This window comes from Platalea leucorodia, assembly GCF_965183815.1.
Source record: "Platalea leucorodia genome assembly, chromosome: 3".
Taxonomy (NCBI): domain Eukaryota; kingdom Metazoa; phylum Chordata; class Aves; order Pelecaniformes; family Threskiornithidae; genus Platalea; species Platalea leucorodia.
Genome location: NC_138825.1, coordinates 101,719,273 through 101,791,215, shown reverse-complemented (window position 1 = coordinate 101,791,215; position 71,943 = coordinate 101,719,273). Strand labels below are relative to the sequence as shown.

General features: G+C 44.0%; 1 protein-coding gene across 4 annotated transcripts; it reads right to left on the bottom strand.

The window, feature by feature from the left end:
- Window positions 1–20,750: 20,750 nt before the first annotated feature.
- Window positions 20,751–57,810, bottom strand: GCLC (glutamate-cysteine ligase catalytic subunit). Of its 4 annotated transcripts, XM_082307617.1 has the most exons (17): window positions 57,555–57,661; window positions 56,735–56,892; window positions 43,106–43,218; window positions 41,876–42,058; window positions 37,805–37,945; window positions 36,988–37,046; window positions 36,760–36,896; window positions 33,242–33,316; window positions 32,244–32,360; window positions 31,238–31,376; window positions 30,582–30,694; window positions 29,802–29,894; window positions 28,957–29,061; window positions 26,704–26,785; window positions 26,505–26,608; window positions 26,282–26,402; window positions 20,751–22,492 (listed from the first exon to the last, which is right to left on the bottom strand). In XM_082307617.1, the coding sequence occupies exons 3-17, from the start codon at window positions 43,207–43,209 to the stop codon at window positions 22,287–22,289; spliced, it is 1,779 nt and encodes a 592-aa protein (XP_082163743.1). In that variant the 5' UTR covers window positions 43,210–43,218; window positions 56,735–56,892; window positions 57,555–57,661; the 3' UTR covers window positions 20,751–22,286. The 4 variants fall into 4 exon arrangements, with proteins under 4 accessions (XP_082163743.1, XP_082163741.1, XP_082163742.1 ...); XM_082307615.1 differs by lacking the exon at window positions 56,735–56,892 and having other exon boundaries at window positions 57,555–57,809; XM_082307616.1 differs by lacking the exon at window positions 56,735–56,892 and having other exon boundaries at window positions 37,805–37,918; window positions 57,555–57,809.
- Between the last annotated feature and the right edge of the window lie 14,133 nt (window positions 57,811–71,943).

Genomic DNA, 71,943 nt, shown 5'->3' with positions numbered 1-71,943 from the left:
ATGTTCCCCTTTTAAATGCCATTTTATCTGAAAAAGATCTCTTGAGAAGGGAAAAAAATAAATTCTGTATTCAGTTCAGTTTTATCTACTGGACAACACTTCTGCATTCTGAAAAAAACATAAGTAGAGGAGTGAAATTACAGATGCCAGAAATGATGGCTGGAGAGCAGGGTCACCCTGGCTTTGTAGGTCGGTGCTCACCAGCTGAATCACGACGCAGGGAGCGGTGCTCCCATCGCTGTGTCCGCTTGGAGGGCGGCTGCGGCATCTCAGGTGCGGGCGTTCAGCCCAGCCCTTGCTGGGAAGCTCGTGTTTTGTTTTCCATGGCCTTAGTCAGCTTTCTTGGCCTCCTGCCTCAGGATGTGCCGTTGCAGGACACTCCCTGAGGTACTTCAAGGCATGTTTTTTGCTGGCAAGGCCAAGAGGTTTTGGTTATATCCAGGGACAAGCTGGATTTGGCTTGGTTCAAGCTCCCTCCTCTCCTGGGAGCGCCTGGGAAGGTGCCTGGGGAGGTGCCCGGTGGGCAGCTTGAGCTGCTGATAACGTCCCAGGTGGAGGTTACAGCAGATCTGTAGGGACTAATTATTTGCGTCATGCCCTCTTTACATTGCTTTAGCCTCAGGGGAGGTGCAAATGTGCCCTGCCCTGCCCTGCTTCAGGGCAAGCGGTACCAGGCCACAGCAAGCATCTCTCTGGGGTGCATGGCAGAGGCGGGAAGGCAGTGCAGGGTTCACGGAATGAACAGGACGGGTGAAGTCCTGAACATGGTTTTACAGAGGAAAATAAGGACTGGAAAGGAGGTATCTTATGAGGCTTCTGCTGCAAACCATGGACCTTAAGGAAAGAAATCAATTGGCATTATTGAGAGCCCCCCTCCTCTGCTGAGCACAGTATTTATACAGTAGGTATCATTAGCAGAAGCTTTGACTGGTGAGAGAGCTGCAAGTCTTTGATTTTTATTAAAAATTAAATTTAATTATTTTAATTCTAGCAGCCAGTGCTAGATGTGGCTGTCCTGATGCCACACCTGGTGCAACATGGCGGCCTGCATCATTATGGAGACTTGCTCTTGCCTGTCGGGAAGGGTAGTGGGCTAGGGCTGAATGGACAAGAGCTAAACAGAAGTTTGGGACCCAAATTTCCTCCATCCTCGCCTAGTACCTAATTTGTTGGTCTCACCCGTTTGAGTTTTGTTGTCGGTAACATGAACCTCTGCTTGGGGTTTTCTGCCCCCACTGACTGTCCCACTGACTAACGTCTCTTCCAGGTTGTCAGTCTGTGCTCTTCTAACCACAGCTGTTGAGTGCAACCTTACAGCCCAGCACGGGGGTGTTTGGGCCTCATTCACCAGAGGAACAAAGAAGTCTCTTTCTTCACACTAAATTTGCGTGGTCATGTTGTCATCTTAAATTAAGAACAGACTGATCCCTGTGGTTAGGACCAAATTTCCTCCATCAGGCCAGGATTCATCCCTTGGATAAATCCAGATCATAAAAGCATTCACCCATTGCATACGCCACTACCAGCATTGCTGGCCTCTCTCTGCAGGTACTTTCAAAACATCCTCTTTTTCTTCTAAAAATATATACTTCCTTCCTGTGCCTCCCTCCTTTTTACGTTGTATAATATCACTAAAATCACAAATATTTGTGGTGTTGGCTGTTCATTTTAATTAGCTGAGAAAAAGAATCAAAAAAGAAGCTCAGAAAGTAAAACTGAAAGCTGGTGGAAATGGTGCGGAACACTGGAAAGAAAACAAAGGGAAGTTATCTTAAGGACAAAGCTGAGGAGCAGAAAGAAATCAGATAAGGTTTGAAGAGGCAGTAACAAGGAAATGCTGCCTGGAAAAGAAGATGACATTTTGAACAGACTAATTAAACTGTAAAACTGTAGAGAATACAGCCATTCATATCAAATCTATTTTAACATTCTCTTTTTGAAATACCAGTGGCAAAACCCAGAGCGATAAATATCTTATTTTAAAACAGCAATAGAAGCTTAGCTTTCTTGGAAACATTTGCTAGCGCCAGCAGTCCAGCCAGCTGAAGGCAACCCATCTCCCCGGCTTCACCAAGCACCCAAATCCTCCTCCTCCCAAAGAAAGGCAAAAGACCAGAAGGAAAAGATGCCGGGAACTGTCACCGCTTCTGCTCAGCTCTCCGGCTGGTCATGGTGCAAAGGGCAAATGGTGGGAGAGCTGCTGAGCGTGGCGGGATACGCAGCGCCCTGCACTCGGAGCCCAGCGGCCGCTAATCAAATAACCCTCATCATTACTGATCCCCGGTGACTTTTTTGTAGGGTGCTAATCAGCTGCTTGGCTGTTTTCCAGCCCACATGATTGCACACTGCCTGCTGAAATTATCTTCAGCCGTTTGAACCAAATTTGGTATCTCTCTGAATGTCCTAGGTGCTAGGAGTGCCAGGGAGACGTGTTCATGCCGTGTCGCGGCTGCAGCTCCCGACTGACGGGGTGTAGGTGATGCCCTCCTCCCTCTGCCTCTGTTGTTTCTTTCGTGTCTTAGAGCAAGGCGGTTAATAATTTTGCAATGGTTTCAGGTCACACAACTGGAAATTGTTCTCAAGGTCCAACATATGGCCCCAGCCTTATTAGGGGCTGCGTGCTTCCACTCAGAAGAGACCCCTGCATATAAGTGCCACCTAGTATTTAAGGAAGCAATTGGACAAAAGGGCCTTGACAGCTTCCCAGGTGACAGTTGGCCTCCATTACCTAACTGTTTGCTGTTAGCCCGTGGGAGGATCATGTAAAACCTGTTAGCTAGAGGGATTTAAATAACAGGTCTTTTCTCACAACTGCCACAGGCTGAGAAGACAGGGCAGGACTTGCCGATGCTACAAGCAGGGTGGGCGGCTGCCCACAGGAGCAAGCCCGAGGAGCCACGGGCTGCCTGCCTCGGCTGCACTCACTCCCAAAATCCTGGCACCTGCCCGCTCTGGTCCCACTTTGCTCCTCCACCTCTTCCCAGGACCATAAGCAGAGTGGCTACGCACTTGAATTTTGCTTACGCCACTGAGAAACCTGGAGCCAGCCGTCACGCGTCCAGTTACCGTGCTTCAGTTGACAAACAGTAACTCATTAATCACAGTAATTTACCCTCAGCATACCACTGCAAGAAAACGGATCAAATTCTTCTCCCAGCTCTGTTTGGGAATTTGCACGACTTCCAGGAGCTTAAGTGAGGGGCGGATCTGGCCCCTAATCTCCCAGGAGAGTCACAGTTGCTGCTTGGAGCTCCTCCTCCCAGATCTCTGAGCTCTCCGGCAGTTTTCCTGTTGCAAATTGCCCTGAAAGTATATATAAAAAAAAAAAAGATCTGTTGAGGCAAGCCTGGCTGAATGTTTCATTGTTCCTTTGTTTCTAAACATGTGGAAGCTGATTTACTTCTGCTGCCGTCCAGTTAGAGAGGAACAACTGCTTTAAAAAAAAAACCCAACACCTCTGGAAACACAAGGGAAAACAATTAGGGTTTGAACATGAATGGCCATAAGCCCAAACAGAACCATGTCTGACAAAGAAGAAAAAATAAATAGTTTTATTCCTGCTACATATAAAGCAAACTGTATGTTTTTAATCCCATAAGAACAAATATCCTTTGCTTTCAATGCATGTTCGAAAATGATGGCATCGATAGCAGGGAGAAAGACGTTTAATGCCTTGCTGGGGGAAAACGGCATCAGCACTTCCCGTCTTTGTCAGCGAAACCTTCCCCAGCCTTGGCAAACAGCCCGGCCCCTCCGCTGCGTGGCCGGAGCGCGCTTGCTCTTCTCCCGAAAGCTGCGTTTCCCTCTTTCCCCTCCCAGCTGTTGAGTTCGGTGTTTGTGCCGAGGTCGCTGAATAAGCCTGTTTTAGATAAGCACAAGGTATTATTAACATTGAAATATTCCTAAGCTGATCTTGTGAGTTTTTTACAATACTACCAAGGATATGCTAGTGCAATATTTCTTGCCAGGCAGCAACTGCAGAAGCCAAACATATGATGATAGCTACAAATGTATTTTTGTGGTCCACAGAGGGCTTTACTGGAAGTACAAGGATGAGCTCTGATGTCTGCACACTCCTTTGCTTGGTTTCTTCCTCGTTCTTCCAGGATCCACAAGAAATTTAGCTTGCAGCAAGAGATGATTTCGGTTTTGCTATGAAAACAGAACAAATAATGAAAAGTTTTCACATTAAAATCTTAAATTGTTTGCTAATCTCAACTACCAAAAGATGAAAATAATTTAAGAGAAACCACTTAAAGCACTTTGCGACCTAATTACGCTTTTGTGTCCTCTGGCAGCGGGAAAAGGCTTTAAAATGTGGATACACTGCAGGCTGTTTTACCTTGCCAGAAAGATGTATGGAAGTACATGTGTCAGTAGTGCAATAACCACTGCCTTCTGTTGCAGTAATTTGAAATTATATGCCATTCTCTTACATCTCCTGCAAAAGGGACAATTAAGGACAAGGTCTAAATGCGGCAAAGTAACCTACAGTACCTTCTGGTTTTTGTAAAGGATGAAGCTTTTATTCAAAGTTAAGCTTTTTGTGACTTTTGTGTTACTTTCCGTGTTCCTGTAAAATGCGCAATTCGAATGCAACATTCAAAAGGGGAAAATGGTCTGCAGAAACAGCTTTCTCTCTCTCCCCATTGATGCTAATATCTGCTGTAGTGGAAAGGACTGAGCAGCAGGCAAACATGCTGTACTCCTGGTCTGCCTTCCTGTTATAAAAAAGTTAAACAAAATTTTCCCCCAAATAAATCTAGTATATTTGCAAAGGACTTTAAGGATATTGCCTTTATATGTTTAAACAAACCCTGAGTGCAGGTGTAGGTTATACAACATTACCAGTGAATGGATAAGCAGATAAGAACAACAAAAGATAATCTATTTACCCATTCCAATTGCAAAACCCTCCTGCTGGATGACTTTCTGCTGTCACTTGTTGTCAGCGTAATAAGGTAACCTCTGTGCTGTAAGTCCACATCTATAGCAACACAGGTGAGAGAACTAAAATTTGGCTGCCTACCTCATTTTGATATAAAATGCTCTGGACATCCGTTACCATCAGGCAATGGTTTGCCTGGCTCTGCACAGTCAACACATCTCTGCTTCGAGGTGCGATCTTTTTTAGACAAATGCAATACAACCAGTAGAAGTTGAGGAGTGAACCATGAAGTCAGTAGTGTTGGAAACATGCCTTGCACTGGAAATCCATATGGATGATGAGAACTTGAAGGAAGAGGGGACGTGTTTGTGCTTAAAAGACCAGGAAAGTTTCTCCAGGCACCGAAAATGGTCTAGGGAAAGGGCACCAAGTTGGAAGTTGAAAGCAAGCATCAGTGAGAGTATTTGGGAGAGAGGATACGAGGCCATCATTCATCACAAGGTGGGCATATAAGGAGATACGCTCAGTTCTGAAACAACTAAAACCAAATTGTTGATGTGACTACCTACCTGTCATCTAACACAGGTAGAGGCCCTGCAAAGCATTCATGGGTACAATCAGGTTTGTTGGTACAAATTTGAGGAAGTATGAGAACTCCTATTAAAACTCCTTTGTCTTCTGTCCTTTTTCCTCCCCTCTGTGCTCCTCCCTCTCTCTCTGTCCCTTCTTTCCACCACTCTTTCCATCTCAGGCCTTCAGAGGAAGGAAGTTCTTCTTTTCTGCTGCGAGCTGCAACCTTACCCCTGGCTGCAGGTTGGTACCAGAGGTAAAAGGTGTGAACTGCTCACAGCCCTGCAGCTTTCCAAAGGTGCTGGGTTTCTGTATGGGTCCTGAGTATGCCCAGAAACAGAGAAGTGGGGAGACAGGGAGGACGCACACCTACAGTATCCACCTTCTGAATATCAGGACCTGCTCCTTACGTCCTGTCCAAACTTCCCTATGCAGTATTTAGGCCCCAACAAAACTTTCTCTTGGAGAAGATCCCTTACTGCTTTGCCTTGAAACATTTTAGTCTGGATATTCAGAGCAGACCTATGATGTTCCATCACACACCGCAGTGTTCTGGCTGCCTAATCTCAAAAAGCAATATCGTCCTCTGCACCAACCGTGAGACATCATTTTCTGCTCTTCTTTTCCTCTCTCTGTTTGTGTGTGTCTCTGCCTTAACTCGGTTATTGACCATTGGACTAGATTGGAAGCCTGCACGAAGCTGAATGATCATTTGTTTTGTACTAGTAGACAGACCAACATGGGTTATGTTGTTGTGGGTATCTAGTACAGATCATCGGACTGGGAAGAAGTAGTAGATGAGGTCTTTAGATAACTGGAAGAAGCCTCAAGTGATCAAACTGATTTGGAGTAGTCAACATGGATTTATGAAGGGGAAATTGTGCTTAACCAACCTGAGATGAGTACCTTGGTGGATGAGTGGATGTATTTTATCTTGACATTAGCTAGGCTTTCAGCACCATCTCCCATAACATCCTCATAGACAAGCAGAGAAGTATGGGCTCGATAAGTAGACAGTGAGGTGGACTGAAAACTCCCTGAATTGCAAGGCTCAAAGGGTTGTAATCAGTGGCACAAAGTCCATCTGGAGGCCAATCACTAGTGGTGTACCCAGAGGTTGATACTAAGGCCAATATTACTTAATATCTTCATTAATAACTTGGATGATGGGACAGAGTGCTCCTTCAGCAAGTTTGCAGATGATAAAAAGCTGGGAGGAGTGCCTGATGCACTAGATGGTCATGCTGCCATTCAGAGCGACCTGGACAGGCTGGAGAAATGGGCAGAGAGGAATCTCATGAAACTCAGTAAAGAAAAATACTAAGAAGTCCTGCACCTGGGGAGGAATAACTCCATGCTCCAGGAGAGGCTGGGGTCCAACTGCTGGAAAGCAGCTTTGCAGAAAAAGGCCCCAGGTGTCCTGGTGGACAAGTTGACCATGAGCCAGTGATTCTCCCTCATGGCAAAGAAGGCTGATGGCATCCTGGGCTGCATTAGCAAAGTGTTGCCAGCAGGTTGAGGGAAGTGACCCTTCCCATCTGCTCAGCACTGGTGAGGCCACATCTGGAGTGCTGTGTCCAGTGCTGGGCTCCCTCGTACAGGAAAGATATGAACTTACTGGAGAGTGTCCCATGAAGTGTCAGAGAGATGATTAAGGGACTGGAACAACTGTCATATGAGGAGAGGCTGAGAGAGCTGGGATTGTTCAGGCTGGAGAAGAGAAGGTTCAGGGGAGATCTTGTCAGTGCGTATAAATAAATACCTGACGGGAGGGAATGAAGAAGGCAGAGCCTCTTCTCAGTGGTTCCTGCAGACAGGATGAGAGGCAATGGGCACAAGATGAAACACAGGAGGTTCCGTCTGAAATAAGAACACGCTTTTATACTGTGAGGGTGGTCAAACACTGGCACAGGTTGCCTGGAGAGATTGTGGCGTCTCCATCTCTGGAGATATTCAAAAGCCGTCAGGACGCAGTGCCGGGTGGCCTGTTCTAGCTGATCCTGCCTTGAGAAGGGGGGTTGGACTAAATGATCTGCAGAGGTACCTTCCAACCTCAACTGTTACGTACTTCTGTTCTGTAATTTCTAAATTGCTATGCGTTTGAACTGCACTTACCAGGAAAGCGAATCAGTTACTGCTCACACTACAGGGAACAGTCAGTGATATTAGACCCTCTCCATGCATGAGAACATCTGTTTGCTATTTTAGACACAAAGTCTGGATGTAGCTTTTCAGATATTTTACAAAAAGTTGGACTTGTAGACAGTGTGTAAAAAGAACATTTGTTATACGAGACTCAAATGCTGCTTGATTTTCATAAGGTTGAATCATAAATTTCTGAGGCTTTGCCATTGCCTGACGCTGCAGTACTTGACCAGCCTCCTCATCTGTGAAGGGCTCCTTGGGTCCTGTATAGTACGTGATGTGCCATCAAGTACTGCTGGATGTAACCACAAAGGCGTAACATTCCTTTAGTTCCGTAGAGAGTCTGGCGGCAAAACCAAGAAAAGATTTGGGTACGTGGAAGTTAAATGTCATTATGCCTAATTTATAGATATAGCCTCACCAGTGGAAGTTGGTGGGAGGTACATATGCTACATCTGTACTAGTAAATGAAACGGTCCAAGGGGGCCAACTCACCTTGAGGCCAGTGCAGCTTGTGTCTATACAGCTAAACTCTCTCTCCCTCCGAGCAGTGTGGTCGCATCCTGCCTGCCTGTGTAACTCTTGAGCCTGCAGAGTGCTGGTCAGCTCAGGCTAGGACCATGCAGGGAATAAGCTAACCATATGTTTTCTGTGCATCTATGGCCAGCCAGGACTGTTTGCTTTCCTAGGACTGTATATGAGTCCCAAACTCTTTTTCTACCTCATGGGTAGGGTTAGGTATCTCCGTGGTTCAAAGCAACCAGTACTTCCATCCAAGGGGCTTGTTAATATTAACAGGCTGTTAGAGCAGTGTTTCCCAAGATGTGGGCTGTACCCATTAATCAGGTTATAAGACATGACTGGGAAGATAGTTGGGACATGAGAAAGAGCAACTAGAGGTAGATGAATACATTACTTGAGTAGTTAGGGAGAAGGGTATGAATGACTGAGTTCACCTAGAGCAGGAGCAGGGAGGAAAACAGTTGAAAATGCTGCTGTATAGCAAAATCAATAGGAAACACTGAGGTTTTCCTTACACCTTTCTGTCAAGGAACATGGCAACATGGCTGCAGCCAGTCTAGTTGTCTTCTGTGCAATCCTCCTGTGTTTGGAGGGCTCACCCAGAAAGCTGAAGACTATAATTCAGTTGCATGCTCACCACTAACAGTCAGCTCACAGGAGGAGCCACCAGGCGTGGGCAAGGCTCCCAGCAGAGGAGGGCATGTGTAGGCCTGGTGATTGGGAGTTTACCTGCTAGGGCAGAGGTCTGAGTGGTCCATATTCTCTTTTTCTGTACTCTGCTAGTGACTGCTTGAATATGGATCCAGCTCCCAAAACCCAGGACTCCTAACCCAATGCCTACCTGCTAGGCTGCAGTCCTTTCTTTCTCCTGTTTACTCTTCTCAGTTAACATGAATTGTGTAAAATGTAACTCAGTCAGACCAGAGAGCCAATGTTTTCTCCCTGGCAGATGTGGATGCTTAGAGAAAGAACATGAGAAACAGCCAGTACAAAATGATCCTTCCCTGACATATTTTCCATGTTCCAGCAGTCTGTGGCTTGGGGATTTCCTCAGACAGAGATGGCACCCAGACCATGGCAATGAGAACGCTGAATATTAACCCAGATAATAACAATGATAGTAATGACAGTGATGATGATGCCACTATCTAGCTACTGTAGCTACACCTTCTCCATTAATTTGGCTAATCACCTGCTGAACCCTCCCATATTTTGGTCTCCATAACATCTTGCAGTGATCAGTTCTACAATTTACTTGGATGATTTAATTTTCTGTACCCCTATCATGTTACCCCCTCTCCCAGATGCCTATTTTCCAAGACAACAAGTTCTAACTTACTTTATCTCCCTTGTTATGAAAGACCTGTTTTTCTGAAAATCCTCTTTGGCCTTGGCCATTTCTCGCTGTTTTATGCTTTTTGAGATTAGGCAGGAAGAGCACTGCAGAGGAATGATGTCAACACACTGCAGATTTATAAAGAGGTTTAAAAATACCTTCTGTTTTGTTCTCTGTGGTAGCAAAGTCCAATAAGAAGGGTGGAGAATTTCCATTCTTTCTAGCGACCCCTTAGAAAATAGGTTAAGGAATTGGTTTAGGTACTCTGTGTGGAGAATAGGTGTATTTGAACCCTCTGAGGCAGCAGAGCATCTGACCTTCCACTTTCTGAGAAGTGCCCTAACCACAAGGGTCTCATATGAACTTTGAGACAACATCTTTTTCTGCTAAGCCCCTCTTGAAAAAAAGAAAGTGGCCACTACTGCAATTTGTGGCTTGCCATTGCCTGCTCCTTACCTTCCAAACTGAGTCCCTCTGGGACTTGGGCATTGCTGGTGTGAGCAGTGACTGGACTACACAGGTCTCTTGGTGCTCCCCTCTGTCTGGAGGGATGGGTGCCAAGACACCAGAGAAACTGGAGGTCAAATGTGAGAGGAGTCTGGAGCTTAGACCCTTGTAGAAGACAACAAATGAGCAAGGGTCTGATGCCTCAACCGATCTTGGAAAAAACTGTTGACATAAATGGACTTTCATCACCCTGATCAAGATAAAAAATTTCTGTAAGCTTGCAAAAGCCGAAGTTTGTGTTAGGATCGCTGCCACGAGCGACGTAAACCTTCAGCCGCTGTCCCATGGCAGCAGGACACACAGCCATCGTCGCAGTGCTGCATCGGCTGTGTGGGACCCAGCTGCTCTCCAGCCTCACCTGCGAGAAGCTCCCTCTCCTCAGTGCCAAGCCCTGACATTTCGACTGAGGCATGGCCAGCAGCCCGGTCTTCCTGTAAAATTACCATTTTACCCCAGAAATGCTTCATTCCTTTTCAGTTTCTCTCCGCCACACGGAAAGAAGCAGAGGGAGGATGGAAACCCAGCTTTTCTTGGGAAGAAGGAACTGCTAAGATTTCTGGAAAAGAGTTGCCAGTTGCATGTCAAAAACCGGTTCCACGGTAGTCAGATGCAGAGGAGTGCCTGCCTGCCGCGCCACATGCCAAAGCTAACGAGGTAAGAATACGAAAGCATTCCTTGGCAATCATTTGAGGATGTCTAAGTTGCAAGGAGTGGCTCAAAATTAGAGGAGCTTTTCTTTTTTATTTTTTTTTTTTAATTTCTTTTTAAGGTAAAATTTTGCAAACAAAAATGTCTTCCATCCCAAATAATACACCAGCCTTATCTCCCTTGGACCATCAGGCTTCACAGACACTGCTGAACTCTCCCTGCTATCTAATCTTCCCTGTCTCTCTCCTATTCTGCCCTCTCTTGGGTTCCTTCCTGACTATCTCCTCTCTTTATCAGGTTGCCTTTGGTGGGTTCTCCTCATCTTCTCACCTCTCTTACATAGCCTGCAGGTCTCCATTTCTGCTGTCTGTTCTCCCATCTCTGGGTAAAAGAAGAATTTCATTTGCCTGTCTCCTTGCAGACAATTTACAACTTACTCTCTATGTCAGACCTGCTGCCTTCTGCCCACACTGAAATCTCAGTTTGTTTCTTTGAGATTAGCTGCCAGATAAGCTGAGCTTGGCCAAACTGGAGCTCCTCAGCACCTCCCTCTTTTCCTTCTTTCATTTTTTTTTTTGGTTAACCAGGGACAAAAAAGCCACACACAGGCTTGTAGCCTGGGCACTCAGTCCCCATGTCCAGGCTGCCTAAGCCTTACAGTGTCTTCCTTCTAATGACAAGTAATGAGGCATTTTAAGAGGACTGTTGGGTGGCTCATGCCTGCGTCTGGCTGCACAGGTTTTTCTGTCTCTTCCACCGCTTGGGCAGTGGGAAGCGGGCACAGCCTCCCACTTTGCATCCTTAGGGTGGCTGCAGCTGCAGAGGGGCAGGCAGCTGCCTTGCTCTGAAGCAGGCAGGGTAAAATCAGGAGGGTAAAATTCTGCCGGAGCAAAAGAAGCATTTGGAGACTCAACCATGGAGAGAGGGAGATAGAGGGGGTGGTCCTGAAGGAGAAGGTAAGGCTGACAAAGAGGGAAGAAACGATGAAACTAGCCTTTTTTCCCTGAAAGCCATCTTTGCAGTTCCTCTAGACTAGGTTCAGCTTTGCTTCTTGAAGAGGTCAGAGCTCATGGGAGCACTAGGACAAAGCGGCTGGGATTTGCTGGGTACGTGGGAATTCAGATCTTTTCCTCATGCCTATCCAGACAGAAATCATCAATCAGGTCACAAAACTGGGAACTTTGTGTTATGTCAGTGTTTCCTACCCCATCGAAAGAGCTTTTGAAAGTGGCTGCTAAATCACCAGCTCCTGTTGTAGGGCCTGTCATAGCAGCTGATCTCCAACTGGAGGTATGCCATGAAGACACAGCGCTTGTGTTTAGTGATTTCAGCACTCTCTGTAATGTCCCCTGGGGGGCACATGCAGCCTGTGGTGTCCCAGGGCACAGCCTGCAGATGTCTTCTCACAGTACCTATCAGAGAAACAAAATCTGACTGATTATGAGTCCTTACTGCCAGTGGGCTCCACCAGTAAAAATTGTTTGCAAGGAGGTAGCCAGTACAGACCAAATTTGTACATGCTCTGTATTTGTTTGTGATAAAAGATAGGAAATGGGTGTGCGAGGCTGTCACTATGTCATCTCTCTCGGTCGCTGGGCGCAGCCAGGGAAAGCTAAAGACAGAGCGGTTTGATGATAAAATCGATCATAATGCTTTTCACTTTAATTGCAGTTAGAGCATCAGCCTCACTACACCACATCATCCCACGGGCTCTCCTAGACCAGCATCGAGACCACCGCCTGTTAAAATGTGTGGATCTAACTGTGCGGTGCTGTAGCATGTTACTGCAACAGCAAACGTGTTTGGCACCGAAGTTTTCGCACTACAAAACTCTGTTGGCTGCATTAGGACAAAAGGGAGCTAAAACCTCCCTTTCAGGATGGAAGCAGAGCTGGAAACAGAAGACAGCTGTGCTGAAGCCCAGACCAGCGATGCCCCTGGCAGACTGACCCCTCCTCTGGACAGCATGGTCCTGGAGGAAACGTTCCTCTCCCCTGGAGAACAGCTTGCCCTGGTATATCTTGAAAACCATTACAAAGCTTTGTAAACACACATGAGCACAGAAGGCAGCCAGTGAGAAACACAGCAGTCTGCAGAGCTTTTCCCTGGATACTCCTGTTGCACAGTTTGAATCTTCCGAGTTTCCTTCCTGTTGCATGGATTTTGCTTTTCCAAGGTAGGATGAGAAATAACGTCTTGTCCCAGTGCTGAGTTTGGGTTCTGGGCAAGCATCACGTTTTATCAGCTCATGGCAAGGCCAAACGTGCTGCATTGCTGGAAGCTGGAGTCACAGCCGGAGGGACCGAAGCGGGCTGCGGGACTGCCCTCTCCCCTCCTCGCCACGCCACGTCTTCGAGCCCTCGCAGCCTGGGTGGGAATGGGCAGATACCGATGACACCACGCGTGCTGGGATGAGTGGGAAGCGGAAAGTCAGAATGAGTTTCCAGGAACACGTGGTCACTCCCTTCCGGAGCTCTGCTTTTCACATGTGCCTCTGGAAATGACCCCAGCCCTCAACCAGCAGAAGCAGTGGGACTTGTGCCGGTCAGGGTGTGCCATAAACAAAGGGGAAAAGATAAAAATCTGAAATACGTTATTTTATGCCATTTGCTGAGGAGGCTCAGACAATTTTTTTAAAACAGCAAGTGAAGTTTGTTGTCTAGAAGTGACTATTTTAAGAGCAAGACTTAACTGCATTTGAAAGGGGGATTCTCCTGGTCACATGGCTGTTCAGGACGCATCATGTCCGGAACCACTGGGATGTTACACTTTTTAATTCAGACAGTGGCAATTTTGCTCTCAGCAGTGCAATTACCCAGCCGAACTGCATGTCTGAAAGGGACAGGCTGGCCTATTTCTCAGGCTCTGCTATGGCATACCCTTTCAAAACACACAGAGGGTCTGCCCTGCTGGCGGGACATTTACACAGCACGGCTGCCCGGAGGGGTCCTGGCTGGGTGTCCCGTGGGCAGCCCCACCACCAGCCTCAGCTCCCCTCCGCCCTTTCCCTGGGGGAAAGCAGCAGGCGAGGGCTGCAGAGTCACCGTGGCTGCTCTGACGAGCTCCTGGAGAGGTGCCTGGGACACCAGGACATGAAGAGGTTTGCACCGATCGCGTGGGATGGGGTTAAGTCCATGAGTAAACACTTGGGCCAAAATCCACAGAGGATTTGGACCTGAAATACTGCTGTGGCTCTGGCTCCTTTTTCTCTTTATTCCCCAGAGAACGGTTATTTTCTCTCTCCAGCTCACTGCATCGCCTCTTAACTTAGAAGGCCACCTAGGGCTGGCCCTGGGTTTAGCAATGAGCTTTTCCCGACCTTGTCCCTGCCTGCACCATGAGCACACCCCAGCAAGGACCCTGGCTGGTTTTCCACTCTCCGTGCCGGGGCTGTTTCGCTTTGCTGGCGATGTTAACGCTGTCGTAGCTCAGGGATCACAGCAGAGTTTATATTGCATTGCTCTAGTTCACCCTGCGGGGGTGAGAAATTACAGGCAGAAGTGGTTTGTGTTCAGCACTCCAGTTTGTATCTGAGACTACACAGCCACATCTCCTGCTCGCCAAAATCGGGGGGCTCTGGAGCTTAACCTCCCTCCGCTAACATCCCTGGCAATCTGCTGTCCTACCGCTATTGAAAATCAGCCACGCTGTAGCTGATGCCAGAGGGATGACTAAGGCACAGGAACGCTGCAGGGTGGGGTGAAGGGTATGAAATGTGGGTGATGCCGAGCCTTCCTTCCCCTCGGTGGAGAGGTTTTCTGGAAGCCTTTCCTGTTTTTCATCAGGCAGCTGTGTGATGCTGCTCTCCGGGCAAGGAGTCCCAGTCCCTTACACCGCCAAGAAAAATACTGCAAGTTCTTGGCCTCTGAATGCCCATGTTGTGAGTAAGCTGGCAGGGATTAGATGTCCAGCACTGCCTGTGCGTTCACGGATGGGAACGGATGGGAAGGCATATAGTCCAACTAGTAAATAGTTTAAGGGAAAGAATAAACCTAACTGAAAAATGTTGGAGAGCTCGAGGTCATCTTGGCACAGCTGCTTCTCCAGCGCAAATCAAAGAGTGGGGAGAAAGTGGGGCGTTTCAGAGGCGCAATGCCAATAGGCTTCACTCCTGTACGCTTTCTTCCCCGCTGCCCCCAACCTCTTCTTCTGAACATGACCTGCCAGAGCAACGTACACGAAGTGACTCCTCGCTTCCACACGGACTGGCTGTAGTCGGGTAACAAGGTACTCTCTAAGATGCCTTCATCAAAAGCTGTACCGTCATCCTCATGAAAACCTGCTTTCTTTTGATCTAATTACATTTAATATGAGCTTGGACTTTTTCCAGGGTAAGAACAACTGTTGTTGCTTAAATATTTTATAAAGTAGCATTTTTCCAGCCAGAACACAAACTCTTGGAAGTCAATGACAAGGAGCCATCATGCACCAACACTTTCATTTGTCATTTTTGAGCACAAGATGTCTCTGGGTGTTACCCTCACTTTGCTTCACTGGGGTCATTTTTACCTTCTCCCTGCCAGCGTGATAACAGCTTTCCCTTTAGGTCATGTAACAGGGGCAGTTTTCAGCATATCTTTGAGATACGTAAACTAATTCAAGGGCTAAATTAACAGTTAGACTGTTAGACTGTTTTCTAAGTTGGACTTAGAAAAGGCTGTATAGCCATTTCTTGCTTCACGTAAGCCGTAGGATTTCATGCAGTTGCTGAATTCGTAGCCAGCATTTATGGACAGTTACACTTTTCTTCTGGAAAGACACTGTGTTGTTTTAAAGGTTTTGGGACAGGAGATGCTGTCCTCCCGCCTCTACGCCCTTGCAGCGGGGACGGCAGGGCGAGCGGTGCAGGCAGCAGCAATCCCCCCTCAGCCGCGGGGCGCTCCGTGGGGCTGCTGCCAACGCTTGCAACCTGCCGTTGGCTCCGGCGAAGTACGGTGCTAGTGGATACTGTGTTATTTCTGCCCAGGGCGGTGGTGTCTCAGTGAGGAGGACCCAGAAACACCCAAAAGTGGGGTGTAGCTCAGCAGTGCTGCCTGCAGCATGGCTCACCTTTAGGGTTACCCACTTTACAGCCTTTGCACTCCTCGTGCTCATTTGGGAGGTTATAAATAAAATAAATCAGGGACATTTTCAGGAAACAATTTCCATCATAATTTGCCAATATGGTCGGAATAAATATCGCATCTGTCAATTTTGATAAAGTCCTACCAGAAACCAGGTGGGCTTCTGCCTGGAAATGCGCTCACCGTCGGGGCACTCCTGCCCGAGCAGCGCCGGTAGCTGCGCTGCAGACGTCTTTTTAATTTGGGCTGCAGGCGAAGCGCTGGGAGGAGAGCATGTCTCAGACCTACAGCTAGGCAAGCTGTCGAAACTTGCATTTACTTCTCCCATTGCTTTACAGAGTGACTCCTCCTACCTGAGAGGGAATGGACAGAGCGCCCCGAAGCCTGCAAAGCCTTCTTGACTTCACCTTTCTAGGAGAATCTTAGAAGGATATTCTCCTTTCTAGGAGAATCTTATTCCAGGGAACAGTTATTATATCTAGTGTTCCCACTTTAAATACTGGCTTCAAATGTCTTTTTTACTAGGCTCTGCAGAGTGCTGTTAGCTACAAAACGGTGGGCTGGGGGGTCACTGGCTTCCCAGTGTCCACAGAAGTTTATTAGAGCTCCACTGGCATACCTGCTGCTGTTCTCCTCGAGCTCGGAAAGACCCCAGGGATAAACACTATAGTGGCCACCTTAAAGAAACCAAGAAATTGCCCCGAGACGAGAGGAGATAAGTTCACTAAGGCACAGCAATGCAAACATTATATTGCATGCAAATATATGTAGCAGAAAAGGGCGAAATGTGCATTAGATTCAAGAGATTTTCTAATAAATAATATGAACAAATTGCAGATTTCTAAATGAAACATATTTTTCCTGTACAATTTGAATGTTTATGAGGGGAACCACGTGGGAAGCTAGCTTTCTGAAGCTGGCTGGGAAACGTTGCTAACTATGTTTGGAAAAGCTGGGCTGTGCTGCCACCAAATCATAGTGGTCTCTGGAAAAGGAGGAGTGTTTGTAAAGTACAGGGAGCAGCGTCTCAGCCGTGGCTGCTGAGAAGACACCGTGGCCCTGAGAGAATCGCAGCCAAAATGATGCATGGGCACCTGCGGAAGGAGGTCCCTGGGACCAGGTCTGTTCATGCAGAGCGGGTCCGGCTGAGCACCGCCTTGGGACACCGCAGCTTGATGACAGACATCAGGAGTCGCATTAAACTTCCAGACTCCAGGGAAGAGCACAGTAGAGCAGAGCTCTGTGGGGTTCAGGACCGGCAGCAGGGAAAGGTATGAGCTCTGCTGCTGCCATCTCCAGGGCTTTGCTCAGCCGCCACCGAGAGGCACCGAGGGCGAGCACCTGCACGCCGAAACCCGTGGAGATCTCCATACCTGCCCGCAGCAGTCAATAAAAGTAACGCTGTGGCAATCGCAAGGATTTGAGATTCACTGAGTTGTTTTATCCAGTACACACAGGAATTGTTGTGGCCTTCAAAAGAAAATACAATTAACAATGAATTTTTCCTAAATGAAGCGATGGAAAAAAGCAATGGAAATTCCCATAGTAGTTATACCTACATATGTGGAGCACTGCACAAAGAGGGAGAAAAGGCTGGATCAAAACCAGAGAAATCCTTAGTCAGATGCTCTTATTGGACATTACTGCTCTGAATTTGCCATGCACAGCCCCTGGAGCTCTAGGTCTGCCCAGGCTTTCAGCAGCCGTGGCTCGCCTTGCGGCCCTCCAAAGCTGGCCCCCTCCAGCACCAAATCCTTGCACCACCTCTGCCAGTGTCAGCCCCTGGTTCCAGTCTGTTTCCGGAAAAGACAAGATTTCAGGAGGGTTTGCAAAGGGATTTTCACTTCTTTGGTACTGCATAACCTTAAATGAGCCATTTTATTTCCCTTTGCTTCATTGCCCCTTCCTCCTTGATCTCTTCTGTAGAATTCGGTAAAGCGCTTTGCTACCTCATGATGCTGTGGGGTGTTTCACTTACTTGGCATCAGTACAATATTTTGCTGATATGATGTTTTACATAAGAAAAGGCTAAGTGCCACTTTCCCCTCACCTGAGGAGCGGGGAACGCAGGAGATGGCTGTCCCGGGGGAATATACCCAGGGCTGCCAGCACCCGCTCCCCCCGATCTGCATGCTGAGGACACCACAGCTCAATTCTTAATTTGCAGCTCACTGAATCCTGATAGAGAAAATATTAAGCACACATAGTCAGCGAGGGGAAACCCCATATCCCATCTTCTTGCTCGCAGCACGGCTGTGCCGGCTGCAGGAGGACAGATGGGGGAACTGTGAAGTGACCTGGCCGCAGAGGACTGCCGCTGGCTGGGCCGGCCTTCCCTTTCCTCGCAGCAGCCTGCGCGGTGCTGTGCTTTGCACTTGCAGCTAAACCAGCGTCGACAACCCGCCGGGGCTGTGGCCGTTGCTGAGCAGTGCTTGCACGGCGGCAAGGCCATCGCTGTGTCCCACTCTGTCCCCCAGCCAGTAGGCTGGGGGGGGGAAGAGCTCGGGAGGGGACGCAGCCGGGACAGCTGACCCCAGCTGAGCCAAGGGATGCCCATACCATATGGCGGCGTGCTCAGCGATAAAACTGAGGTAGCAGAAGAAGGTGGGGGTTTTGTCTTCCAGGGCGGCTGTTGCTCAGAGATGGGCTGGGCATTGGGCTGCTTGTGAGTGGTTGCCTTTGCATCACTTGTTCTTTCCCTCTTTCCTCCCTTATCAAACTGTCCTAATCCCAGCCCACACATTTTCTTGCTTTTGCTCTTCCTACTCTCCCCTGTCCCGCTGGGAGGGAGCAAGCGAGTGGGTGCTGTGGGTGCTCAGCTGCTGGCCAGGGTCAACCCACCACACAGAGAAAGAAAGGAATCAAACCGAGTTTATTAATCCCTTCACACCTTTCTTTTTTTGGCAAGTATTTGAAACAGGGCCCTTGATCCCTTGACCGCTAACCCCCTGGTGTTAGCGGTCCAGAGTTACGGGTAAGAGAGACTGCGGATCAGCTCTCCTTTAATTCAAACTAGATCTCATTCCTGTAAAAGACTCCCAATTGCAGGCACCCTGGTGCCCTTTGGTTCAGGGGCACAACGAAGGGGTCACAGCAAGACTGACAATGCTGTGGGGACGGGTTTGCTTTAGCTCATATGATGACGATCACAAAACTTGCTGCTCTGCCACCTGCCCACCGCAGGAGCCGCGCCGTCCCCCTCCTCCTCACGGTACAAGTACGCTCGTTGCAAAGGTCACTGCTTACAAATGTTGTTTGTGTTTCTCCCCAAAGTGGCTTCAAGAAAATTCCAATGAAGCGTCAGGTCTTTCAGACCTTGAGAGACCGAAGTTTTCTGCTATGATGCTTAAATTGCACATTCTTGCTTCTATTCTCCTGTAAGTCACAGGTTCTTGCACTGCTCAGCATTACAGTCAACAGCCGTCTCCTGATACCCACCGCAGCAAGGGGAACTATCGCATTTCTGCCCCCTCATCTGCTCCCCTGGAGTAGAGAACATCCTTAGCAGCGTATTTCTGCACGCCTATGTGTTGCTGTTTATCCTTAAGAGGCAGTTAGAAGGAGGGGCCTGGCTCTTGGGAAGGGATTGCAGGAATCCTTTCCTGCTGAAACCCAGCTCACACCATCCAGATAGCTGCTGGAATAACCTCAGCTGTCACCGCTCCTGCAACCAGCTTCCCATGTAGCAGGAGGTCTCTCTCAAATTTGCTGCAAAACCGTATCACCACACGGAATATAATCCACTTAAAAATATTAAACAAAATGACTGCAAACAAAAGATGAGGTAATTTTTCAAGAAACCTCAGTGCAGCTTCTCTAAGCTGCATGGCGCTTGTTTCACAGAGGTCAGGTTGCTTTTGCAGGACCAAAGTACTGTACGAGGCTCTTGAGACACCACTCCCAGCAAGGCAAACAGCTTGCAGAGCTCTGTGCACACACAAAAGGAGCCACATTGTGAAGATTTAGGCCACGATAAAAGCATAGCTAAAATAATGCAGAAATAAAGATGCTTGTACTCAAGGTAGTTTGACTCTCAAGAGAAAACTGGGCCTCGGAGTATTGTTTATAGCATCGAGTCACAACAGGATCTTCTTGCTGAAAACTGAGCGGAAGGCATGAAGCAGATTACTGGGGTTGAACTGGGGCCAACACATAGCGATCACGGGAAGTGCCAAGACTGACGCGTTACTAAGGTCTCTGGGCAAGGCATCAATCACGTTCCACCTCAGGTGCCTGGTGCTTCTTCCCCTCCCTTCGCTCAGGTGGCTGTTGGAAAGGTCGCCGTTTCCATGAAAGCACTTCATGGCTGCAGGACCAAAAATCCTGAATTCACAGCCCAAGGGAGTTTCTCATGCTCTCTGGAAAAGGTCAGCCAGAGCTTGAGGCTTGGGCTAGGGCTTGCTTCTCCACCTCGGGGTGCGTGCAGACACCACCTAGCCACCTCGAAGGTATATTCAAAACTAGTGGCAAAGCTTGCCCCTCCCTGCAGCAACTCTGGTTTACCCGTGAGAGCCTTCACCGTGCCACACCACGGAGCACAGGCTGCAGCACAGACCTTAACTCTTCATCTGGGGAACGTAAGCTGCTTAGATACCGCAACCACGGACACCTCAACAAACAAGCAGCCGCTTTGGGTTGGATTTTCTCATCCTTTCTGAAAACATGCATACAAGAACTCATGAGGGAAACTTCCAGCCACACCTTTTAGGCATCATGACAAAATTTGTCCTCGCTTACAGGACAGTAGCCACCTATTAGGCCAGAAGAGTGATTAAATGTCAATTGAAAGGGAAAAAGGACATGTCTTGATGCAGAACCAGCAGGAAAGCATTCTAACTTTTTTAGGGGTCTTCCAAGCACAGCACCTGCTGCTGTGCAATCAGACAGATGCTACCATGACAATGGCAAGGACTTCTCTGTTGCAGGGGTGGCAGACCATCTGCGTTAGTCCTGAGAAGTTTCAGCGTGAACAAAGTGAGTCTGGATAAGATCAGCTGTGCTTGCCAGGTATGCAACTCCTCCTTTTTTGAATATGAAAACATGGGTTCAAGTCATGCAAGTGACCAACACGTACTGCAAATTTTATCTTTATTTCTTTATTACAGAAACTAAATTAGCATATGCCTACATCTTGATTAAAACAAATTCACCACCGCAGAAAAAAAGCGTTCTTTTTATTCTCTAAAGCACACCTGTGAACACAGAACAAAGTCTAATGTCAGTACATAAAAGCTTCTTCTTAGTGCACCTCTTCATTGCAGTTTCTCCATTAGTTCTTTTTAAAAAATCATTACACCTTAGGTATTTATATATGCTTGCATTAAGCTTTGTATAATCTACCCATAACGCAATTCACTTCTAGAAGTCAGTTAAGAAGCTAAATCAAAAAGGCCCCTTAAGTTTGCTTTATTTACAGTTGCAATGGCTAAATTTTAAATACTTTACAGTCACTCCCAGTACTGGCTCCCAATTCAAAGGATTAGTGCATTCCAGGATTTATTTATCACTATTTTCTGAAGGGGATTAAGTTGTCCATACCTACAACTACGTAGGTACTTCAGCTATCTACATAAAGTACCTTATAGGAAATAAACATGCTGACAAAAATATTTATAGTAATGAATGACAAATGAGAAACTCAACCTTTAGGAAGAATGGACAGGCATTTAGTTCTGTGCTGCAGTCATTGTCGACTGTGGGAACAGCAATGTGGGAGAAAGAGCAGTTAAGGAGTGCTGAAGTCCAGAGCAGGTCTCTCTTGGTTCCTTCGTAAAGAGAGCTGTATGTTCAGCTCTCATTTCCTCCTCTCTTTCACCACGTCTCCCCCGTTACTGCTTTCTTATTAAATCATCGGGCAAATTTCTGAACTGCGATAGTGTACAAATTTACTTCAGAGGGGAAAAAATAACGATGCATCTGCAGACAAGCAGACTTGCGTTATCTGAATAAGGACAGATCTGTTCCTCGGAGTTTTATAGTTTATGAGTGGACGCAGGTCTTGTGGCAACTGAGAAACTGCTGTAAAGATTAACAAACGGGATGCACATGCATTTATCTGTTTTTACATACTTTTGAAACGCAGATGGAAGGAAGAAGTATCTGTGATTCAGGTAGGTCCAGAAGTTGGTTTGGTTTTTCTTTTCTTCTTTTTTTTTTTTTTTTTTTTTCTTTTCTTACATAATAAGGTAGATTACTTAGCACATTCCAGGTTAAAAAAAATTACAGTAAACATTCAGTAACTGGAATGCATATAATATACAAGTACCATTACATTTACAAAGCTGTTCAGGACGATTTTTCTTTCTAGAATAAGCATAAAAAAGTTACAAGCTAATTCACAATAACTTTAGATACAATGTTATTAAAATACATTGATGTTAATCATAAAAATATTTTACTATTTACATGTACATTGTATAAACCTTGACAATAAGAATATGCCCATTTTAGGATGCCTTAAATGAATATTTAGGCAGATTGGCCCATTTTATAGTGCAGTATCCCTGTTTTGGTCTTCACACCATGAAACTGTACCAGATTCACAGTATCTTTGCTAGTGCTTTGCTAAAAGGCTTAAACTCTCTATTATTTAAGAAACACTCATTCATTACAAAGAACCAGTTTTGTTTCCACTTTGTTTCTTATTAAATCCTACCCCCAATAGTTCAGGACACTCTGCCTGGCCTTGTGCGATTTGATTGCATTTCCAAATAAGGCTATAATTCATTTCATCAGTTATCACGCTATCTTGCTTGTAGTCTGGATGCTGTGCGATAAATTCCCTCATCCATCGAGCAACTGTCATTAATTCTCCTGTGGGCAAGGGGAAGTCAAATTTCACAGTTTATACATCTAATTTAGCAGTATGACACCTAAAGTTCTATGCATTATATACACAATTAATAAATAGTCCGTGCTCTCATGAGAAACACATTTCTATACGTATTTTTTTTAAATATGGCTAAACTGTAGGCATAATTAAGCTGACATATCGCTGATAGTCTAAAACCCACTCATCTGTTATGATCTTTAGACTTTCAGATGTTATAATGAGACAGTGCAGAGAGAAGCAGCTACTGGACCAGCTGTTACCAACAGACTGTATAGTAAGAGACATTTAACAGACAATCTGTCTGAGATGAACCAACAGACACCTCTACAACAACTACATACATATAAAATAATTTTGTAGTTGATCCATCCACCTCTTGCTGTCTACCTTGACTTACTATTCTTTCTCCCTCTGGCAGCTCCCCTAGCAAAAACCAGGCAGGTTCCCAATTATACCAACTCCTGGTTTACACACACTGCCTCTGCTTTACTACGCAGGCCACGGGGCAGCCAGCAGGTGCCTAAGGGTCCCCGACACTTCTATACAGGGTCATCAAATGGCACACACCTCCTGCAGGAGACCTGCATCCCTATAAAGCAGCAGCTGGAGACCAGCTGGACACCAGTGTTTAGGCTACTGAATCTTGCTCCTGAACGTAGCATATGCAAGCAAACCTTAACTAGTACAAGTGTAAGGCAACTCTGACAGGAAGACATTAAGGTAGGCTGATGGGATGCTCAAAGAGCCTCACAAAACTTCCATTGCTAGCTACTGGAACCTCAGCTTCCTTGTAAGAGTGGAAAGAGTCAAGGGCTTCCACTACAGAAATCTTGGTTTAAGAATATTATAAAAAGCAAGAAGAATCAAGTTAGGGAAAACAAGGAGGAACACACACAAAAAAAGTAAAAAGCATCCAAGACTGTTTAAAGATATCCTATCAGTGGTTTTGAACAGAGGTACATCAACACAAATCAGAAAAATTGCGGAAGTACAGGAAAGAAAAAGCAGAATAAAAAAGGTTATTAGAAATAAAAATGTCCCTCAAAAATGAGAAGTCATGTTTTAAAGAAATGAGGCCAGAGTTTATGCTTCTGCATGAAAATAGGGCAGGAAAAAAGTACCCAAGAAGCATTATTTGTTGAAGGCACTAAAAACTCACACGAAAACCTTCTCAAACCAACGAGAAGCAGGGGGCCTGCAAGAAAATTGGTGGGCTGGGAAATGAGCGGAGCGGAGCATAAAAAGGGATGCACTTTTGGACTAGAAGCTGCTGCAGGCCGTCAGTGCAGGAGGAGACAGGAGAGCAGTCCTGCTCACACCAGCACAGACACCTAGTGGTCAGGCAGCCCAGTCACTCCCCATCCTTTGTACCGGTGTAAATCTGCAGCACCTTCATCGTGAACACTGCGTGCAGCTCTCGGAGAACACAGCAGTATCGGGAAAAGGCACCACAAAAGGTGTGAGAAAACTTCCAAGCGGGGAGAGACAAGACAAAGGGAATCGCAAGTTCGGAAGCAACAATACACTTGAGAAGTTTGCAAAATTATGAATGTCGATAGGAAGTGAGTAGAGAAACATTATCCTACAACGCAGGAACTAGAAGGCATAGCATGAAGTGACTGGGAAGAGCATTTAAACATGCAAAACTACAGCAACTACATTTTTCAAAGACCATATAATAAAACTGTGGCATTTCTTATTGTGTGACTTTATGGGGACCAAAAGTGTAACTGCTTCAAGAAGGGTAAGGGAACAATCATGGAAATCATGTTTGTGAACAGTTATCAAGCACCATGATTACTGCACCACCTTCGGCTGAGAAACCGCCTACACTGTGGACAGCCAGGAACCGGGAGAGCACGCCAGGACAAGGATCACTTGATGCGGCTATCGTAATACTGCTTTCATTAATATTTGGTGAATATATACCACCACCAAATTTTGCCTAGCAAATCTGTAGTCTCACTGAGTGGTGGCAGTCACGCACCAGCTAGACAGAGACCAGGAGGGCAAGACCCAGCTGTGCTGCAAGAGAAGATACGACCGAAGCACAGATGAACTATGTCAGGGCAAGGTTAAAGCCACAGCAGCTAAGGTGCCAGTGTTTAACTCTCACGAGTGCTCTGTGTTCACCATTTGAGGAGAGAAATGTGAGAAATGGCCACTCTTTGTAGACATGTCTCATGCTGGACAGGCTGCCGTTCAGGAACATTTGCTTTAAGATTGAGAGTAAGCTGGAATAATCCAAACCTCACAATTGAGTAACATCATGGCACAGTAATACAATGCCTAATGCTTTTTATTCTGTGAATTCTGGTTCTTAAGAAGCATAATTTAAAAATACTTTCAGTTTATCAGAGTTAAGATATAAAGCTGAGACTCTATCTACCTCACTCTCACACCTTTTAGGTCTGTGTAAATACATGAGTTCACTTTTGCAATGCCTGCAACTTCGCACCAGGTAGCAAAATTGTTGTTTGGAAGGGGAACACCTGCTGCAGGGTGTCGGGCCCAGGTCATTAGCTCTTGGGAAAAAACCTCTATAAGACTTAGGCACTCCTTGTTTTTTCAACAGCATTTTCCTGAAGGGAAAAAACCCAACAACAAACAATGGAATATTTTGAAAGCATTGCTATTTTGAGGGCTGATGTGCCTTAGACCTTTTTTTCCTGCCAGTTTCTCTTCTCTCCCTCAGTTAAGCCAAGTATCAAATCCCTGTCTACGTTACCTGAGGGACAGAAGCCTCCTACAAACAAGCAGCCTTAGGAAAGAACATTTACAGTGAAAGCTGTAATTAATTAAAACCTGTTACCATTCTGAAGTACTGCTAAAATGAATTGCTGCTAAACTGAAAGTCCTGATTTCCACCTCAGCTTTAAAACGGTCTTTACCTAGAACCTTCTACAGCAATTTTAAAGAATTAAAAAGGAATGCAACACTTCAGTCTAAAATTGGGGAGGAAAAAAAAAAAGATGTCTTTACTTATGAGATGAAAATTAACTGTCTAGCTAAATTTACAGCAAGGCACGCATACAAGGGATTTGCACATAGGAAGGTATAAAGCTGCTGCAGACAGTGCTACGCGCCCAGTTCTGAATTAAAGTTTAGCCTGCATCTTTTACACATTATACTGCTGCATTTTGAAAAGGAGCATAGAGAGTCATTATACTGCCTGTCTTCAAAAACACCGCAGCATTGGGAAGACAGGGGAAGAGCCTGGTTTGCTCTGCCTTGAAGGAGTTCTGCTACTTACAGAAGGGCTTTTTTGTCAGGGAGCTAAAGACTAGGTCCCATGCTCTAGCATACCAGAATTTAGACTTATGAATGCTTTGGAGCAGCATGCTTTGGAATCACACCAGTAACACCAAGCTATCAGACCCAGCCTCACATACTCTCAACACTCAAGTGACAGGCAAAGGGGATTAGTATATATGCAAACCACTACAAAGTGGACAATACACTGGCAAAAGCAACAGTAAGTGGTGCTGAAAAGAGAAATCTTGGATTGGAGATACACTGCCCTCTAAGCTGTAATCGTAACTGTACCAGTTACTCCTAATTTAAATTCTAAAATGGATCACGAAACATTTCTAATCAGAATTAGACAGGACCAGATTTAAGCCAGAGAACACACTCCAGTCCTTTGCTCCTATGATTCAACACTTAACCAGACAGCCACAGCTGCCACTAGTTTTACCCAACCGAAAACTCGAGAACAGCCCAAGTAGAAAAATGCCAGGAACATCAACGTCCAAAAGTGTCAAACATACCAGATGCTCTCTTTTTTATTAGCTTCAGGTAGTTTAGGATGGTGCACCTTGTGTCCACATCCACTTCCATGTTTTCAAGATAGGAATTCAAAATTGGGATCAACCCAGGAAAGACTCCTTCCTGTGTAAGAGAACAGAGTCAGCATAAAACACGCTCGATCTGGTTTCTGGGAGGGCAGAATGGAGGGGAAAGTTGTGTGTTCCAGGTAGAACAGGCTATGACCTTCCCATTGATAATTGTATCAATGCTCATTAAGGTGTACTCTTCTGCGTCGGTGCCTGTCCCGTTCTGTGCAGAGCCACATCCATCCACAACGGCGTTTCCACCTTCATGGATGACAAAGGGAAGGAAGAAACGGTTAGAAGGCAAGAAATGCACTAAGCATCCACAACAGCGTTAATCAGATTGCTTGTTGTGATACCTTTGCAAATATCTTTTCTGAAGTAAAACATTCCCTGCCGGACAGCGTCTCTTTTCTGGGCCACCTTCATGTTTTCATCCACCTGGCAAAAGAAGTATTTCAGAGATTTGTGACATTTTAGAAAATTAGGATTCTCCCAAACCCTCACGTTTTGGTCTCATTAGTTGAAACATCTACTATGTTTCTTATTATTTCATCACACAAGGCCAAGCTGTGGAAATAAGGTTTATCTCGTTCTTCAGGGATCCCAAGCATAACCACAAAGAGATGACGTTCTATGAAATTAGGTCTCCAGCAGAAAAGGTAACGGTATTATGTTAGAACATGCTACGCTAATCTTTTAAGTTTGGAAGAAAACACATCAACAGCTGTGATTAACAGGTTGCATTCCATCTGGCAGACTTCTTGCACATTTAGATGCAATTTAAATGAGTACAGAAGAAGAAAATTGCCCTTTCCCTAGCCATAGTTTGCTGCTTTTATTAATAAAATCATTGAAGTCTTTAGAACAGTTATTACTGTATTAAACAAACTTCCAGAAACAGAATTCCTGTAACTTTGTATGGGAATCATATCTATTCCATACCCAAACATCTGTTAGACAGTTAGATAAACTCAGACTGCTAGTAAAGAAGTTCTAAATTGCAGGCTTCTCAAAAAGTCTACAAACTACAAAGCACTGCTCACACGCTCTGTAAATGACATAAGCATTGCTCTGTCTTTCTGGATGGAAGATTTTTGTCCAAGTTCTTTGGCCGCTACGTTCTCAGGGAATTAAAATCACACAGCTTTCGGACATTAGTTTTACTGTATTGTCTTCCAAAGAAGGGATATGCTTTGCTGAATTCTTTGTTTGACCTTTAATTAAGGGCAATGCAAAATCTTCGCTTACTTCTTACCTTTCAAAGCTTTGTTTTCAAACGTCTGTTTTCATTCATTTTATATTATGAAACCTATTTACACAACAGGCTGTTTTGAAAGTTTGAAAGAACTCCAGTCGTAGCTGACGGGCGTACAACCGCACTCAATCAGACAGCAAAGATTAGTGTGAGATTAGCCCCATAAACCCATATTATTTTACTTGAAAGAGGCAGGCTTACCAATGGTTGTGCAATTCTGTGTTCATTACCTGCCAAATTGCTTAGCAACGTCGAAGAATTTTATGCCCCCTCAGCCCCCAACTTTGTTCAGGTTCTTTTAACACCTGATCTCTTTTTCAGTCTTAACTGGTATTCATCAGCTAAAAATTTTGCACTTTTGAGACATTCCAAATAACAATGTAATTATGCACTGTAAGTGCTAAATTGCCACATTATTTATGAAGTCTGAACTCCTTGACATCAGGAAGAGAATTTCTCCTTTTAGAAATCATACCAACTGTATGGTATGATTACTATTAATTTACAACTTGAGTATTTTTCTCCATTTTAATTAAAAACACTAAGAAAAGCCACAGGATACTAATGCTATGCTGTAACCCATGCTGGCAGTCTTTTCTAGCATACAGTCTGTCAAAAGCCTTCTGCACTACAAGACCTTTTTTAAAGTTACCTATAACATTGCAGGACTATCCATTTAAAGACATTTTCTGGTCAGGTGCCTCAGAAAGAAGTACTGCAAGGACAGTTTCACCCAAAACAGTTCAACAATTGTGAGGACAAGATTAAGGAAAAAGCACATTTTCCATGGCTGGTCTGTCTAAAAACAAGTCACAGTTGTGACCAGAATCAGCAGTATTTGTTTTCATTCAAATACTGTGTAGCACTAAGCATGCTGAACTCCTCCTTCCCCTCTCCACCAGATACAAACAAAATAGAGAATAGGCAGAGAGAGGCAATGAGACACAGGCACCAGCCATTTAAAATAAATATCTGAAGTTTTTATTTTGACCTCCACAGGTTATTTTCCCCACATGTAAAATGGTGGAAACATGCCCTTTCCCAGTCTGAAAACAGTCTTGTGACAATGGTATTGATCAACATTTCTGCAGTAGTCAGACACTGTTAGGCACTACAGAAATTCCCACAGTGTTTGTCTATAAACTTAATTCCATGAGACAGCAGTAAAATATTTGTTTAATACTGTAGAGTTGAAATTGATTCAAGTATTGGTATAGATGAGAACTGACTGAAAGATATAAATGACTGTTCCATAAGTGCACAAATATTAGTTCCTAGCTTGCAGAGGATAAAAATCGGGCTTGATGCAAATATGTTGCATTTAGCTCTAACAGATCGGATCTTTCACACCTACCTTGGACAAAGGAATGAGAAAATCCAGTTTATATGACAGAATCACTCTGGTTAGCAATACGACAAACACAACATATGCAGAGTTCTCAAAGTCTGTTAACTGGACCTAGACATGAAAGGATTAGAGATTCAATTACTTTAGTGGGAACACACTCATGGAAGTAGATAAATATCTGTGAGAGTTTAAAACAGTTTGACTCGAATGTTCATGTTGGTACTTGTATTCGCACACGCTCTACTAGCAGAAACGGTGATGCACGAGCTGGAATCATCAGCAGTGACTTCAAATGCACAATGCATGCACACACTTCAAATTCAACCCTTTAATCCAATGCCAAAACACACTTGCGTTTCAAAAGACTATCTAATAACCTGCGCCTTCAGGCTCTCTGTGTAATTACAAATGTATAATAGCTTTTAAATTTCCACTTTAAAGGGATTAAATTCAGAGAGCTCAGAAATAGACAGCTATAAAATAAAAGCACTTGTGAAAAACAAAACAATGACAGTGGAATTGTTCAGCACCAGGAAAAGTACTGGAGAAATACCGTCCCTAGAAGCTAAATGGGGCTTTGTTTACTGTTGCTTTCATACAAGCCTAATTCCTTTCCCCATCACCCCAAATCCATTAGCATGCTTTGCTGTGCTGCAGTGGATTCTCCTGTCAGTTACATTCCCACAGTCCATGTCTGATTAAACACTGCTGTCCACTTCACTTGCGTCTACCAATTCAGAGGGGAAAAAACACAGCGTAAGTAATACGGGTTTGATACTGGATGGCAGAATGCCTGGTACTTTTCCACTTAAAAAGAAACGTGCTTTTGTGCATACTGACGCCTTCCTTACCTCCATAGGTCTGAATTCCACTCTCCATCCAATATCTGAATTTGGAGGAGGTGGCTTAAACCTCATTGTCTGCCAGTTTGTAGACTGAATATTCTGCAAAGCACATTAAATAATCTGTCACAATCAAGATATATGTCATTCTATAATACAATCAAAGAAAAATAAGCAGATAACTAGAGTCCTAATGTTTTCCCTGGAACAGCCCATCAAGTTACAGAAGTGCTTCCAAACTAAGTGGCATGACTTCCTAAAAACCACAGTATAACTACCCATCCTAGGAGCAAACACATTATTACACTTTCTTATGCTATTTTGTTTGAAGATTACGTATAAGATACTAGGGGGCTGAGATTTAGCTGACGTGTTTGTTTTTATGAGGGGCTGATGCATCCGAAACTAAAACCACCTAATATTACCATAGCTATTATTTCATAAAGCTGTGTAAGAGAGACATTTATATGTAAATGTCATGCAAAACAGTTTTTAGGAAGCCATAAAAATAGACAGTTCCCCATAACACTTATATACATAGCTATAGTTTGGGCTCTTTGTATTTTATTGGGTTTAAGCTATAAGCCACCACCTTCTCCCAAATAGAAGATAAAACAAATAAATAAATGTACTTATAACTGCAAAGTCATATGCTAAAGAACTAGTTGAATTGAAAAATACAGGGAAAAAAATTCTCAGCTAATGTAGCCATCCTCCAATTAAGCAGTACTATAAAGAATAAGCATTTTTATGTATATATTTATTAAATTCCTCTAAATCAGACACAACCTCAAAATGGTCGGATTCATTTGCATCATCTAGATGTATTTTCTCCTCAAACAAAGTCAATGGGTCTCGAATGAACAAGTGTGCAATATGCTGTGCCAAAAGGTGGTCAATACCTACAAAATGAAAATTCAAACAAACAATTCACACATAGCAAAGCAGGCTCTAGGAAATTACTTGCTTTACAAGACTGAAAACATCCAACTCTGCAATGCCACCTCAACCCACCACATCCTGTTAAAGTTTAAATGATGACTTTGGGAAGGAAGGAAATGATTAAAGAGAAGGGGAAGGAAAAAAAAAAAAAAAAGAACAGGTTCTTGTTTGGAAATGGCAGCTGAATATTGGTGTGGCTGCCATTCTTCCTGTTTTCTGATGCATCTCTGTGCCATGTTTCCTAAAGCAGTTCTGCTCTCTCCACAAAGATAAAACATTAATGCGTCAAACGCTGAGCTTCTCAAGCTGGAATTAGGGACAGTTTCCGTTACAAACAAATACTTCTCAAAAAACTCTCAAGACCACGCTACACAGATACTTCCTGAGTAGGAGTCACTCTGAGGGATGCACAATGATTGAAACAAACAAGAATGAAAACGTAAAATATCCCCACACACTGCAAGCATAATTCTTAACCTGCTCATAATGAAGCAAACACTTACCTTCCTTTATTAGGTGCTCGTAGATATCTTTGTCTATTGTCAAATCAATGTCATTGTATTTCTCACCACATTCAGATAGATAACTGTCTATGGAATCATATCTGGATTTACTGATTCTATAATGGTTGTTCTTCAGTGGCTATATAATTTAAGAATACAATATTTTAACAGCTTGTTAACAATGTTACCTAAGTTTTGCTCACTAATGACACTTATGTGAGAATTATTATCCTGTTTAAAAAGCCCTACAGCCTCAATTAAAACTATTCAAAGCACGAGTCTTAAATAGGCTTAATAGAAAGCGATCCTCGAATTATGTCTATTTTGTTGCAGATGTATGTATCAGTGAAAAAACAGTCATCACACATTGACTAGAATTCACTAAAAGTGGAAACATTTTCCTGATGTAACATACCATTACCCCAAGTACCTGGAAAGCATTATTATACCTATTGCCACACATACCAATACAGTTTCTCTATGCGCACATTGTTAGAGGTGCTCTTAAAATGGGTAGTTCAAGAAATATTGCAAGCAGATTTTTTTGAAATTATTTATTTTCTATAGTTTTGTAAGTGCCTTGAATACCAATTCCTGCTTAGAGAAACTCCTTAAGTTCAAGATCTGACAACTGGCTCTTTTCAAATAGTTGTAGTTTATACTACTGGATTACTCAGCAGCACCTGCTATTTAATCCAAAGCAATTTTTGCTTTTTGGGCTCAAGCAGAAGACCAGAAAGTTTCATCACAGGAGGACCTTTTCAGCAAGCTGCGGAGGAATGAGTGGAGTTCTACTGGGATTCCATACCTAACTAAAAATATGTATTTGCTAACGTAAACTGTACAACCAAGGAGAATGTTTACACCATCTCTCCTATATTTACCACAAAGACTGCCATGTTCCTTCGTTAGGGATTCTGATGAGCACAAGCAGAATTTGATACTAAAGGAGATTTGACTTTTTTGCCTGAAAAAAACCAGACATCTACTATCTAACGTTACTTACCTCTAGCCCCCTCTCTTCTCGCGTTCGATCATCTACAGATGCAGAGATTACTCCCCAGCGACAGTCAATATCAGACACGTAGCCTCTGTAAAATGGAGATGCAGCACTCAACGCCATCTAAAATAAAACAGCCTGATATGAAAACAACAGACAAGCCAAGGAACCAAAAGCAAAATACAACCCCGCTGGAAAGGGAAACTTGCTGGTCCAGAAGTAACTGAAGTATATACTTCACTTTAACGTACAGCCAAAGCCCACAAATCTCTCAACTGCTATCTCCAGAAAATGCCTAGATAAAGGGTTAGCGTTATTGAAGTGGGATCTGACGCTCTCCAAATTTATTACCTCTACAGATCAGCATTTAAGGAACACAAAGATGATACAGGCAGAAGCAACTTCGTGACAAATCAGCAAGTATTCTGCTCATGCACTTCCAAACTCCAAAAGTTCACCTGGCAATTGTTTTATTTTGTTTATATTTGTTTGACCAAGCACCTCAGCAGCACAGCTGGAACATACCTCACTCGGAGCAGGATCTGCTCACCACCTAGACCAGACCAATAGTTTATTTTTATAACAGCTGTTATAAACACCTGTTTATGACCACATGCTTACAAAAGGGACAGATTTAGACAACTTAAGCTGAAACCCTCTGTAACACCAGACCAAAGTTGAAAAATTATAAACTGTTTTAAGGAGTGAGCTTGTCTTGTTTTCGTGAAAAACTACCCCAAATGTATTTCTAGAACTATTCAACATGAGTCTCGTGCATGTGGGAAGGAGGGCACGGGAGAAGAAACAGACATCGTCTGTTTTGTGGTGTACTTTGAACATTAAATAAATCACACCGCTCATGTGACAACCTAGCAAGAGACTGACACTTCTCCCAGAGTACCAAATTTGTGAGTAGCATTCAAGTTATTTTTTAATTGAGATTTTATTTTTGTACATGTAGTGGCTTTTGCACAGAGCTGATGTGATAGAAGTCCATTACTTACCACAATGGGACAGATCGTGGCTAGCTGATCATAGAGATACCTTGCTTCAGAAATGCTGCAAGCCTGGAATGTTACCTGTTGGAAGAAGTACAATTGCTATCACAATTTCTATAATCCTAGCGCAAGCAGAGTCTTCCTACATTTAGAATCAATGATGTAATACCAAGAATTTTAAGGGGTTTTTTTGGTTGTTTGTTTGGTTTTTGTTGTTGTTGTTTTTTTTGGTTTTGTTTTTTTTTTTTTGTGTGTGTGGGTTTGTTCCCCCCCAATTCTTGGACAAACTTTTGCCCCATCTATCAGCAGCATTTCTATCACAAGCTTCTCGCGACACCATTTCCATGTTCATTAAAAGATTTCAGACCACAACACTTCAGCTGTGAGGCTTAATATACAAACACTTGCCAGAACCAAAGAAAACTGAGTTAACATCTACAATGCACATGGGCCAGTAATACACCTTCAGGAAATAAGCCAGGAACCTACTTACTTAAAACAACAGTCAAACTATTGTAGATGTAACATTTGTTTTATGTGACAGCTAATGTAACATTTCTTTTATGTGACAGCTAATCCTATTTTAAAGAACATTTCAAGCCACCTTTGTTTGATCCTGGAAAAATAAATACCTTCCTGTCTACTGTAACTTTTATTAAAAAAAAAAAAAAAAAGTCCAGCTTTGCCTGTGTTAGAGGTCAGGACACAGCAAAAGATGGAAAAGAAATGTTATCTGCAGAAGCCATTAATGACGTGGAAGCCCTACCACACATAGGCCACTGGAAAATATAACTTCTTTGCAACTTTTGGTGAAATTTGCTTACAGCAGCATCAAACACGAGACGCATTTCTAGTAGCAGACCTTACCCTCTAGACCTCCCGAATTGACACTTTATGCATTTTAAAAACGCAGAGGGGAATCAATCACCTCAAAACTGTTAAAAGACGCTAAACAGATTAAAGGCTTTTCTCTCCTTCTTCACAGTTTACATATTCATAGATTAGAGGATAACTTAGGTGGGAGCGTACCCTTGTACCACTATCATAACATTGTACAACAGGCTCTAAATTACCATTGCTGCTTGTTGCCCTGAAGAATGCCAGCTGAACACAGATTTTGCTCTTCCATAGATTACAATTAGAGAGTCCCACAAAACACACAGGTTCTTCTCAGTCTGCCACTGAAGCCCAGTCCAACCATAAGTAAGCCTTAGAAAACCCAACCAAGCAAAAAAAAAAAAAAAACAAGCTCCCGAGTTCACTGGTAGGCTCAGTGGTAGATTTTCTGGGGGGAGAGGGGTGTAGGAGGAATACAGGATTTGTTTGCGTTTGTTTTGTTTGTCTTTTTATATCTGCAGCCAACATTCATTAAAGCACCACAAGTTAGAAAAAGGGTGTTCAGTAGAGAAAATTTTTCTTCTGTGTCTATCCTTCAAGTGGCTATTAGAAAAAAAACAAAACACAACACAACACACTTTGAAAAGACAAGAATATTTAATTCTCTTGCAAAGAAGCAGCTAAGTATGATTTCTAATCATTAATTTTTGACTTCCAGCACTAGGGAGCCTGCCTTGGGGCAGGGAGGGGACAGGACACCTACACTCTTTCCCCTGACACAGTGATATCCGCCTCTCCTTCCCTTTTATGTTTATTCCAAATCACATTAGATCTGGGATTCGACCCGGTTTCTAGCCAAACATGCCATTACAGAGGAAAGGGCACGGCAGTCTTCTCCAGAGGAGGGCTGCAGGCACAGCAAGGACTGTGGAAAGCAGCAGCCACGAGCACAAGGCTGAGCAGGCATGGGGATGTGAAGCCTCAAAAGGGACAGGAGCGCAACAGTTTGCCTTGCCATTTGCAGGGGCAGCGCTTCTCACCCCACCGTCGCTGCGGGATGTCCCAGCTGAGCTCGTCAGGACATTATTTTTAACCTTGGAAATATATCAAACTGAGTTGTAGCTTGGCGCATAATGAGAAAAAAACAAAAGGAAGTATGCATACTGCAAACTACCTTACAGAAAATAGGTGATGAATACATGTTTTCTTCTAGTTGGTTATCAAGAATTATCAGCTGATACACAAGCAGGTGCTTATAGTACCTGCCAGCCTTGTTTTCATCCTCCCTTTGATGATAACAAGGCTACCAAATTTGAATTTGACCACTGATTAAAAGAATAGGGAATACTAAAGTGGTATTCCTTAAAAGGGAATTTAATATATTTTTAACCAAGTTCATACGATGACTGAATGGTAAGGCTGTATTTCTTTTATTGGTTTTAAATAAGAAAGAGATGGTACAAAATAGACCATATGAAACTCAACACCTTGTAAAACCACGCAGCATTATGTACACTTTACTACTACATCCGATTCTCCCTAGCTTACCCTTAGTGACAAGAAATCATACTTGGCTGCTGCTAAGAACATTTTATTTATTCAGCTTTTGTAGTTTCTCAATCTCAAAGGGATGTGCTTTGAATAGAGTTATTTCTGCCACTGCTGTGAAACAAGAAGAGCTAGGAGAATTTTCTTTAATCCCCTACAGACTTAACACTAGCCTCGTCCTAGCTCTACTTCCAAGACAGTGGTGGCAACAGGCAGATTTTATCAACAGTCAAATACATCACTACTACCTAAGGCATCAGCCCCTAGCATCAGGTTACTATGACAGAGAAACATTTAAAACAAACAAATATTGAAAGGATTAAAGCACTCCCAAGACACAGCACCTGGATTTAAACGGAGGATATTGTAAAACAGTAGTAACTCGGGCAAATGAATGAAAACAATAAAAAGTGGGCATGCATTAATAGGAGGAAACAGAACCAAGAATGTCTCCCAGCACACAGTAACAGAAGACAGCTACCCATGTGGATCTGGTAGGTTCACGGTACAAGCAGTGAGAAGACAACACCTTAGCAGATAGCTAAAAATATTTAAGAATGAGAAATTTTATACAGGAGTTCATGCTGTTTGTAAATAAAATAAAATTACACAGAAGGAGAAAGCTACTTATTTTTAAAGATATTCCAATGACTTTTTGTCACTCCCTGCTTTTGCTGTTCTAAGAATGGGGAAGAGGGGAAAAAACCCAAAATGAATAACCAAAAAACCCCACACATTCCTACAAGACAGCTCAGTTTCCATTCCCACAGTGTCCCTTGGCCATGCCTGAAAGAAGACCACAGTGGAAGATGATCTTTCACACTTGAAAAGTGCTGGACTTCCAGGAGCAGGTGCTTGATTGAATGGGGTTTGACCAGTTCAAGAAACCCTTTCAGCAAGGCATTCAATTACGTTTGAATATTAGAAGAAAATAAACATGATGGAAGCAAACAAACCTGGATTTTAAGAGTAGATTACCAGGTATAAGATTAAATTTCTTGTTTTCTTCCCCCTATTGCCACTCTGAAAATGCATCAGTTGAATTAAGCGAGAGAAATTAGACATAAGGCAAGTCTTAAAAAGGTAAGCGTTTAGGGAAGACAACATTCAGTAACATCCTGAAAGTAGATGTATTTTACCTGAAGGCAACAGTTTCCCATTCCAAAACCCATAGCATCCATGTATATATAGTCTGGCTTAGCCGCCTTTGCTGCTTCTCCATCATCATTAGGAAACGTTTCGATAAATGGTGATGGCGTGTTCTTATCTTTAAATACTGTGTGGAAAATGGAGGTACTCAGTAACCCAGAGCATTAGATTGAACAATTATTTTGAAAAAGCAAAAAGATAAGATTGAATTTACTCACTTGGTACATTTATCACAACCTTCTCTCCTCTTCGGTGCCGAATGTTTCTGGTCAGCGTACTACAACAAAAAAAAAGTTTGCTGAAATATCTGAAAGTTTCTCTTTATGCAAATGCAGTTAGTCTCTCAGCAATTCTCAGGGTTTCAGAATGTCAACCTTCTATATTTCTTCCGAGCATTTCCCCTCAGGACACTTCTTTTCCTAGTTTAAGATAGTCTGTAACAGATACAACACTGAATTTTTCTTCAGTAAAGTCAGTCTTATTTTGTCGGACTTAACAGTACTATGCTGATGGAATAGGCAGAAGTAAGAGGCTACTGACCTAAAGAATACAAGGACAAGTGAAAAGGTATGCTTATTTTTTAAATAGAATGATTTTCATTCTCTGAAGTCTCACCTTACGATAAAAACCATTCTCAGACTATACAAGTAGTTTGACACCATGCTCCATTTCAGAGTAACTAGGGCAAGTTACTGAGTACACTGAGATGTTGCTGTGACACACCTGAGCGAGAGCTGGATTCACTGTGACGGAAGCGGTTAGCCGTGGGATTTCAAACTGGAAACAATTTTGCAGTAGCATAATCAACACCTCTTCCCTCGTAATGGCGTGAACTACTACATAGTTACTTAACAGTTTACTTTAAGTCACATTGACAGAAAATACATGTCATCACAACCATCTCTGTGATATCTCCAGCAGCTAGCCACGTAGCTCTCTCTATTCCAGTAATGTAAAGAAGTTGCAGGCATGCCTATGATATTTAGGCACAGAAAAATATTCAGCTTCTCATTCACACTCCCCAAATGCTCTTACCTAAATCTAGGATGTTTATTGATGGCTTCATCTGGAAAAAAGAGGGATTTTGAAGCTCCTCCTTCTACTGGCGTTGGCTTATATTCCGGCAGTGTAAACCCAGGACACCCTAACCTATGTAACACAACAATGAGATCCAAGCTGTAATGAAAACAGACTGTCATTTTGAAATGGTCAGATGATCGGAGATTAGGATTCTAGTAGACAAAGGAATAAAAAGAGATTTTTCTGAAACTTGCATCTACCACGAGTATTTCTGAAGCGCTTTTCAAGACTGCTACCTATGCACGTGGAATTGCCAGAAAGACGCCTTAAAACAGTTGCTGTTAAAAGGTCAGCGCTTGCCAACAACCAGCTTCTGTGGTGGTTAAAACAGACCCCTTTTTTTTAAAAACAAAAACAACAAATCCCCCACTACTCTACCATTAGACAGTAAACATAGACCTTTTCAGTGGCTGAAGCAGGAAACTTCACAGTATTATGCAGAGTACAGGCACATTTTAGTGCCTTAGCACCTGTCATTAACACTGACATGCAGCTGCGTTCTGTGCCTTTAAGAGTTTCTCTAGGGGTACAGGTTAACATTGACTGCTGAAGTAATTTATCCAGCTCTGCTCCCAACAATCTCCCCCGTTAAAAAAAATGTACCTAACCAACTCTGTAAGAATTAGAGGTAGTTTCAAGTGATACACACATCCCAAGTCTCACAGCAGTTTGTAATTTAGAACTCTGAAAAAACCCATGAGAGAAATGTAATAAGCAAAGAAAAATTACAGCTATTAGGTGTAAAATGCTGAGAGATATGCAAGTATATCAGAATACAACCCTCCCCTTTGGAACCTCAATTGTAAGCTTAAGAGTTGTCTGAAACAAGAATAAGTAGGTTTTCAGTGCAACTGAGACAAAGGAGCATTTGAGAAGCTGAAGGTAAAGTTGCAGAAGATTAATTTCTCCATGCTGCTCAGTATAAAAGCCAAAGATTGTGCTATCTTGAGAGGCTCTAGTATTTGGATGTATAAAAAAGGGTTAGCTGATACAACTACAAGCAAACTACTCAAAATACCAGGAAACACTCACATTTCTAGAAATATTATTTATGCTCAACACGTATTTCACTATTGGTTTCTTCTTCCTGGTTTAAGTATACCAGTTGTCCTACAGCATCTAAACCCAACTTCATAGAATCATAGAATCATTAAGGTTGGAAAAGACCCTTAAGATCATCGAGTCCAACTGTTAACCTAGCACTGCCAAGTCCACCACTAAACCATGTCCTCAAGCACCACGTCTACCCTTCTTTTAAACACCTCCAGGGATGGAGACTCAACCACTTCCCTGGGCAGCCTGGTCCAGTGCCTGACTACCCTTTTGGTGAAGAAGTTTTTCCTAATATCCAACCTAAACTTCCCCTGGCGCAACTTGAGGCCATTTCCTCTCCTCCTATCGCTTGTTACCAGGGAGAAGAGACCAACACCCACCTCGCTACAACCTCCTTTCAGGTAGCTGTAGAGAGCAACAAGGTCTCCCCTCAGCCTCCTCTTCTCCAGGCTAAACAACCCCAGCTCCCTCAGCTGCTCCTCATAAGACTTGTGCTCTAGACCCTTCACCAGCTTTGTTGCCCTCCTCTGGACACGCTCCAGCACCTCAATGTCCTTCTTGTAGTGAGGGGCCCAAAACTGAACACAGGACTCGAGGTGCGGCCTCACCAGTGCTGAGTCCAGGGGCACTATCACCTCCCTGGTCCTGCTGGCCACACTATTCCTGATATGAGCCAGGATGCCACTGGCCCTCTTGGCCACCTGAGCACACTGCTGGCTCATGTTCAGGCGGCTGTCAGCCAACACCCCCAGGTCCTTTTCAGCCAGGCAGCTCTCCAGCCACTCCTCCCCCAGCCTGTAGCGTTGCCTGGGGTTGTTGTGACCCAAGTGCAGGACTCGGCACTGAGCCTGGTTGAACCTCATACAGTTGACCCTGGCCCAACGATCCAGCCTGTGCAGGTCCCTCTGTAGGGCCTTCCTACCCTCCAGCAGATCGACACTTCCACGCAACTTGGTGTCATCTGCAAACTTACTGAGGGTGCACTCAATCCCCTCCTCCAGATCATCAATGAAGATATTGAACAGGACCAGCCCCAACACTGAGCCCTGGGGAACACCACTCGTGACCGGCCTCCAACTGGGTTTGACTCCATTCACCACCACTCTCTGGGCTCAGCCGTCCAGCCAGTTTTTAACCCAGCGCAGAGTGCACTTATCCAAGCCGTGAGCAGCCAGCTTCTCCAGGAGAATGCATAAGTCAGTCACTTACCTAAGTGCAACACTGTAAACTGCATCACTCCAGGCCTCAAGAAGGAAAACAGCTTTCTGGTCCAGTAGCAAGGGCTCATAAATTTAAGAACTAGGGATACTCATTTAGCTTCTAAGGTAGTATTTTTAAATATTTAAGCATTTTCAGGTTTGTTAATTTTTAACTGAGCTATTTTAATTTGAATAAGCATACTTCTTTATCTTTCTTCTGTCAGCACTCTAAGAAGTTTTCTTGTCTTTTCAGATGCACGTATTTTTTATTATACACACATGCATCTGCACACACACAAGCATATGTACATGCTATTGTAGAGAGAATGTAGCAAAAAAACCCCAAAACCCACAAAACCTCAGAAATATACATTAGCAAGACTCCAATCAAACCAACAGGGACTTAAATGGCAAGATAGCAAAAGGCAGAAATAAGAAACTAAATAGCCTAGGGAAAGCAGCCTCTGAAGGATGAAATCATGTTTGGGTTGATCCATAAGTAATAAACAAACTACATTTTAATAGTTACTGGCTTTCACTGAAGTCCAATATATTGCTCCTACAGTGATGTAAGAAGTATTCCTCTGTATCTACAAAGTGATGAAGAACTCCTCTCCCTTTATTCCTTGCACAACTAGGTCTGAAATGTTTGTATACAAAATTTATTAAATGACATAATCTATGTGTAAGGTTGCAGGGCAAAAAAAACCCCAACAACCAATTCTGTAACACACTGAGAACTACTTATACCATTGGACTTTAAATAAGCTCTTATTACTTTCAAGATATCCAGTATGGCTCCCATAAAAAGGAAGCATATTTTGTCAACAGTGTGTTCTTAAAATAGCATTCACGGGGCATAACGCAGGCATTTTGGTACCTGAACTTCACTGCTAAGTCACATTTTGTACCCTTCCTGCTCTCAGCAAGAATTTAGGGCCATTGCATTCTGTACTACACAAGAAACCAGCCAGCGAAGCCCGCTGCTTCTCTTCTACTGCAAAGCAATTTTCTTACTATTTTAAGCATAACTATCTTCATTCATTTGACTGACCAGGCTAGTTAGAATGAGCATAATAAATCCCTGCATAGAATTATGTTTGAAAGGAAGGTCACAAAGCACGGTTTCTCCTAGGTAATGAAGTACATCCTGAATTCAATTTCTTCGAGTCTCTTTACAACAATAAAAAGGAGGAAATCTACCCTTTGTAAGGGTGTTATGAACCCAGGAGAGGTGCACTCCTGTCTAGATTCAGTAAGTACAGTACTGTAGAAGTTTTAAGTCTTCATTTTCTAAGGATAATCACATTCCTGTTCTACTGTGTGCTACAAGCCACCAAAAGAAGTCTGTGCATGCTTTAGTGAAAAAGTAGTGTTAAAAGAATAGATCAGGTTAGACATGTTTTACAAAACTGCTATTTATAAAGATCAAAGGTTGCAAAATAGGTAAAGAGAAACCTTTTATATATGCTTTGTCATATCAATTCAAGATGGCAGACTACTCTACCTACAATACTTTATATTATGAGCATTCAGGTATTCTCTCCTAATACAAAATCATCACAGATTAGAAGTAACCTAAAAATATAGAATATGCTTATTTGTCTCACTGCAATAAAAATTTTAGGAAACGCAACCAGAACATTAAGTCAAAGTACTTTAACTGAAGCATATTTTGCTCGGTTTCATTGCACAGTTTAGCTATGTGCAATAAGGAGAAAAAGCATGTAAGGAGAATAGTGAACACAGCATTACAGTTCAGCAACCATCTCACCTTGGAAATGATGTCACAGTGCAAACAGCCTCATTTTCTTTGAGCACAGAAGCAGCCTCTTGCCGTCTTTTCCTCATGTTATCTTGCACAGTGTTGAATTCAGACATGGTTCCCCCATACGGCTGCCCAGGCGTCCCTTCAATCATATAGCTTCCATATTCTGGTCGCCAGAGTGTTGGGTGGCTATAATAAAAGAATAGCCTTGTTTAAATATCTCTACAACTTAAAAAAAGGTGGATTATTTGTGACAATTTCTGAAATGAACGCAACTTGCAAGAAAAATCTCCTTAAGTTGATTATTTGGTAGAGTAACACAATATACCTGCCAATGCACCTCAGGGCTGGGAGGCAGTGAAAAGAAACTGAAGCATGGTTTGGCAGTAGGAAGCGTTGCTGCATAGTGCTGTAAGTAGGATTTGCCTATCTGTCTCAAGTTTTGTTTATTGGGGTTTTAACTGAAACTGGAAAATACAGAACATTCAACTGCTTCCACAGTACAAGGCAAGGCGAAAGTTATGCTCAATTTCTTCTTTCTACTGCCTGGGAATACCTGGTCCTGTTTCATAAATTTATCAGGTTAAGAAAGGAAATTAAGTTTGAGTGCACCTCGTCACCCCTGAAAAGTAATACCTTCTCAATACCTTCTCTGCTGCCATCAATTAACAGGCAATTCACACTTCTCTGGCTAGTTGAAGTAGGGATATGATCCAGTTATTCCTGAAAACTCCATGGGAGAGGATGGGGAAGAACTGCCCTGCTGTCCTTACACCTATCTTCCTAATTCTGCCAAAAATGGGAGAGCGCTCCTGCAGACAACAGGCTCCCCTATACAGCCCTCACTCGCTCCTGCAGCCAGGGATACAGGGGCGAGTGCACACACACAGATGCTTTATGGGGCAGGTGAGGTATAGTATGTGATTACTGTGTACACACAGACACAAAACCAAAGCAAGACGAAACAAATACCCAAACTGCAACTTCCGCGGGCTCACTGTTACATCCTCCTTTTTTTCAAGTCATAACACAAAAGGTGCACGGACTGCCTGCAAGCGTGCTCGAAATCCTTCACTTCCCGCACCTCAGCTTTATCTGAAAATGTTGGTATCTGTGGCTTACAGTTTTACCTACAGCAGACTTGAAAGTTAAGCCACGTCTACAAAATTCTGTATGGTATCGTAACAGGAGGAAAAAAAAAAAAAAAACCAAACCAAAGAGGAAACAGCTACTCACTTGGGGTTTACCTTCTCCCCCTTGTCTTGCAGTGTCTGAAGAACTTCTTCACCGCAGAGCACCAAGCGCACTTTCTTATTCTCATGGTCAAATTTTACTAACATATATTCCACCTTGTAGATAATAAAAACAAAATAAACAATTAAATGGTAAGATTTTGTTCACCCACAAACACATCGGCACAGAATTTTAAGCACCGAGTGAAAAAAAAAAAAGGGATGTCAGACTGAACTTGACAGGAGCGTAAAAACCATCGCTAACTATGAATGCAGCAAACAATACTGCCGAAGATGGCGGCGTGCCTATTTCATCTTGAAGGAAGAATTGAAATTCCTTTAAATTGGCCCTGAAATTTTTTCCCCTCAATTTCTAATTGTGGATATTTCGCAAAAAGATTCCCGAATTTGTATTTGTCTCCACATTATTTTTCAGACAAAAAAAATTTAAAACCCCATGCAAGCTATTAACCACAAACACCTCTCTCTCATCCCATGAGTTACAGCCTCTGCTGCTGACAAAAACGAAACAAGAGTCATTCTACAAACACGGTATCCATTTACACCCATCACTTGTTGAGGCTATTTAAGACCAGCGCGACAGAGCCTCATTTACACGGCGGAAAGCCCACGGTTGTTACAGACAGCATCAGTCCTGCCATTACCGCGCTCCAGCTCCTGGCACAGCACAGGGGGTTCCACCTCTTCTTCATTCAGCTTGGCTGCCACCTTTTCTTCCCCTCCTGCCCAGCAGTGACCTCGCCCCCAGGACCTCTGCCTCCTCGCCCCTGTCCCCACCCCAGGGTGCGACCCACACTTGATCCAACAAGCCACTAACAACAGCGGTGCTGCGTCCCAGCACTGGAGAATATTGTTTCCCTAACAGAGATTAACTGAAAGCAGCCAAACCTGGAACACCCTCATGTCAAACTTCCTAATCTCCACGCATACTTGCTATCAAAGCTCCCGTACGGACTTTTAGAGCACCAGCGAGTATAGCAACCCAAGAGCCGCCTGGACATTGCAGCCCTTCAATACTTACAGATACAATCTATTTCCTGATGCCTGCTTGGCAGGGGATGCTTTGTGCTGTTCTAGGAAGCACATATAGAACAGCCCCCAAGCGTGACATGTCTCCTGCCACGTAAAAGCAGAAGTCGTACATGGAAATGCATCACAAGGGTGCTGGCTTTGAAAACCCCTGGCTGGACCAGCAGTGATACGCAGAGCCTTTTGCTGGAGGCTCTCAAACCGCTGCCTCTGAGATTTTCACAACTCCATCAACCTGTAGTTAAAAATTCAGACTGCACTTCCACAGCTACAATTTGTCAGAGGTTTTGCACCGTGCTCCTCAGTTTTGTTTTCCGACACTGCCTAGAGCCACATCTGCTGGTGCTTACCAACACCACTGCTCCAGCCCCAGGAGTTCAGATTCATGCAAGATGCTGATGTTAAAGTTGCAGCATACCAAATCATGGAAACTTCTATTTTGTGCATAAGTCTGATGCATATAGGAAAACAGCTTGCCAAAACACAGGGAACTTGTGAAGTGTTTCCCAGCACACTGTAAGTGGATTTGTGTGCTTCATGTTCTTTGGTTGCTGCAGTGTTCATGGAAGAGGTAATGCTAGCTACCATGACAACAAATATAATCCTCTGTTGCGATTTCCGATTAAATCACAAGCAACATTATCCAAGAGAGTTTGTAGTTCTACAGAATCTGATTAGACACAAACTCTGGATGGACCCACTCAGCAATTACGCATGTTCTCTCTATTTTTTAAGATCAAATTTTAATCCCTTAAAGAAAAATAACGATTTCTAGTTTCTGTGCAATACAGCATTTCTTTGTGTGGTTTGCGTGTATTATGCCACAATACTCTACTTGAGATAACTAAAGACTATAGTCAACCAGAACGCACTCCAGCACTGATTTAGTTATTATCTAGTACCAGTCTCCTCAGTGACACTTGACCATGATTACTGGCAATAAAAAGGGACTTCTATCACACCTTCCAGTTTCCTACCATGTTCAACACCATCTCCTCCTGCGTTGGAAAAGCATCATCCTCACTCGGAGCCAGCCTAAACCAGAGGAGGTATGCAAGCGCACTGTTCTCCGAGCCATACAGACGGACGTGTGAACGGGCATCGGGCCCACCGCCCACCTGGGCTGGTAGCAGAAGGGAGGGCAAAGGAACTGCAGCTGCCTTCCAGAGACCCCAAAGCTGAACACTTGTCCACCGCTACATGAATATGTTACTATGATTAGCCTCCTGGCTTAAAAATCCCTCTCCAAATGTAACTGCAATGAGCTGGTGGTGTGAACACTGTACTTCTCTATAAACCGTATTACAAGTTTCATGAAAGAAAATAAGCCAAAAGTGTAAAGAAACATGAAGCCAAGAAGGCAAAACCAAAGAAGCCAAAATGTTTCATAATCCGAGTGCAGTACTGAATATACTGCATTTATGCATCCAGCTTTAGAAACAACTACTACTCTTGCCTCCGGAAACATTGACTAAATCTTCAAAGCTGTCTTAACACACAGAAGATCTGTCATTAATTTTAATGAGAAAAGAAAAAAAGCTTCAGACGGCTGCCAATAATTCCAAGTAACCCACAGAGTATCTTGCCAACAGAGGGACTGACTCAATGGGCATCCTTAAAGAATTTAATTTAAGCTCATCAAAAGATTTAGCCTACAGCTAGAAAGAGAGAAACAAATTCAGAGTTCACACATTTTTACATTTAACTTCAGCTCATCGTTCACAGACTTCTCACATGTTTTCTATCCACAATAAAGTTCAGAGAATTGCAGCCAAGCTGAAAGCATCAGCACGCCTGGCAGAGCTTCAAGAGTCCAAAAGGCAACATTGATAATTTTTTACCCAACATTCATAATTCATCATTTTGCCAAGCTCTTTAGAGTTTGCTTTTCTCTCTGATTTTAACTAGTCTCCCTAGCAAGCAGCAAAAGACTCGTCAGGTCAAATTACTGATGCAGATGGCTGACAAGCAGCCTCGCTAGGAGCCGGCGAGGAAAGCACCCTGCCATGTTAAGAAAGGCGGCCACTTTGGACCTGCGTGCCCAGCCGGTGCTCTCACCCTGCAGCAAACCCTACGCATCTCTCCTCCGGCTGGCACGTGCTGCAAGGCTGCCGAGGGCAGGAGGTGGCCTCCCAGCTTCTCCCTACAGACACACACACAACACCGCTTCAGTGGATGAACCTCTCCAACCAGCCCAGGTCTCCCTGGCTTGCAGAAGTGCTGTGGCACCTTACCAGGAGGAAAGAACAACACTTGGGCCAGCAAGGTTGCAAAGCGAAAGCTGTAAATACACACACACAGAGCAAGCCTAAAAAAATTGTTCAAAGTTAAATGCATTAAAAAAGCAAATAAATTCTCAGTTAAAGCAAATAATCTGAGTATAACAGATCTACCCATGAGCCAACACAAAGAAAACCTATTCTTTACAGGCTTCCTTCCTCTCAGCTACTGACTTGCAACGTCCTGCATCTACAGAGTACTTCCACGCCAGCTCTGCTACACAGCCACATCTTCTAGGGAAGGACTATGCATCACTAGCTTGCCGGCAGGACAGCACCCAGAATGGCATTACTTCACTTGTCACAATTATTTCTCACAGTTGGCTACCAAGGAAATTTCAGGCTTTTGAAAAGACGCTGCCTCTGGAAATACAACCACAAGTGAGACCTTGAAGGCCCTCAACTGGGGAGGAGCCAAGCCACTCCCCATGCATTAAGCCAAACAGTTGTGCTGGACTTGCCGGGTAGCAAAGTGAAAGACGATTGCTCTCTGGACATGGGTAAGCATGTCTGAAATTGCATTTGAATGCCTGAGTTATTTGACCATAATTACACATATGACTTCTGCATAAAGCACACTACCTAGAAATGAAGAAATATCAGTCGAGCGACTCTTTAGTAGCAATTCTAAGGAACAAGGAGAACCAAAGTCAATACACATCCGACATAGTATCACTGTCCCAATACTTGCCTTGGCAGTGGTCTACTTTCCAATATCAAAACCCCTCCTCGCACACTCAATTTAACACCATCATGCTAAATACACTGGGAACAAAATCTATCTAATAGTTGAGAGTAAAGCCTCTGCTCCAGAGTTAATGTCAAAATCCTTTTAACATTAAAAGTATTTGCCACAAGGTATTTATTTCTGCATATGAAACACAGGTAAGCACACAGTCTGGACTTTGGTAAGCTCAGAAGTAACGTTCTGAGAAGATTATGTAATAGAGGAAAATAATTTAAGAAGAATGATCTGAAGAGAAGCTTTTTTGAAAAGAAAGCAATGCAAGTCTGTACACTCTCCACCTGTGAAAAACAGTTCCCCGCAGTCGCCTTTTACCACACTCCTGATCATCCACCTCAGCTGTGGATGCGCCATCACTGGAAGCGTTCAATGTCAGGTTGGACAGGGCTTTGAGCAACCTGATCTAGTTGAAGGTGTCCTTGCCCATAGCAGGGGGGATGGACTAGGTGATCTTCGAAGGTCCCGTCCAACTCAAACCATTCTGTAATTCTACAACACACCTGATGACAGGTGACTCACAGACCACCACTGTTCCTCAAGGACAATCTTATTGATGGTTTCTTTCTCCTTCCACTGGGCAATTATTGCCACATGCACTTGGAGCAATTGTTAGTCTCTTCATACATACCTTCCCTCAGGCCTGGAGCTTTAAGAGAAATTGGAAATTTTTCCTAAACACTCAATGAGGTCTCATGGCTTTTGTTTACTATTACCAAAAGCCACTAGAACACTTAATATAAATATTTTCATACAGTATGCCTCATATATTTATGTATATATACTAGAAAATGAAATCGAGGTAAACTTTCTTCTCAATAGCATCAAAGAAACAAAACCCATTTCACTAGTTATTAAGCTCCATTATGGCACCAAAAAAAAAAAAAAGTAGTTCTCCCATACATTAATTGGTCAGTTAATGCATCATTAAAATACCACGTATCATTAAATGACAGTCTACAGGAGAACAAAGTTTTAATAATTTGCTGTTCATTAAAGAACCTCTGCCACAAGTTTTCAGTGTTAAGATGGAAAAAGTGGATTTTTTCCATAGGTACACATACTTCCAATGGATGTAGAGCATAATACTCAAGAATTTTTTTTAATGCAGTTATTTTCTTGCCACTGCTGTGATAAAACATGGAGCCACAGTAATAATCAGCTGGTAACGTACCTTTAATGAAAGGTTTACTGGCCCACAAAGGCGAGCCTAAGCCCTGAGGGAGCAAATTTCAGAGGAAAACAAGTCTGGAAGTGCCACAGAGGCTGGTTACCCTGTTTCTAGCCAGCAAGCCTTAAACTGCACGCTGGCATGAGGCACAGCATTTCCACACTCATGAGACTACCATGGGTGTTCTCTGCCACAGAAATAATTTCAAAAATCTGCCATGAACAGCAAGACCAAGATACAAATGTATTTCCCAAAATGCTTAATTTTGATCAAGCAGATTGGAAGTGACCAATCCAACAAAGCACCGTCTCCAGCTCTATATGAAACCAACTCGCAGAAACCATGCCCTAAAAACAAAACACAACTGCTGTTTTATATTACATTGACAAGCAAAAAATTAAGAACAACTATGTCACAATAAAGATGACCATAGATAAAGAAAACGAAGAGGATGCAGGGGCTCTCATCTCAGTCAACACAGCCAGCCCCAGCTAAGTGCTCCTGCTTGCTCCCCCTCCCACTTGCCGGCATTAGGGCTGCACATTTTCTTCTTCTGCACGTGATACGACGTGACTAGAGGATGTCCTGTGCTGCGCATACCACAAACCAGGAAACTGGGTTATTGAAAGCTAAAATCTAGAGGTTATAACCATTTGCATGCTTCTAACAAGATGGGGCGCATTAGAGAACTAAGTGTCTCTTCTTTCTGACTGCTGTACTATGTAACACCTGAGGTTAATATTATTAAAAAAAAGACTAGGATAATGTTAATTTTAGATTTCTGCAGCAAAGACACCTTTAAGACACGCACTTATGACTTTTTAGATTTAAAACAGAAAAGAACAAGGGTTTTTTTGGCACAGCTATATTTTCTATTCCACACAGGCTAGCTGTTTTCATGGACTAGTGAAAGACCATTTATTCAACTGTGAAACAAGATGCTGCAAACTTCTAAGTTGCCTCTTGCATCAGAAAGCAAGAAGAAAAAAAGAACCAAACAAGCAACATCATCAACAAAATCTTTCCTGTACTCATCCTTTGACTCATCTTTCCGACTCACCCTTTCTCCTACTGTTAACTAAAATAAGGCATCCGCATAGCAAGAAGAGGAAGTCCTGTGGCAAAAGAAGGATTGCAGTTGACAACAATCCCATGACAGGACCATAGCAATTCACTTGACATCCACAGAAGGAAGTTCATTGTGAACAGAGTATTTCTTTATCGGAAATATACAAAGAGCAGATTGTTTAAGCTTCTCTTATTAAGATCTGAGATCGGGAGGGAGGAAATCCGTGCATACCATGGGGGTGGTCACTATTTATGACAAATTGCAGCTTGTTGGGGGGGGGGAATCAACAAAAAACCCCTCCAAACTGGTTTCGATGAATTGCAAAATTAGCTTTTGAAAAAGCATCTCCTCTCAACTACAGCGAGGCCTGCCCTGTCACATGCACAACGCATCCAGCAGCAAAACTCACAGGTAGGTCGGTGGTGCCACACTACAACCTACGCGTATCTTATCACCCAGCCACGGAAGAACTGAGCAAAATAATCAGTCATCGGGGAGGTTAACACATCATGCATGTTTTGAGAGCTAGAGGGTTTAGATGTAATTCAGTTCAGGCTTTCCCTGACACGAGGATTAAAACTAGGCAGAAAAAGTAGTTTCAGACCATCAGCCAAAGCATACAGGGAAAGAATAAACATGGCGACTATTCAAGGGCACCTTGTTCAAGATTTAAGGAGTTATATTTGCATGCATTAGTGTACTTATTTTAGAGGTTGCATATATACACTCAAAGCTGTCAAGCAGCGTTAGCTGATGCATGAACAACATACCTTCAGACCCTGCCCCAGAAATGCCACTATTGATAAATAGCAGGTGCAGCCACTAAACATATTAAGGAAGCACTAAATCTATTTGTAAACGAATAATGGCACTGTCCCTTTATTTAGCGGAATAAAGCTCAGGTGGAAAGGATGAACAAGCAGACACGTGACAAATAACCAAATGATTTCCGAGTGCTGCTTCCCCCCATGCGGCAAGCGGGCGAGTACATCGATTAAGACAGCTCCCATTCAGATGCATCCACACATGCCGTGTTTGGCAGAGGGCCATCGTGAGGAATTTCTGCATGAAAGAAACTCAAAACCGCATTCTGTTCAAGGAATTTTGCTGGGGGAGGGGGAGACTAAAAGTGATTGTCTTAAAATGACAAGAGCTCAAATGTAAAAAACAATTTTGTAAGACTTCAGGCTACATGAGCTTTATTATGAGCATGAGATTCCCAGGAAAAGCTTTAAAACAAAGCAATTTCTGCACACCAGTATACTGCAGCCGTTTGTACAAAGTGAGAATGTGAGATCATCATAATATTGATGATGAACGTCTGTATAATGACTTGGGTGAATGTTTTTTAAAGAAGGTTATTATTGACATCCAGGAAAATACGACAGCTATTTTTTGTGATTCTGTTTTATTTATAACATATACAGTAAAAAGCTAGTTAGAAAGTTTCAGCTGAATATTAAAGAAACCCCATGAGTCACTCAACAATTATCTAAGTGGTTTGGATAGAGGGACATACATCTTACAGCACGTGGAGCTTAAAGCAGCCATAATTGCTAGCGGTGTTCCCCCAGTACTGGGTCCAGTCTTGTTCAACTTCTTCATCAATGACCTGGATGAAAGGACAGAGGGTACCCTCAGCAAGTTTGCTGACGATACAAAACTGGGAGGAATGGCTGATACACCAGGTTGTGCTGCCATTCAGCGAGACTAGGACAGGCTAGAGAGTTGGGCGGAGAGGAACCTAATGAAGTTCAACAAAGGCAAGTGTAGGGTCCTGCACCCAGAGAGGAACAACCCCATGCACCAGTACAGGTGAGGGGTTGACCTGCTGGAAAGCAGCTCTGCGGAGAAGGACCTGGGAGTCCTGGTGGACAAGTTAACCATGAGCCACCAATGTGCCCTTGCAGCCAAGAAGGCCAATGGTATCCCAGGGTGCATTAGGAAGAGTGTGGCCAGCAGGTCGAGGGAGGTTATCCTCCCCCTCTCCTCTGGCCTGGTGAGGCCACATCTGGAGTCCTGTGTCCAGTTGTGGACTCCCCAGTTCCAGAAAGACAAGGAACGACTGGAGAGAGCCCAGCAGAGGGCTACGAAGATGATTAGGGGACTGCAGCACCTCTCTTATGAGGAAAGGCTGAAAGAGCTGGGTCTGTTTAGCCTGGAGGAGACTGAGAGGGGATCTTATCAATGCTTACAAATATCTTAAGGGCAAGTGTCAGGAGGATGGGGCCAGACTCTTTTCAGTGGTGCCAGGGGGCAGGATAAGGGGCAACGGGCACAAACTGAAACAGAGGAAGTTCCATCTGAATCTGAGGGAAAACTTCTTTACTTTGAGGGTGACAGAGCACTGGAACAGGCTGCCCAGACAGGTTGTAGAGTCTCCTTCTCTGGAGATATTCAAAACCCACCTGGATGTGATCCTGTGAGACCTGCTCTAGGTAAACCTGCTTTAGCAGGGCGTTGGCCTAGATGATCTCCAGAGGTCCCATCCAACCCCAACCATTCTGTGGTAATAAACTGCCTATTCTTGTCATGATGTAAGCGTCTGTCTCCGCTGCAAAGCTATTGCGTGCCATCTTGTTCCACAGGACATCTAGGCTTTGTAAAGTAATTATCTTAAAAGGACATCTGCCGCTTTTCTGTTCCATTAGGTTAGCCAAACTTCTTGTAAAATGAGAAAACACCACCTTTCCTGTACGCCGTGATGCTCTCTGAGCCTACTGCTTCTTTTATCAGTCACAGTCGTTTTTTATCTCTATTTGAACATTTCCATGCACACGTGTGTGTCTCCCACTAAGCCTCACTATTGTTTTTTAGCAAAGAGATGACCAAAACTTCATCTATGTATTTTAGGGATAGTAGCTGTACTTATTTTATGCAGCTGGAGAGCTAGATTCATTGCTGTTAAAAAATGCCCTAAAAAACGTTCCTGGTTTTAAATGGGTGACAAACAGGAGCCTCAAACGGTGTGCATCTGAACACAAATCCATTTCCTTAAGATGTAGCAAATATTTTACCAGTCTGAAGTTCTGCAGACTGTAATGCAACATCACTGATCATCATTTACACATTGCTACTGCCCTGAAAAATGCAATAGCTAGGTCCCTGGGAAGAATCATTCAAAAGGAAAAGCAGCTCTTTTCACAGCCCAGCCTTTCATTAGGAAAAAGCAGAAAGCTTTAAAGAGAGTCATGCATCTTCTAATCAGAAGCAACACCTTTGGGACATTCTGGTAAGAAACCTCTGGCTTCTCTTCTTGCAGCATCTGAGAAGGGTTGCTTCGCTTCTTACATGAGGAAGTGCTGAGCAGCAAATATTCATTTTAGTTCTCATTTTACTTACTTACAAGGTATAATTAAAAAACTAACAGATAAGGAGGGGAATGAATCAAAAGCACAGAAGACCAAAAGAAGGTTAAAAAAGACTGAGAAAGAGATAATATGCAGAAAAAACCACCAGAATTAAGTCAGGAAGACTTCAACTTGCAAGCAGTGCAGTGGCACATTTTTCACGCTGCCTTACACAATTTATTATCAAACCTATTTTAAAGGCCTCCAAATTTCGCTTCAAGTTTCCATGAAGAAAACAACTTTCTAAAAGCTGAAGATGCTTATTGTGTGCTACATCCCAACACTGACAAGAACAAGACTCATACACAACAAAAGGATCATTATGTCCAATTTCACGAAACAAGGCTGGGCAAGTCTGCCAATTCATTCACATACACTTTCAAATAAAACTGTCATGTTTTGCCCATGCTTGCTTTCTGCACCCCTCCTTCTGAGTGGATCTCCCTCCAGCATGCCTTTCTCGACACTTTAATATGCTGAAGTAGCTCCTCCTTGCTCTTTATTGTTTCTTTGTCCCCGTCAATTTTCCTTTTCCAACTCTTCTTCCTTACATCGTTTCTTCCCAGTCCAGATGGGTGTTCAGCCTGGAGAACAACCAACCTGTCCCATTTAGCAGCAAAACAGACCGCAGGAGACAAGTATTACATGCATGTATGAATATATATGTATATGTAGTTACGCACAAAGTGCTGAGATTCGTACACTCGTGTGCACGCTCAGCACAAAGCAACGGCAGTGAGCCTAGCCAAGGGCCAGCCATTCCACTTGTCTGATCCGAGTGTCCGCATTAAGCCACAAAGTGAAATTTAAGCAACATCCGCCAGCTAGAGGCATACAATCAGCAGATGAGAGGCACTGAACAGTACAGGAGACCGGTAATGCGCTGGCACAGAAGAGAGGTTTTTGGGACAAAAGCTGGGAAGCAGCAGAATAAGCTTTGCCTTACTCTCAAAACCGCTTTAAACTCTTTTGGTACCACTAACATCTGCTAAGCTGCACAAACTAATTGTTTTACATTGTACCTACTAACTCTACTGGAGTTTTAAAACACAGTACCGAAAAGTTGCAGGTTTTTACATCTGCTGCACCAAAAAAAAAACCAAACAAAACCAAACTTAATGGCCACTACTCTGCAAACCCAAAGATAAGCATACACTGTTGGATGGGAGAAAAAGATGAAAACAAAAGGAGACCGTGACACCGTACTGGTTAGCGTGACAGGGTCTCATCAGCAAGATCTAGCTGTTGCCCAACTTCTGTGGGCATTAAGGCAAGGATAATAAGGAGGAGTTTGATGAGGGATAATGAGATAGCTCAGTGTTTTGTATTTTCCACAGTCAGGAGAAGCCAAGCATAAACAGGGAGGCCAACTGTCAGTTTTAAATGAGGCACAAGGATGATTAAGAGGCAAAGGACTTTTGCCTGCAAATGTAGGTTCTTAGGAAGTTTTAAACAAGTCTAATCCTCTGTTACACTCACATTTGCAGGCCTTTTTTTTTACCATTGCAAAGACTTGATGGTTGTGGAAAACAGAGTAAAAAAAGAGCTGCCCCCAAAAGAGACAACAGCTGTTTGGTAAACCCCTTGGTTCTACTAACCCTGCAAGCAAGAAGATAGCTGACTTTTCAAGAGGTAGCAGAACCAGCGTTTTGAGCTTTCCAGCTCTTTACTCAGGGGAGGATGGGAGCACTAGGGAACGCTACCCTGCAATGCAAGTTGTGATGCTGCCTTGCTTCCTTCAAAACAAATGCCACCATCCTGCTCCGTTAGCACTTAGCCTCAACGCTTTTGTCTGGCATCCAAGAAACGGACAGTATGTGACGATTCCCCCCAGTTTCATTCCCTGGGATCACGGGGAATGGAATCCCTAGGAGGTTACAAGCACCCCAAAGGACCACCACAGCTCTATAATGGGTCTTACAACACACACTGCGAAGTGGAGTCCTGTTGAACACAGATCCAAAGCAAAGGCTGGTTCTATACGCACGAGCAAATACAGGATTTCTTTTTCATAATGGCATCAGCTAGATGGGGACAATCTTTAAGTATTCACATCTGCCCTGAAAGACAAAACTCAGTATGTGCTAAGAAAGTTGCTTTTTCCTCGTAAGCATTCCTTAAAAATGATGTAAAAAAAAAAAAAAATCATCTTTCGCCAAACACTGTCTCAGGAACATCTCTTGAACACAAAAGTAATTTTGTTTATTCTGATTTAATCTCTACCATTACATGAGGTCTATCATCTTCATTCCTGATTTCTGTCTTCAAGAGGTTTTTAAAACAATAAAATACCCTCAGGCTATGACTTTGTACGTGAAGGTCAAAGTGCACAAAAGGCTTTTTATGAAAATTGTCCAATTAGTGAGTTGATTCATCTAAGCTGCATGTAAATGTCGTGCCACTTTCTAATAACTAGATATTTGAGAGGAAAAATGGAAAACGAATTTACTGCTTTCCCCACTAGTCTACAGCACAGCTGAAATAAGTTATGGAGGCAGGTATGTTTTTGTTTGCGCACAAGAGCAGACTGGCAACAAGTATCTGGTACATTAATGCACTCCTAAATGCTGTGTTATGTAAAAAAAAAAAGAAAAAAATTGCATAATACAGTAGAATAAAGATAAATTGTCACACCTGAGTTTATTACCATTTGCTAAAATCAGAGGTAGATGATGAACAGGGTTACCTGACCTTCTCTCAATGTTCACAGGCATTTCAAATACGGCTCTTACCTCCTTACCAGAATCACGGCTGTAATCATACTGCTCTTAAAATTCTGCTTCTTGCCACACTGGGCATGACAGAAGAAAACTGTGAATCTCCTTAAACATAACGCACCACTATTTACCAAGGATAAATATTTTCTTCAGTACGGAGCCCATGCCAAAGGAAAACCAAGGCTCCTGGGGTGCAGTCTCACCCTACAGCTAAGCTTAGCGAGTGACTAGCTGCGGGTGCTGCAGGGGCCAGTTCTGCTTGCCCCTTTCCTCCACGCGCTCCTGCTAATTGCCTCACATTAAGCAGAACTTGTTGGATTGCGCAGTGAAACAGCGGAAGCTCTGCTGAGAAAATGAACCACCCTAGAAAACTGGATGAGAGAAGAGTTTTCTGCTGGGTTAACTTCTTGAATGCGTGTAGCCAGTAACAACACAAGGAAGGCAGAAGAAACACGAGCCTGGAGCAAGGGGAGGGAAGCTGAACCAGCTGGCTAGCGGATCAACCTCAGCTATCTTGTGAAATCTCACCCTGAGAAAGCAAGGACAACTAAAATGTAACACCCACTGAAGAATGAGTACCCCATCTGAAAGATTAATGAGAAAACCCTCAAGCAACAGGGAGACTCTGCTCTGTCTATACTCCTGAACTTAAGACTGTTTGTGAGGCTCTTCTGCCAGCATAACTTCAGTCATACAAGAGATGTAGGAACACAGAGACGTCAGACAGGGATAGATGTAAGTATATTTAAATTTCCTGAGTCCATACCACTCTGGCTGCAAAACCCTGCAGTGTAGACTAGACATGCTGGCAGCATCATTCCCTTCACTGGACAGATTTTAGTAGCCAAGCCCCCACTCACTCCTCTTGAAAGCAGCTCCTGTGCTCCAATGTTTGCCTTGCTCAGTTTTGTGAAGTACGACGGGAATTCCTTAAAAGAAGAACAGACTTTAAGAGACAAGGTCTCCCAAGGCACACAACGGGAACAGCATTTTCCTCTGGCAAAGAGCATCTGTTCACAGCTACTGCTACCACCCGGATAAAGTTTTCTCACAAATGCCGTTTGCCATTCAGAAAGTAAAAGGAGCATGAGACGGAGATGTGACGGCCAAGCCCTCACATTGCTCGCTTCCTGCTCTGCTCTTCCAACTTCCCTGCAGTCACATCACAGACACCTCCAAGTGACAAACGCTAGACCACACCAACACCACGATCAAGGATGGCTTCTAGCACAGCACACGCGAAACTGCTCCTTGCCTCCAGAGAAAGCCAGGACCTTCGGGAATCCTACTGATCAATACAGGAGGGAGACTCCCCACAGAGTGCTGTCAGGCTGGCACACAAGTCAGCGCAGGTTTGCATGGCAACACGCGTAAGACCTGCGGATAAAGTCACGGTCCTTGGGCACACAGCACCTGTAACAAAGTTGAAGTCATGACCCGAACCATCATCCTCATCCTTGTTGGGAAGGCAGGCTGAGTCGTGCTGGGCGCCTGGAAGACTGCGGGATAAAGCAAGGCTTGGCGGGTCCCTTTCCGCAGGGACAAGCCAGGGCCACGGAGGGACCTGGCTGCCGCCGCTGAGCCCACCCGCCCGCCTCCAGCCCCCCTCGCTCCCCTCTCAAAAACAGATCCCGAGGCAGAGTCGGCACTACCCTGGAGCCCAGACCTACACATGCTTCCATCAGACCTCCCTCCAGAGAAAACAAACAAACTCACGGGAACGAGCGAGGCTCCCGGGAACACCCCTCCCCCGGGGCTGCCCGGGCGGGTTGCGGGTGCCTGACGGAAGCACCGACGGTTGTTTTAGCGTTTAAAAATCACAAGGCAAGAGCGGGGCAACCCTGCTGCGCACCCGGAGGCGGCGAGCGACCGTGTGCGCGGGGGAAACAAAGCCCCGCCGGGCAGCCCCAGCTCTCCCCTCCCGCCGAGCAACCGCGGGGCCGAGCGGCCGGGGCCGAGCGGCCGGACCCGCTCCCGGGCACCGCGGCGGGCCGGGCCCGGGCCGCACCGGCGCGGCGCACACCCCACCGGCGCCCGGGCGGCGGAGGCCGCGGCGGCGGGCGCCGGGGTCTCACCTCATCGCCCCACTTGAGGACGTCCTTGTGGCGGTCGCGCAGGGCGCGGTAGATGTGGAGGAACTGGAGGATGCCGTGCTTCCGCACGTGCTCGGCGTGCCGCCGCGTCTCCTCCCAGCTCAGCGGCGAGCCCTGCGACAGCAGCCCCATGCCGGCCCGCGGCGCCGGGCAGGGGAGGAGAGGGGCGGAGGGGAGCGGAGCCTGCGCGGCCCGGCGTGCGCTCTGCGCCGCGGCGGCGGCAGCGGCGGGAGCCGAGGCCGGCGCCGCACGTGACGGCGGCGGCGCGTCAGGCCGTGACTCAGCACTTTCCGCCGGCGGGCGCCGCCCCCCGGCCGCGGCTCGCTGCGGGCGGGCTGAGGCGCTGCCGGCGGCCCCGGGGCCGCCGCCGCCTCGGCGGCCTCCCCCCGGCGCCGGCGGGGAAGGGAGCGCCTCCGGGAAAGCAAACGCCGGGGGAACCGCGGCTCCGCCGGCGCCCGTGTGTGCGAGAGCGCCGCTGCCCCGTTGCTTTCCCGGAGCACGCCCCGAACCCGGGGGGAGGAGGCGTCCCTTCCTGCGGAAGGCCTGCTGACATGGCGGCGGGGAAACCTCCTCCTCCGTCCCGCGCCCGGCCCTCACCGCGCCCCGGGTGTGGGAGCAGAGGGGCCGGGAGCGGGCGGGCGCCGGCTGGAGGGAAGGGAGGCGGGTGTGCGAAAGGTGCGGCTGCAAGGGCCTGCGGGCAGGTCCTGGCTGCGAGGGCCTGGGGCGCGGACGGCGGGCTGCCAGCTGTTGTGCGTTTATTACGGATCAGAGCACGCGTCTCAGATGAGGTGCCTATAGATGCTTTGACTGGGTGGAGTGAGGCTGCAGAGAGAGAGGCCTCGTCTGCCCCAGGCACCTGCTCAGGAGGGCAGCGCGAGGCAGCCCAGCTAGCGTTAAAAATGAGTGAGTTGCCTGGGAATTGGCCTGGAGGGACTCGGAACAGCATTCATCTCAGGAAAGCGATGGCCTTTCAATACTTAAAGGGGGCTTATAAGAAAGGTGGGGACAGACTTTTTTAGCGGGGCCTGTTGCGATAGGTCAAGGGGTAATGGTTTTAAACTAAAAGAGGGTAGATTCAGACTAGATACAAGGAAGAAATTCTTTACAATGAGGGTGGTGAAACACTGGAACAGGTTGCCCAGAGAGGCGGTAGATGCCCCATACTTGGAAACATTCAAGGCCAGGCTGGATGGGGCTCTGAGCAACCTGATCTGGTTGTAGATGTCCCTGCCCATTGCAGGGGGGTTGGACTAGATGACCTTTAAAGGTCCCTTCCAACCCAAAGCATTCTGTGATTCTATGAAAGAAGAAGAAGAAGGGGTGTGTCATGTTGTGTATTTTACAGTTGATACAAAATAGAAAGAAGGCCTATCAGTGCTACTTGAAGTGTTTTCTAAATGAAGAGACAAAAATAAGGAACTGAACATTAACATGAAGAGAAAGGCTCTCACTTCTGAGACGCTGAAATTTATTATGCCTGGACCCTTGTTTTCATTACGTTCCCAGAGCTCTTTCTTCATAGGCCTCGGGGACAAGCACGGCTGTTACGCAGAAGGATTGCACAGCTAAGGGTTTGAGAATTAGTAGAATATTTAAATTGCGGTATAGACCGCTAATGGATGAACTGTAATATTAGATATTTCATTAACTGAATGACTGTACTAACAAGAACTGCCTAATTGTCTTTCTTCCAGGACGTGAGGTGCCTCAAGGATAGGACAAGCTCCCAACATATTAGAATAATAAATCTAAAGTGCATTAGTGGAAGATATCAAATATTAAAGTGAAACCACTCAAAAGTAAAACGTTTTATATCTTGGTTATTTTTTTAATGACCTAAGTTTGTACACAAAGCGCATTGACAGAACAAGAACAAGCAGTGACCAGTATAATTAAAATTACAAACATTTAATTTATAATGTGCTGTTTTTAGGGGCTCGGGACTTTTTTGAAACTCATGTTTTTGACTGAAATTGTAATGGCTGATCTAATTGAAAGCAATGCTGTTGTTGGTACTGTTGTAGATCTGGAGAAGGCCTGTTGGGTTAGCTTAAGGGAGGAGAGAACAATCTTTTCTTTTAGTTAAAAAAATCCCACAGCCTTTTTCATTTTTGAAAAATCAGGAGGTCAAAAAATCTCACGCTTGACAACAGGAGTCTGATGAGGCGTATCCCTCACGCAAAAGCAGAGTTGTACTTTATTTCAGATCTGAGAGGACAAAGAGGCTTTGTGCACCACCCTGCATATTTGAGGACAGCTGCACCAAAAGATCAAGATTCAACGTTGGTGCCACCACGCTGCCACTCAGCCTCAGGTTTTCCACAGCTTTAAGTTTGAGCTGGAGCACCTGAGGAGCCCCAGCAGTGACAGATGTGGCCAAGTAGTGCCTAATGGCTTTTCTGCCAGCTGTGTTAGCCCCTTTCCTTCTCTTGCGGCAGTTGAGCCTGGTTTTGGAGTAAACGTCGTTCTATCAGAGCAAACTTAACATTGTTGTCTTATGAGTCTGGGCAAACCTGTCTGGGTTATTTAGGATCCGTGCTCCCAGTTCACTTGGCTGATAGTGAGAGCACTGTGTTGCTGAGAGAGGTTTTTGAGAGCACTGGGTATTTGGTATGATCCCAGCTGTTTGAGTGCGCTGCTGTGTATAGTCAACTGTAAACATTTCCAGCAACATACACAAAATTTCCAAACCAGGATCAGCTTTATTGTAACGCAGGCTGCTATTATGCAGTCCGTACTCTTCAGCTGACCACTAATGCTACTCTTTGGCCTGAAATTCAAGAGCACATTTTCAGTGTCTGTCTTTCTCCGCATTTAAACTCAGCTCATTTTTGTGTTATTTCAGTGCCATTATCTGCTCTCTTTCCCGTCCTCTGTGCTTAGTCTTATCAACCATAGAGCTAGTACATTGTTTATAACAGAAATCCAAGATATTTTCCTTTTGCACCAGTAAAACTGATAAAAATGTAAACTCTGTTTTCTCACGTTGTAATCTTCAGCGTAACAGCGTGACAAGTCAGCTCTGTTTATGAGGTGTTTACCATCTTCAGCTGACGCCTTTTTCCCTTCAGTTCTAATGTATGTGTTCTGGCAGCGCGGGGCTATCTATAGTCTTTTTCCTTTGCAGGGAACTGTGGCATGGAGGAGGAGTATAAGCCATTCTAAGGCTGACAGCATCACATGCGGAAGCGTTCATTTGCGCATCACATAAAATATGACTTCAAGACAAACCGCCATTGTATAATATCTGCCTACATGCATAATGTTGTATAATTATTTCCAGTACACTTAGTATCATGTATAATTACTTCCAGTACACTTAATATGAAAAAAAGCTTCTCTAAACATACAGGCAGTATCTTGGATGATGATATTAGTTTAGCTCCATACCAGTATCCCCAGCCCCAAGACTTGACTAGTTTCTCTGGACAGTCCAAAGGAAAATCTTCTGGATTCAACTTGGAAAAAAAAAAAATGTTTGCTAGAAAAGCATTTTGTGGAGAAGAAATATCTCCTCGTGAGAAACATCTGTTGCCTAAACTTAGCAACATGGAACTTTTCTAAGAGTAGACTCAGCCCAAATTCCACTTAAAACCGCCCTTTGCTCCAACAAGATCTGTTTTATAACTAGGCCACTTCATTATTTCCTTATCTCTTGAGTAGCTGCTTTTCAGTCCCAGGTAGGGACTATTCCCCATTTCTGAAGCAGTATCCACCGATCACGGAGCAAATTAGCATTTATTTGTGAAATGTGACCAGGGAGCGTGACTTTAGTACATTTTCAATCTGTTGGGGTGTTGGTTTTTGGTTTGTTGTTTTTTTTTTTAAACTTTGTGTTCAGTTGAAGCAATTAGAATAATTGGTCTAATTAAACTGTATGTCCAGTTAACCAAATACTTTTTTTGTTCTCCTCCGTGCTCTGTTTTAGAACAGAAACTTAATGGAGAAGCCTTATATGAAAAGGAACACAAATTGTCTGCATCAAGTTGTGAAAAGGAAACATTATTTTTTACAGAGATGGAAAAATTATTTGCAGGTGAGATTCAGCTAGTGCGATTCATGATAGTGTTGATGCAGCATGACAACACCCAGAAATGTCTGTGCTAGGAAACAAAAATATTTTAAGAAATAAAGATGTACTGAAGTTACAAAATCATAGATCTTACTGATCCTTGCCTTGAAAACCATTAGAAAGCCATCAGCTGTTAGAATTTAGATGAAGATCAGTAGGGATGTGGAAGTGCTTTACAGTTGGTATAGTCGAGGGAAAAGGCCCATGTACTTTTAGGTTGGAGACAGTAAGTTGGCGGGAGGAGAATATATGACATGGCACCTGCAACTGTGAGGAGCTGCCCTTAAGGTTCATGTGTTCCTGTCTTCCTAGAAATCCCACAGAGGACAATCCACTTTGTCTTTTGTGTATCTGCAAAGCCGTTCAAATCAGCTGGCACTAAATCTAAATAGAGTAGCTTGGCACTTTGAGAATATAGCCGCTGGGAGAGATGAAGGATGTGTAAACTCATGGGTGAGACCACTCCTACAGAATCCTTTCTTTTACTGGCTGTCATTAGAAGTAACAAGTAAAAAGTACATGTCTTGTGATGAGGCTGTTATTACAGGGAAGAAAGAAAGGTTTGTTTTTCTTTATGAATCATCTGCAAAGATTTTTAAAGCAGCATTGTTCGAGGTGATTGTCAAGTTGATATTGCCGAATATTGCGTTATTCTCTGAATAAAATAAAAAGACTTCAGATGGAACAATCTTCTTTCAAAGTTTTGGAATGGTATGTTTGGTAGAAAAAAAGATTGTTGTCTTTTTTGATCAAATTTTTATGTTTCCAGGTCTATAATTTATGATGTGCACCTGTGTCCAGTATAACTGACTCAGGTGAGCAGCAGATGTGATAATGGCCTCCTTTTGAGCAAGGAGGCCTCCAGGCATTTTCTGAGGCACTGGAGAGATCTGTGCTCAGGCAATGATTTCTTGATGCAGAAAGTCTTGCGAACTAGTAACTTGGATTAAATAATCTATTTGGGGGGAGAGGGGACTCAAGACACTGAAAAGATGCAAGTGAAGGATCTTCTGAAGGATCTTCAGGCGAAGGCCTTCCTGCTCTGCAGTGAGGAAGATAACTAACAGACTTATTCCAGTCAAAGTTATAATGCTGATTCCTCTCCAAGCTAACTTCTCAATTAGTGTATGGAAAACACTGTTGTGACTTCTCAGTATTGCTTTAAAACCTCTTTTTCTTGCTCTCACCTGATGTATGGAAGCAACTGCTGTAGGATTAAATTCTGTCATGAGTCCGAGTGGTGCATTTCTAGGGTTTTTTTTGTGGGATTTCTCATTCATACAATTGGTTTTGAGGGTTGGAGCTTTTTACTTACTTCAACAAGAATGAATTGTGCATTTCAGTCTATAAAGTTTCATACATTTATGTCAAAAGTGAAAATCATCACATTTTTTCATCACTTTGGTCTGTATCAGCATGTTCCTTTTGGAAAGAACTTGAATTTCTAGTTTCTTAGTAGCCCACATATTCTTTTGCTGTATGCGATACATGATTACAGTGTCTTGATTGAGTCTGGCATATCTAATCATGTCATGAATGCTGCTAGTGGTAATAACAGAGGCTGTAGCATGTGAGTTATTCCGTGTGCAAAATGCTGAGCTGCTCCCTCTCAGAGTAGACTAGCTGGTGACGGACGCCCGTTGCATCTTCACCTTTTCTCCTGCCAAGACCCGTTCCCTTGGAGACGCCCTCTCCTACCAACTTAGCCGTCACTGTGTCCTAATCTCTCCTAAACAGGCTCTTCTTTGGTGATGCCCACAAGATACAAAGCACTTCCAAAGAAAGTAAGAACTTCCAAATTATTTCCCAGTTTATCTTCTTTCCAGCATCTTCTAAGCTGGGGAGCCTATACTGGAGGACTATCTTCATATTGTTTTCCGCAGGCTGACCTCAGTGTTTTTTTCTTAGTAAATAGTAACTGTGTAAGATAAGATAAAAGAATGCCAGGTGCTCAGTAACGAAGCAGAAGACTGACTATCTTCTCATCCTCTCTGCATGCCAAGTTGTTTTCTTTAACATGTGATTTAATTCATCATCAATATCAGAAACAGTCAAATTTCTTTTTAGGCATAAGATGGGAGAAACAATAGAGGCACGACCTGAAACGGGGGCTGTGTGCAAAGTCCTTCCAAAGGCTTTGTTGACAGCTAAGCTTTACAAAGGACTGAATATGGACACATGTGCAGCATATGAAAGAGACTGAATTCCTGGATTATTTGGATTCCCACCATGGGCAGGAGTGTCAGTCTGTGCACTTGTCGTGCACTTGTCATGCACTGAAAGAGGATACACCAAGAAGTCCTAACTCCATGATTAACTTCTCCTGAAAACAACCCACAAACCCCCAAATATTAGTTGAATATTAGTTGGAGTATTTGCAAGTTAGTTGAAAAGCAGAATAAATATTAATTAAATATTAAAAAATAAATAATAAATAAATAATAAATAAATATGAAATAATAAATAAATAAAATAATAAATATTAATTAAATATTAAAAATCATATTTTTCTCTTTAGCAATGGCCTTGCCTTTCCTGCTGTACTCAAACTGTAGCATATTTGTTTTATACAGAGAAGTTCAGCAGCTAGGACTGAAATACTGATCCATAGCGTAAAAAAGCAGCATTCCTAAGTAAGATGCATTAGTAGTAGCTCTTACCTTAGTTTTAACACCAATTTTCAGCCTTAAGTAAGTGTTTTCCAGACCGGGAAGTAAAAGCAGAGCCTGTGAGCTGCTGTGCCAGGTACACCCCAGGCCACCGAGGGGCAAGGTGGCCGTAGCAGCACGCTGCGCTCCTGCCTCCGGGTGGGCCACGGCAGGTGGCCTGGGCTCAACCGTCCCACTTGGAGGCATGTTCCTCTGCCAGGCAGCAACCTAGAGCCACAGGGAGCAGTCTGATGTGTCCTTGTGTAGTGAAGTCTCCCTGCCAGAGAAAGTAGATGTCTGGTATGTATGGAGCTACCTAAGATGAACCTCCAGTTCTTCTGTACCCACACGCGCTCAGCTCAGGTCCAGCTCAGATACTGAACTGCCACAGTATTAGATCTGCAAAGCTGAAAATACCACAAATTTCCCGAGACAGGATCTGTTTTTTCCCCCCTTTGTGTATTTGTTCATTGTCTGGCAGCTTTTTGTGTGTTGCAGTTCTGTCTCCTTTCATCATTCAATATTGTTACTGTGGTGTAAGTTGTGGTGGATTGATTCCTGGTGGGAGTAGTCAATAGTTAGAAGATCGCTCATTCTGTAGGCTTTTGGTCATATAACAATGAACCAAATGGGAATAATCCGCTTGCGTTTTAAATGGCCATACGTACAGGTGTTTGTACCTTAGATAAAACAGCAGCAGGAAACAACCTCACCTTCAAGAAGAAAATGAGATAGCAGAGCAGGATTTGATAAAAGTTTTTCAGAAACTACAGTGAAAGCTTTCCAAGCCCCTACGTAACTCCAGAGTCTCAAAAAATGATCTGATTTAAACAATCTTTTTGTCAATTTGAAGCAGGGATGGTCATAAAAAGATTACACATAAGTTTTCTTCTATTGATTTTTGTCCAAAGTACTAAGTCCCAGACAGTATCTTAGTCTCAAGAACTGCAACTAGGTAGAAAGACTGAGGCAGTCAGCAAATACCCTTTGGTATTTTTCTAATAACCAAGGCATTGTTTTTCTTAAAGACTAACCCGCTCTTCACATGGCAAGAAAAATAATAACTTACAGGCTTGTATATAATAGTACTACTTAGCTATGGCCATTATAAAACTCTTGAAAAGCAATCTCAAATTTCTGTTGAGTGCCATACCTTAGTTCCTCTGGCTTTTGATAGCTAGTGGAGACTAATCTATTTTCAGAGATAATATTACACCAAAGTATTTTTCTCAGGAATATAGTGAAAAAACAGGATATGTTAAGTAGCAGGAGTGGAAAAAATAGTCCACGAGTAATCGCACACTGAATAGTCTCCAGAGATCAATTACGCCTTCTTCGGTTGCAAGTTTATCTCCAAATCTTTAATTACAAAGTATTTTCATCTCAGGCACTTCATATTGTATATTGTGTATAACCTACTTTATATGGAGTATAAAGTTCTACTGAAAAGTTGAAAAATATTGGAAATGCATTCGCCTTGTCTCTTTGATGAAATTGCTTGTTTGGTGATTTTCTAAAGTTTTTTTTATAGAGATCAGTGCAAAATCAATATAGTAAGAAGAAACCTTGAAAAAGGAGAACATTGGGAGAGAAACTCAGTATTTGTTATAACATATTCTTTGTAGGTAACTCTTACCAGCGTTCATACCTCCAAGGTGTTTCCACCAGACAAGTACCTCTCAAGGTCTCTCTTCCAGAGGGAAGTTAGAAATGTTTTGGAGACCCCATTTCAAAGAGAAGTCAAACGGAAGATATTGAAAATGCCTTTTATGAAATTTCTCTACGTGGACTAACTGGTACAATTTTAAAAGTTGTCCTAGTACTTAGAGTTATAGCACTTTTTAATACATTGTTGTTATTTATAGCACCCCCGAGAAACTGGCAAGTGGTCTAGTGTACGGGTAGACAAGCTGAGGAGCAGAGATGTCAAGCTGCTTTGGGTGAGATCCAGGATGCTTAAGTTAAGTACCTAGAATAATTATTGCTTGCCTTAACTGCAGGCCCCCAGCTCCAGGGGTTGATCCAGTTATCTTAGAGCAAGAGCCTCAGTTTCCCATAAGGTCTGCCATGAAATTCCTCGTAAGAAGGAGTAGTGACGGTGCCCCGCGGACGCCGGCAGCGGAGGGTGACAAGCCTGCCTGCGAGGAGAGGCAGCCTGCGGGAGGCAGGGCACGCAGCTTCCCTCCCCGCCGTGCCCCCTCCGCTGTGACCCGCTCTGAGCAGGGCCCCCCAGGCAGCGAATTGGGCAGTGGTTTGGCAGACGCGGAATTGGGCAGTGGTTTGGCAGGCGCGGTTTCTCATCCTGTCCCCTCTGCTTGCATCGGCATAGCTAACAGGAGCCAGCAACGGGTTCGTGGCATCCCTGCCCTATGCTAGCCTTTCAGCGCTCATGACACTGCGTCCTTGGTGGGCTGTAACTCAGAAAGGAGTTTAAAAGACAGAAGCACCAGTGACTGGGAAGTGCAGGGGAGAGCACCGGGTCAAAGAGGGCTGTTGAAAAGGTCAGGACTACTGAGGGACCCGTTGGTCTGAGCTGTATATTCGCTGGCAAACCCCTGACGTGGGACTCGGGGAGGGCTGGTGACCTACTGATCTCCGCGTGCAGGAGGTTGGAGGAGCGGGTGGATGAAGTGTGTACTGTGTCCTCACCCCTTCCTGGACTCGCTCCCTTGGGAGGGTTGACAAACCATATTCTCCTGGCCATTCAACAGCTGATACTAAAGCTATGATCATAAAATAACAAAGATAGGCAAAAAACTTTTAAAATAGTGCTACAATTTTATATAATCGAGTCTGCGTTTATAACCTTGCTTTGCACAAGGTTCGCATTTCAGTTGTTTATATTCCCTCTTTCAGCTCAGGCTCTGTAATATATCTATGCCTTTCAAGTGGCATTCAGGAAGATTTTAACTTCAAATATAAAGAAACAGTTAAAGCTGAGCAGGTGAGGTAAGAGTTGGAACCCAAACCATGTTTCGCATTACTAAATCCCCCAAGGCTCCGTTGTTCTGGTATTTGAGGTTTATAGAAAATAACTGCCTGGTTTCTCTCCTATGCCTGTAAATGATTATACGCCTCACATTTCTAACCCTTGCTAATACTGCCAGTAACAGTAATACAGCCTCCATGTGGTAACCCAGTTGCTCACATCCATATCTTCTTTAATCTTTGTCCAAATCCCCATTTCTGCCAAAGAATGCCTCAGGCACCATGATAAGACTAGGGCAAATGTAACCTTTGCCCCAAATAACCTGTAATGTACTGTAATGTTTTATCACAAGAACTGTACTTTGCACAGTTGTGTAAAAAAGCAACCATCCGCCTGCCAAACCCACAGCGCTCCCACGCTCCGTGGTGCTGACACCAGGATTCCCGGCTTTTGCCTGTGGGATTAGCTGCTGCCAGCTGGTTCTTTCCAAAACTAGGGTTGTAGAGTAGCAGCGCCAAGGCAGCGTTGCTGGCGGGGTTTGTGCTCCACACGGATCCATGCATGGTGCAAAGGGGCAGAGAAGGCTGCAAGGTTCACGCAGCGCAGGATGTTCTTGTCGTATAGCAGCAGAGCTAGAGGGAAGAAGAGCAGATACAGCCAAAAGACGCCATGCTCAAAATAATTCAGTCTAATGCTAGTTATTTTCTCCTTGGACTTTGATATGGGAATTATGCTACCTTATAACTTCTCTTTTAGTGTATGCGTGTGTGCAGTTTCTGGTCATATGGATCATCCCATGAGAAACCTTTGTTCTTCTCAAATTTCTCATGATTCCAGTTCCACCAGTCTGCTCTAATCTTCCTCTTCATAAGAGCTGTATAATTCTGTGGCACTCCACCAAGGAAAAGGCTTTAATGGAGTCATGAAAGAGTTGTTCAAAATCCCAAGTAGAAACCTGTTTATTACTATATGTAACAGAAGATTAAATTTATTAATAAGCCTAAGCACGTTCCAGGCATCTCAGGAGTAAAACATGCTGTTAGCTAGCTCCACAAATACTAATGAAGCTGAAATGCCAATTTGCAAATAGACCAACTATATCAAAAAAGGAAATATTGGCCTTCCGTTGAGTAGTTCAGGTATTCAAATAATTTTACATCCCACTTGTATCTTTCTTTGGCAGCTTGTATTCCTGGATAGAGCTTCAGGTCCTGAAGAATGGGTGGAATATGAGCTCAATAGCTCTGCTTTCTCCCTGTGAGAAACCGTGTTGTGTGAGGGAACAGCTCTGCCAGCTGCTGCCTCACCACTGCTCCCACACGCGCCGTAAACACCGCTGTTGGAAGAAGGAGCCATGGACCACGGGCTGCCAGGTCTTTGGTGGTGTTACCACACTTGTCTCTCAGGCTGTGTTGTAGAAAGCAAGACACGGTCCTAAATGACCAAAGAGGTTGTGTGGAGGTGAGGGCCAGGTTCTCAAAAGACAGAGATGCTACAACTAGAAAGACATGGACAGCTCTCAAGAGATAGCTAAGTGCTTTGGAAACACCTCAGTAGATGCTACTCTACATTTTAGGCCTCTAAACACATTTAATATCTGGTGTCCAAGATAGTTTTCTCTTGGCGTTCTTTATGTTCACCATATATCACATTATTGCTCAATCCTCTGAGGCAGGCTATATAATTACTGACAGGCTGCAGATGGCTGTTAAGACAAGTCTACAGGGCACATAACAAAGAATTAGTGTGTCTGCAGCGAAGCTGCCACAGGTGAAGTTGCACGTTTGGGCTTGAGATGGTCTAACAGCTCATTTCCACATAAAGGAAAAGGCTCTGTGCGCTTCTCCCTGCTCTCCTGCCTTGGCTCTCCTCCCCTCACATACGCTGGCTTGTGTTTTCTGACCCTGCACCAAGCCAATGCAATGTACTGGAATCAAGAAGAACATTAAACTGGAAAAAAGGTGAATCGTTTGTGATGGCATATGGAGTTGACTGAAAGCATGAATGTACTGAAGAGCACCAAAGCTAATGCAAAGGACAGGATAGGATTGTGTGACTGGGTCTGGGTCTAGGGAAAGGAAGAGGAGGAAAAAGGAAACAAGATCTTTATAGCAGTGGCAAGCTGCTTAATCTGCTTTGTGCTAAAGTGCCACTACCCCTGAATAACAAACGACCAAGTTCTGTTCATGCACAGTTCACCCTCAGCATCATCCTGCACATACATGCCACTTTTATTTGTCATTATGGATTGTATTTGTCTCTCACAGAGTGGGTGTAAGTGGATAAAGCTGGGACTGCAATACGACAGATTAGCCAGTGAGACAGCAGCAACGAGGCTTTGCTCTAAGGGAAGATGGTCAATAAAATCTGCATATTTTGTAAGCTTATCTCTCAGCTCCCTCCAAGAGATAACAGCAATCTCTCTTGCCATCTCCATAGGACCTAGGCAGGCTTTCTTTCTCCATTTTTTGTTTGTTTGTTTGTTTAGCTGGGGTTTTTCCTAGCATAGATTCTGGAAACAGATCAGCTATTCATCTTCCTCTCAAAAGTCTGTAGAGAAACTATGAAGCTAGACAGCAAATAAATAAATAAATGGTAATGAAATGTACTGCCCATGAAAGATTTAACATCATTCAGTTAGAGGAAAAGGAGGAAAGCTAATGATTGGCAGCAACCAGTGATCACTCCAGTGTTTCAAAGTTTTTGCAGGTGTAACTCAAGACATTTTCTGTTTCTATTGAAGTCAAAGACAATATTTCCATTGGCTGCAGTTGAAGCAGTTAATCTCTTAAGTTTTGGACAGCCCTGTTTTTCAATCTAAAATAAAAAAAGTAAGAGATTTCAAAACTGGCTCAGTTATCTGATGTGTGGATTCATCATTAATTTTAAAAACTTATCTGACTGTTTCCTCATTCTTCTGCTGAGCTTAGTTTAAAAGAAAAGGCACCTACCAAGCTATCCTCCCTTGAAAGGCCACCTAAGGCTTTTGTTGTGGTTTAACCACAGCCGGCAACTCAGCACCACCCAGCCATTCACTCGATTCCCCATCAGTGGGATAGGGGAGAAAATCAGAAGGGTAAAAGTGATAAAACTTGTGGGTTGAGATAAAGACAGTTTAATAGGTAAAGTAAAAGCCGTGCATGCAAGCAGAGCAAACCAAGGAATTCATTCACTGCTTCCCACTGTCAGACAGGTGTTCAGCCATCGCCAGGAAAGCAGGGCTCCATCACTCATAACAGTTACTTGGGAAGACAAACGCCATCACTCCAAAAGTTCCCCCCTTCCTTCTTCTTCCCCCAGCTTTATGTGCTGAGCATGACGTCATATGGTATGGAACAGCCCTTTGGTCAGTTGGGGTCAGCTGTCCCAGCTGTGTCCCCTCCCAACTTCTTGTGTATCTCCAGCCTTCTCAGTCAGTAGAGCATGAGAAGGTGAAAAGTCCTTGACTTAGTGTAAGCACTACTTAGCAATAACTAAAACATCAGTGTGTTATCAACATTATTATCATCCTAAATCCAAAACATAGCCCCATACTAGCTTCTATGAAGGAAATTAATTCTATCCCAGCCAAAACCAGCACAGCTTTCTTTTCCACTTTTTAAGCTCTGTGGCAAGTACAGCTTAAGCCCCATTAAAAACAAAACGCAGCAAGAACAACCCATGTTCCTCACGCAACAGCATCTTGGGGTGAACACTGCAATGACTCACCGTTGCCTTTGGCCCCCTGCTTTGGCCAGGCAGGTGCGGCTGGCAGGTATGTGGGAGTATCGGGTGTAGGGCAGCAAATGGGCTATGCGTGCCAGAACGCTGACAGCCTCAGCTCTTGGGGAGCAAGGCAGACACCTGGACATAAGCTACTGAGGGTAGCCAAGACATCCACACAGTGCTGCAGGTACAACGTAGGACCTATTGCACCCCTGGGCGGGATATCCTAGAGTACTCAAGAGGGCATCTACGTATGAAAACCTGCATCTTTGCTGAAGATCCTCTAGATCTGGTATGTTAAGAAGTCATGGGTGAAAGAGCTAACCCATACAGAGAGCATACTTGCTGGTTTTCCTGAACAGATTCTCCTCTGAAACCTTTAAATGGATTATGGGTTTCCACTTTGGCTTCTTTTTAAGAAACAGGCTATTTGTGTTGCTTTTTTCTTTGGCATAGTATATTGGACCTCTTGGCAGTCTGAAGGTGGAGGCTGCCCTGTCACGGTTGCCACTGCCTTACAGCAGCTCTCAGGCCAGTGCTTCCAGTGCCACAAATGCATCACTCATGTTGCCTCCTAGGCAACAGGAGGAATGGATGCTTTGCCTTATTCTGTCAGTTTTGGTCAATCTGTCCACCTTCAGGATCCTTTGAAGAGAGGAGTCCGTTCTTCTGTGTGCGTGCATGTAGGCATTGGATATAGTGGTCAATTCTGGGATAGATCAGAGGCAATTTCAGGTTTTCAACTTCACATTTCCCTATGATACCTTCAGGTATTCCGTATTCCGTAGGATTCTGTACCGTGCAAACATATCTTACAGTCAGTCAGTCAGCCTAAGGACATTGGTGTAACTGTGTAAAAGAGTAAAAGATGTATATTTTCTGGGGTTGGGCCGAAATGTGCTGCTCTCTGAAAGGTCTCTGCTGTGTTTGTTGCAGAATGTGGTTGGCTTTTAGGGTTAACTGGGGAACCTTCAAGGAGAGTAGGAGTAGTGCCACAGTGAATGCAGCTGGACACGG

Bases quoted from the DNA above. Each gene is read 5' to 3' on its own strand.
- GCLC (XM_082307615.1), bottom strand. From the start codon at position 57,704: ATGGGGCTGCTGTCGCAGGGCTCGCCGCTGAGCTGGGAGGAGACGCGG. The intron at 33,317-36,759 runs GTAAAATACATC...TTCTTCCAACAG, and splicing joins TGGGAAACTGTTGCCTTCAG to GTAACATTCCAGGCTTGCAG. The intron at 26,609-26,703 runs GTATCACAACAA...TCATCCATGAAG, and splicing joins CAGAAAAGATATTTGCAAAG to GTGGAAACGCCGTTGTGGAT.